Below are 72089 nucleotides of genomic sequence, written 5' to 3'. Positions count from 1 at the left end.
TGGCCAGATGGCCTTTACGTTTTAGCTGCAATCTTGATCCAGGCAGAATGAACTGTTAGGCTTAAAGGAGATTTCCAAAGGTGTCTGGGCACTGAAATTAGGTTTGAATTTGTGCTGCCTAGTCACTATTTGCATAGCTTTTCCATTGTAGTTTGTTTTTTTACAGGTCTCCCTGACACAGCTACACAGCAACTGTCTCTCTAAGGGATCACATTAGAACCGCAAGCCCACATCCTCCCTTTTCTCCGCACCAGACCTCTTCTCATTCTCCTTTGCCATGCCTGGCCTTTCTTAGCATGTTTTTCATGCCAAATGCCTGTTAATTGGCCAAACAGTGTGAAATTGTGATCCGGGGCTGACCATGGTCGGAAGAACATTTTGCCCCCACTTCTGGGCCCACTGAGTCCGTGCACCTGACGGTAGGGGGAGGCAGTGGCCTACTGGCATTATCACTGAACTATTAACCCAGAACTCAGCTAATGTTCTGGGGATGCAGGATCGAATCCCACCATGGCAGATGGTGGAATTTGAATTCCATAAAAAAATCTGGAATTAAGAACCGACTGATGACCATGAAACCGTTGTTGATTGTCAGAAAAATCTATCTGATTCACTAATGTTCTTTAGGGAAGGAAAGCTGTCATCTTTACCTGGTCTGACCTACATGTGACTCCAGAGTCACAACAATATCATAGAGTATCATAGAACACTACAGTGCAGAAAGAGGCCCTTCAGCCCATCGAGTCTGCACCGACCACAATCCCACCCAGGCTCTACACCCATATCCCTACATATTTTACCCACTGATCCCTCTAATCTATGCGTCCCAGGGGTAATTTTTAACATGGCCGATCAACCTAACCCGCACATCTTTGGACTGTGGGAAGAAACCGGAGCACCTGGAGGAAACCCACGCAGACACAAGGAGAATGTGCAAACTCCACACAGACAGTGACCCGAGCCGGGAATCGAACCCAGGTCCCTGGAGCTGTGAAGCAGCAGTGCTAACCACTGTGCTACCGTGCCGCCCAATCTTTATCCAAGGGCATATCTGTCATCCAAGGGCAATGTGGGATGGGCAATAAATGCTGGCCAGCCAGCGATGCCCACGTTCCATGAATGAATAAAAAAAGAACAAAAAGGTGCAACAGTTCTACAGGAAAAAAAATCAAAGGGTGAATTCCCTAGTGTTGCACTCAGGGAGCACACCCATCCATCCTAGACTGAGACAATGCAGGACCTGACTGATAGGCCTAAGTGTTGCTCCATCTATGCTACAGGTTCCTTTTGTTCATTTGGACTCTGAGTTAAAGAAATGTATGTGTATGTCAACTTCCTAAATTTATGGCATCCTATTGAATTTACACTCACAACAAACTCCATCTGTTTTCAGGCCTCTTTATTCCTGTATTAATAGGTTTCTATGCTGATGACTTGATCACGTGGATTCATTAAGAAGGAAATGGATAAGGATTTGGATTGGTTTCCTTTGATAAAATTTTAATAATGCAGCTGTTGCTTTTGTGTTTTTCACTTGCTTTCTTGCATTGTTTCTGATGGGAGCCCTGTTGCACAAGCTTGTAATTATAACATTGTTACTGTCAGTAGTTGCAAACCATAACTGTAGCCACAACAATCAGCCTGGATTTCCACTGGGCCACACTACAATAATGTGGATTTGAAAGTGGAAGATGAGTTGAGGTAGAGGGAAGAAAGGAAGCTGTCCTTCCATTTTCAGTATGGAAAGACCACTTGGCTCGGGATCAAATATTTAGATTCGGGAACACTTAGTTGCACAAGTCTGGGGAGACCTTCTGCCTCCACTGCACACAGGGAGCTGCCATACTGTCATGGGGATTACAGGAACTGGTTCTGCAGAGAAGATCCTGCATGGTGAACGTCCTATGCTACTGTAGTAACATTATCCTGGCAATGAGCTTTTAAATGACGTAAGTCTATAGACAGCAGACTAGTTAGAAGGATGTAGAAGAATATGTCTGCGGATAAATTACAGAAAGTTGCAACCATTATAGAATAGTTTCAATGGGCAATATTAATTACCCAAATGCAGACTGGGAGAGTGGTAGTGTAAAGGGTGGAAAGTTCCTGGCATGTAAGTTTCTGCAATAGTGTGCGTCCAGTTCAATAAGAAAAGATGCAATGTTGGACTTGGACCTTCGAAATGAGATGGGCCAAGTAGATGGCCCAAGGAGGGGAACATTTAGGAAACAGTGATCATTGTATTGTAAGGGGCAAGAACAGAGCTAGGCCAAATAGACTGGAATAAAAGCTTGCCAAGAAAAACTGTTCCTGAATAATGGCAGTCAAAACAGAAATGGTCCAGACACAGTCAAGATATTGTCCCTGAAAAGGGGAAGGTGGGGTAAACAAACCTCGATAAAAAACCCTGGATAAAAAAGGAGATTGAAATTAAGATGAGGAAGAAAAGGTGTACTTGTGTCAGGTGTCAGGTAGAAAACACCGTTAAGAACCAAAAGGAGTACAGAAGTTTTAGAGGGAAGATGGAAATGCTCATTATAAAAGCAAAAAGGGATTATGAGAAAAGTCTGGCAGCCAATATAAAAGGGAATCCCAAAGGGATGTAAATGATAAAAGGGTGATAAAAGGAGGAAAAGGGCAGATCAGGGACCTGACAGAAAATTTACATGTGGAGGCAGGGACATGGCTGAGGAACTAAAAGAATACTTTGCATCCACTGTTACCATGGAGGTAGATGCTGCCCAGGTCATGATGAGAGACAAGGAAATTCTGTCCTTGTCAAAATTGATAAAGGGGCAGACTGTCAGTACTGAAAGTTGACAAGGCACCAAAACCATGTGAGTTGCATCCAAAGATACTGCAGAGGCATTGGCCATAATCTTCCAGTCTTCTCGAGATTTTTGAGGAGGTAGGAGATAGGGTCAGCGAGAGTGATGGTGTTGATGTGGTGTAAATGGACTTTCAGAAGGCAATCCCTCTCAACAGACTTGTGCACAAAGTTATAGCTCACGGAATACAAGAGGCAATAGCAATGTGGATACAAAATTGGCTGAATAATAGGAAGCAGAGTAATAGGTCAATCGATATTTTACAGGTGGAAGGAAGGTTTGTAATGGTGTTCCTCAGGTTGGTGTGGAACCTTTGCTTTTTGTGATATATATTAATGATCTAGATCCTGGTGTACAGGAGACAATATCAAAGTTTGCAGATGACAGAAAACTTGGAAGTATTATAAACTGTGAAAAGGATACTTCAAAAGGACAGATGATTTGGTGGAGTGGGCAGATATGTGGCAAATGAAGTTCAATATGGAGAAGTGTGAGGTGATGCATTTTGGTTAGAAGAACATGGAGGCATAATACAAAATGAGAGATAAAATTCTTAAGTGGGTCCAGGAGCAGACAGGGCTGGGTGTAAAGATGCATAGATCACTGAAGGTGACAGGGTAAGTGGAGTTGATAAACCATAAATAATTCAGGGCTTTGTTAATAGGGATATAGAGCACAAGAGCAAGGAGGTTATACTGAACTTAATAAAAGTTGATAGTTTGATCTCAGCTAGAAGGTTGTATACAGTTTTGGCTGCCACATTATAGGAAGGATGTAAGTGCATTGGACAGAGTGCAGAAGAAGTTTATAACAATGATTCCAGGGATGAGAAACTTCAGTTATGATGGTAGATTGGAGAGGTTGGGACTGTCCTGCTTGGAGCGAAGAAGGCTGAGGGGAGATTTGATAGAGATGTTCAAAATCATGAAAGGGCTGGACAGACAAGATAGGGAGAAACTGTTCTCACTTGTAAACTAATTAAGAATGAGAGGAAATAGATTTAAAGTGATTTGCAAATCTTTTTCACACAGCGAGTTTGGGTCTGGACTGCACTGCCTAGAAGTGTGATGGAGGCAGGTTCAATTGAGGCATTCAGGAGGCATTAGATGATTATCTGAATAGAATCCATGTGCAGGGGTACAGGCAAAAGGCAGTAAAATGGAACCAAGTTATAATGCTCATTTAGGAAGCCAGTACATACATGATGGGCCAAATGGCCTCCTCCTGTACTGTAAAAGTTCTGTGATCTGTGAAGTGGCTGGACTTCGCAAGTACAACTATATTTATTGGCCAGAATTCTGCCCCTTGATATCTTAAGAAGAACATAGAAGCCCAGATCACATTTTGCTATTTTTCCCATGAAAAGGAGGGAACAATACCAGAGTACGCAGCACACTTACAAAAAGGCACATGTCCCTGAAGGGCAGAGCTTCATTGGCAGTGCACAGGCAGGTCATCAACGTCCTACCAAGTGTCCAGTGCATTTATGTGTAGAAGACATTTTCATCACTGCATAGGTGGTGTCAGACTGAAATAGCAGCATAACGCAAGCGAGTCTGTGAAATCCCAGTAGCAATCTTGATGTCTTCATTTTGGGACAGACTACTGTCCAAGCATGATTTCAAGGAGAAGGCTAGCAGACTAAATTTACCCATTGGAGGTTTGAGCACTAAACGACTGCAAGCAACATAAACAGCTGAATTCTAGTGAAACATGAATTTTGCCTATTAAAATGGAGTTTCTGCTGTTGGACAAATCAGCTGGAAATATTACATTATAGCTCCATGAAGGCCTTGAACATTATTGCTGTCCATCAGACCATCCATGGTTTTGCTGTACAATGAGAGAACATCCTCAGCTGGAGGACTGGGAAGGCCAGCTTGCAACCTTGGTAGAAGGTGAGGGAAGTGAGGAGTATGAAGAAATTTAGGAAGATGGACTGGGGGAAACTGTTGTGCAGCCAAGAAAATTTATGTGTTAGAGTTTTCATAATCTGGGCTGGCACTTTGCAGTGCAATACTGATGGAAGTGCCATCTTTTTGATGAAGCATTAATCTAAGGCTGATCATATCTGCTTCTATTGAGTATTTAGAACATACTACCATGAGGAAACATCGAGGTGAACTGCATAAGGTAAGCTTAATAAGCATTTGAGGAAGAAAGCGATAGCAGAATATGCTGCTGAGATGAGATGAAGAGGATTGGGAGCAGATGCATGTGCAGCATAAATGTTGGTAGAGTAGGCCACTATGTCACTTGATCTTCTACTGTAACTCAATGTAACTTTTTTATTTATTATTGTCACATGTATTAGTATACAGTGAAAAGTATTGTTTCTTGCGTGCTATACAGCATACTCTACGTAGAGAAGGAAAGGAAAGAGTGCAGAATGTAACATTAGAGTGTAGAGAAAGATCAATTTAATATGAGGTAGGTCCATTCAAAAATCTGATGGCAGCAGGGAAGAAGCTGTTTTTGATTCGGTTGGTATGTGACCTCAGACATTTGTATCTTTCTCCTGGTGCATATTCCTTTTAATGATGATTTATTAGCTGAACGTTTTGAAATGCCATGTAAGTCACACTATTTTTTTCCTCTGTTTAAATAACCAGATACACTAAAATGATAGGATTTCTTATTGCAGTTAATAGCAATGGAAGACAAATGGCATAACATCACTGTTATAAAAATACATTTTTTTATTCCAATGTTATCCATCCATTTGTGTCTTTGCCGACATTTCCAATGAAACGTGGAATATTGAATAACCAATTACGAATGTGATTCCATTCAATGATAAATCTCAAGTTATAGACACTATAGTTTAGAAAGCCCGCCAATGCCTCTACTTTAACAGGAGGCTAAGGAAATTTGGCATATCCGCTACGACTCTCATCAACTTTTACAGATGCACAACAGAAAGCATCTTTTCTATATGCATTACAGCTTGGTATGGCTCCTGGTCTGACCAAGAACACAGTAAACTACACAGGATCATGAACATAGCCAAGTCCAACATGCAAACCAGTCTCCCATCCATTGACTCCATCTACTCTCCCCACTGCCAGCATAATCAAGGATCCCATGCACCATTCACCATTCTTACCATGCACCATTCTCCATTCAAATCTGAGTACCCCTTTAGTGCTCTGGGTGGCATGGTGGCACAGTGGGTAGCACTGCTGTCTCACAGCTCCAGGGAACTGCGTTCGATTCTTGGCTTGAGTGACTGTCTGAGTAGAGTTTCCATGTTATCCCCATGTCTGTGTGGGTTTCCTCTGGGTGCTCCTTGTGGAGGAAGGTGAAAGAGGGTATGCCCGGGTGCATGGGATCCTTGATTATGCTGGCAGTGGGGAGAGTAGATGGAGTCAATGGATGGGAGACTGGTTTGCATGTTGGACTTGGCTATGTTCATGATCCTGTGTAGTTTACTGTGTTCTTGGTCGGACCAGGAGCCATACCAAGCTGTAATGCATATAGAAAAGATGCTTTCTGTTGTGCATCTGTAAAAGTTGGTGAGAGTCGTAGCGGATATGCCAAATTTCCTTAGCCTTCTGTTAAAGTAGAGGCATTGGTGGGCTTTCTAAACTATAGTGTCTATAACTTGAGATTTATCATTGAATGGAATCACGTTTGTGATTGGTTATTCAATATTCCATGTTTCATTGGAAATGTCAGCAAAGACACAAATGGATGGATAACACTGGAATAAAAAATGTATTTTTATAACAGTGACGTTATGCCATTTGTCTTCCCTTGCTATTAACTGCAATAAGAAATCCTATCATCTTAGTGTATCTGGTTATTTAAACAGAGGAAAAAAAAGTGTGACTTACATGGCATTTCAAAATGTTCAGCTAATAAATCATCATTAAAAGGAATATGCACCAGAAGCTTTGTCACACACAGGCATTAAGTTAAAATATACCCATTGAATTGATGGACAACTTTAAAGAACTGCTGAGGGCTTTTACAATTATTTGCAGTAAGTAGCATACTTCATATTTTTGTACAATAACTTGTTTGTAAATTTGGCAGTTACAGTAACCATGGCAGACAATTAATGTTGTCTATCAAATCTCATTGTACCTTTCAACTAGATTCCAACTAAAATCCATTCTTTCCTCAGAAATGTGGAAACTCTGGAGCATTTTCCAAATCCTTATGGTTTTGAATTCGGTCTGAGAGATGTTTTGCCTATTGGAGCAGTACCTTGGAAAGTAGGGACGTGGCAGACAATTTTCCACCCATAAAATTAAACAGTAAAACAAAATGTGCTGTGTGTAGCTGAATTTCTAACACATTTTGTCACTGAACAAGACTTCTCAAGTTTCAGACTGGCAGAGGCCAAAGAAAATGTATTTTGGTCTTTCTGATTTTAACTGGAAGAACTTGTGGCTCATCTATAAGTCAATGCTGAATAATTTGTTCAACAACTTGGAATGTTGATTACTAGTTGAAGTAAGTAGTTTTAAGTTTGTTATTTAAAAAGCTATTGGAATTATTTGTTATTAAAGAAGTTGAGATTATATTTAGGGTCTGATGTGGAGCAATTATAGTAATGAAATAGTGATACGTACTATAGCAACTGATTGGTGCAAGAGACTGAGAGATGGAATAGACTGTAAAAGAAAGAGATTTAAAGGGGGTATAACTCAGTGGTAGAACGTTTGACTGCAGATCAAGAAGTTCTCCATTCAAATCTGAGTACTCCTTTAGTGCTCTGGGTGGCATGGTGGCACAGTGGGTAGCACTGCTGCCTCACAGCTCCAGGGAACTGGGTTCGATTCTTGGCTTGAGTGACTATCTGAATAGAGTTTCCATGTGCTCCCTATGTCTGTGTGGGTTTCCTCTGGGTGCTCCAAGTTCCTCCCACTGTCCAAAGATGTGCAGGCTAGGTTGATCAGATTAGGTTGAATTACCTCTTAGAGTCCTGAGATGTGTAGTTTAGAACGATTAGAGTAAATATGTGGAGTAATAGGGGTAGGGTCTGGGTGGGATTGTTGTCAATGCAGACTCAATGGGCCGAATAGCCTCCTTTGCACTATAGGGTTTCTATGATTTCTATGTACTTACCTAGGAACTTAGAATGTACTGTAGTGAAAATAAAGGAGTTTTTGAAGAAACCTACTGGAGTTAGATCTAGGTTTTATGCCAACAGTGCCATAAAAAGCTACTGTAGCTTCACTTCCCCTGATGTTGTTGCCCTGCACTTTAAAACATTGGGAATCTGATGAGGATCTGGGGAGAAATGTACAGTTCCCAACATGGGGAAGCAAAAAAGAGCGGAGTGGCAATCTGATGATGAATTCACTCAAAGTTAACATTTCAAGTCAAATATGACTTTTCTCCAGAATCCTGAAGAAGTGTCATTTTCAATCCAAAATATGAATTCTGTTTCTCTCTTCAAAGATGCTGCCAGACCTTTTGAGTATTTCCAGTACGTGCTGTTTTTATTTCAGATTTCCAGCATTTTTTTTTGCTTTTATTACAGGAAATATAATATTCTGAGTATATTGTATTTGAATTAAACTTTACAAAGAGCACGGTAAATGATTGGGACAGATGGATGGAATTAAGGTAAAAGCTAAAATTTCATAAGTAAACATTTTAATGATATATTTTTAAAGTTCGTGATTCTGTTTATCATATTGGAAAAATTTAATATTCTACTAAAATAAAACCACTTTTTCAGGGTCAGTGAGGTTGCTCAGTCATAATTATGAAGTTAGTCTGCCACTAAAAGCTTAGCTACACAACATTCAACATTCAAGGATGATTACAACAAGACTGATAACTGAAAGGGCAACTTTTAATAGCGCACACAATGGGATGCATTGAATCAATCACAGCAACGTTTGGATTTCCTTTTTTAACTGCACATATATGGATTCCAAACATTGTTGATGGTTCCAGAGTAGTAATGGCAGTGAACGCTTAGCGTTTTGTGATCATTACTATTGCAAAGCCAAGTGTATTGAATTGGTCCCACTCTCCTGCTCTTTGCCTGTACATAAAACTCAAGTTTCCTTTTGTAAGTTATTAGTGAATCTCCTACTGTCATTCTTTCAATCAATGTATTCCAGAATAAAGCAACATACATGGTAAGCACATTTCCAACCAGTGATTCTAAGGTTCACTAAAACTTTCTTGCTCTAGTATTCTATGCCTCTATTTGTAAAGCCTAGGATCCCACATACATTTTAAGGCCTTTATCAACTTGCCCTGCCAATGAATTTCTCTATGTGATTTTCTAGGTATTTCTGTTACTGAACCCCCTTTAGATTTTAGTTTATAGTTTAGTTTATATTGCCACACCTCATTTCAGCATGAAGTATTTGTTAAGCTTGAACACACAGCTTGACAGAAAATTATGTAATCTATCCAACAGTTGATTAAAGCCAGCATGATGCTCTCCTTAAGCAACACAATGGACAAAGTTTTCTGGCCAAGCTCACCCCATGCCCAGAAAATCCCTCCTGACATCAATGGACCTTTGCATTGCCCGTGTTCTGCCCGCTACAATTCCCGTGACGGAAAGGATGGGAAAATTCCACCCAATATTTTGCTGTTTGGAAAAAATAATTATATAGATATGAATTCTAACTTTTCTCAGAATTTGTAGTTTTGCTTTACAACTGTTAACTTTTCAACTGGATTATGCTTCTGGAAATGCTTTGAGACATTTTTCAATTTTAAGAAATCACATAAATGCAAGTATTTTTTGCTACTGCTGAATTCCATATATAGATTAATGAAGTACTAATAGTGATATATTAAAAATAAAAATTGCAGAAAAATTAAGTTATTTTGGATTACTTCAAGCCATTTCTTGGAATATGATTCAATCCCTTTCTACAATATTAAGCAATGGGATATTCAGCACAAACTTGTCTTAAACATATATATCATACTGCAGATTATTTCTTGCTAACATGCAGTAATTAGGTTGCAGTCGTTAATAGATGTTCTTAGGTTTCAGTGTTTTCTTATCTGTGGTGCGCAGGCCATCAGCATTCATGTTGACAGCTGTTTTCAACAAAAAAAAGAGACCAGAGATAAATTAAACCATAGGGGAAGTTCACGCTATATCATATATCAAATATTAGATAAGCAGGAATGATTTCACTTGAGTTATTCTTGTGTGACACCACTTAGTGTGACATCAATCATCATTCTATTTTTCCCTTTATCATTCCATAATATTATGGCTAATCTCTGCTGGCTCTTGATCCTATTATTCTTCAAATTACCTTGAATACTCAGTGCGACAAGTTTTATCACCATGCCTATGGATATTATTTATATGAACTTTCAGAAGGCATTTGGTAAAGGCCCACAAAAGAGATAAAAGTTGGCTAAAGTTGAAGCCTACGAAATTAAGGTAAATTATGATATGGTTAAGAAATTGGCTGAGTGGCAGGAGGCTGAGGGAGGCCTGTCGTAGGCAGGGGGTAGGGTCTCCTGGTTCCACCGATGGTGATCTCCGCCATGGGTTCCGGCAGGGGTCAGCGGAACCGCAACGTCTTACCAGCGGGAAATCCCGCCTGAGGTCAACGGCCAAAAAATTTCAGCCTGGTAGTATGAGTAATGGGCAGTTACTCTAATTGGAAGGAGATGGCTAGTGCATCTCATACAGATCTGCATAAAGCCACATTTCTAAGTTTATTGGTGATGCAAAACTAGGCAGCATTGTAAGCTGTATAGATGGAAGTAAAAATTACACAGCACTAATAGGTTATATTAATTGGCAAAACTGTGGCAAATGGATTTCAATTAAGGCAAATGTAAAATTAATGACCTTGGATGCAAAGCGGATAGAACAGATTACTTTCTAAATTGTGGAAAACTAAAAAAAAATCAAGATCCAAAGAGATCTAAGATTCTAGTTACATGGATCATTCAAATGTCATGAACAAGTACTGAAAATAATTTTAAAAGTTAATAGAAACGTGAGCTTTTATTTTGAGAGGAATAAAATGTAAACTGGTAGAAGTTATATTTCAGCTATACAAGTCCCATACCTAAGTACTACATTCGTTCTGGGCCTCATGCCATGGGAAGGATATATTAGCATTGGATGACACACACCATTGGCTTACCAGAATGATACTTGGACTCAAAGTAATAAATAAGAAGATGCATTGTGCAAACTGGGTTGTATTTACCAAACCTTATGAGTTTAAGTGATGGTATAATTGAAATTTTCAAGATATTAGGGTGAGTAGAGATGGCGGACAGATAGAAAAAAGATCTGCTGGTTTGGAATCTAGAACTGGCTGACCTCGTTTAAAAAATAGAGCTAGACCACTTCCAGAGTGGATTAGGAAATTCTTCTACACAAAAAGGGTGGCAAACATTTGAACTTGCTTTCCACAAATGATAACTGATTAAAATTAACATTTTTGTTTACCAGATATAATAAGAGATACGGGGTAAAGCCAGCTATATGCGCTTGAATTCTCTGGCAGTTTACCCCAGCAGGATTCTTCGGTCCCACTGTCAGCGCACACCTGCCTGCAGGTTTCCCGCCAGCGTGGGGTAATGTAAATGGGAATTCCCACTGATAGCAGTGGGACCGGAGAATCCCACTGCTAGCAAACAATGCATCATCGCCTACTGGCGAGAAGCACATAGCTGGGAGGCTGGAGAATCTCACCCATGAACTTTGGTTGCTGATCAGCCGTGATCCAATTAAGTGGCAGGACAGACTCCAGGGGCTAAATGACTGACTCTCTTATTCCTATGTTTCTACTTACACAGCTCCTGGAGCAAGCTACTGCCACAGGGCAAGGAGTGATTTAATTCATTCATTTACTCGATATTTCACTTTTATTTTGGTGATATTTGAAAACTTTCAAACTTTTGGGACTCAATTTCCTCTAAACGTCTTGATGTGTTAGCAACATTGTGGACAGAACAAGAGAACATCTGCTGGTCACAATTCATGTTCAGATTGTTCTTCCAGATTGTTTTCCTGATTATGTGTGAAGAGGTAAGCGTGGGGCTGAATCGACTGTCATGTGCTGGCATGCTTCATACACAGACCATGTATCATACTGGAGTTGCATTTGATTTGCATTTGCCTCAACGATTGCCTCTAAAAAAAACTGATACTGCCTCATGGTGCTACACACATTCATTTTTTTTGGACACAAATACTTGTTGATCCAAGACTGCATGATTGGTGAAAAAATGAGCAATTAGTGCCTGTGGGCACCGTGCCATCCTGCAGGGGCACAGTGCCATCCTGAAGGCACACAGTGTCCTGAAATTGTCTGGTAGCTGTACATCCATTTGTTTGAGATTAGTCCTTTTTTTGGTCTGCTTTTTGATTCTTGTGCTCTTTGTTTCTTTGAATTGGATCTTTATTTGCTCGTTTTAAATCATAGAATCCCTACAATGTGCAAGGTGGCCATTTGGCCCATCGGAACTGCACCAACACTCTGAAAGAGATTTTACCAAGTCCTATCCCCATAACCCATGTATTTACCCTGCTAATCCCCCTACACATCTTGGGACACTAAGGGGCAATTTAGCATTGCTGATCCAACTAACCTGCACATCTTTGGGAGTGTAGGAGGAAAGCAAAGCACTCGGAGGAAACCCACGCACACAGGGAAAAAATGTGCAAACTCCCCACAGACAGTGACACAAGGCTGGAATTGAACTGGCTTCCTGGAGTTGTGAGGCAACAGTGCTAACCACTTGTGCCACCGTGCCATGATTGCCTTCGCCTGCTGCACAACTATCAATCAAGGCACTTTGGCTGTTCTCCCCTTCCCTTACAAGATTTTGCCCTCATTGACAAAATTGCCAATTCTGAACCTTGTAAAAAGTACAAGTGTTTTTTTAGAAGCTAGTCCATATTTATGTTCTTATGCAATAAATCATATTTCCTCTGTCTTCTATGTTATTGGTATTCAGTGCAAATTGCTTGAGAATGCATTAGCACGGTGTAAATAAAGTGACAGGAAACAACAACTTACATTGTCATTGCACAAATAACATGGTACAGCATCCCAGTGCTGTCAGAGGAGCATTAAAAGAAAATATTACGGCAGATGATGAAAGGCTTGTCAAAATGATAGATTTGAAGGAGCATTTTAAACTAGGAACATGAGGCAGAGAGACAAAAAGGTTTAGAGGGCGAATTCCAGGAACCAGGGCTGAGACAATTGTGAAGACATGACTACCAATAGTGACATGATTAAAATTGGGATGTGTGATCGATCAGCTGAGCCATCTTCTACTTTGTCTGGAGATTGTCATGCCAAGAAGACATGAAAGAAAATATATATCTATATCATCCTGGCTGCTTTATATAAGTATTTGCAAAGAAAATAATGGACAAAAGGCTTTACACTGATTGACCTGTTGGACTTTAATCTGGTGTTGTGAGACTTCTTACTGTGCCCACTCCAGTCCAATGCTGGCATCTCCACATCCTAGCTATGGCTGTGACGTTATATTCTACACTCTCTCCTTTCCTTCTCTATGTATGGTATGCTTTGTCTGTATAGTGCACAAGAAACAATACTTCTCCCTCTGTACTAATACATGTGACAATAATAAATCAAATCAAAATTCAAACACCAAATGCTGTGTCTTCACCAAGTCATAAGGGTGACAGAAGCATTTAAAAATGGTTGGCAGGAATGGATTCTGGGATTCCTGCCCCCTTCTCAGTGTTCCCAGTTTTTAGTGACAAGAGAAAAGGGTGAATTTATACCCTACACCCTTGACATGATTTGCTCTATTGTAGGGGCAGACATTTCCTAGCCAACTACGATTTTCATGAATTGGGGTAGGTTCTCCATGAACCATTGTTTATGACCGCTCAGAGAAGTGATGAAGCGTAATCTGGATTCGGGAATGTTTTGAGTAGTTTGGTCGAAAGGCCTTCCCATGGCCCCTCCTTAGTAACTCATACCTACATCAATGCCCATGTCCCTTTATACCCTCCATGCCAACTACTTGGCACGTACCAAATGAACCCTATGGTAATAATGATGTGTGGAACTGCTGAGGAAAAAAAATCATAATTTTCTTCAAAATAAAGCTACCTAACCTATCCAGTTGCATCTGCTAGAGTTTAAAGAGTAAGAGGTGACTTGATTGAATCATATAACATGATGAGGAGTCTTGACAGGGTGGATGTGGAAGGGATGCTTCCTCTGTGGGAGAATCTAGAACTAGTGGTCACACTTTGAGAATAAGGCAGAGCTGAGGAGAATTTCTTTCTTTCACAGGATTGTGGGTCTCTGGGACTCTCTGCCTCAAAAGACAGTGCAAGCAGAGTCTTTGAATATTTTGAAGGCAGAGCTTTCTTGATAAGAAAGTGAGTGAAAGCTATGTGGGGTACAAGCAGATCAGCCATAACCTTATTGAGTGGTGGATCAGGCTTGAGGGGCCGAGTGGCCTCCTCCTGCTCTTAATTCATACGTATGCTTGAATCTTCATCTGTGAGCCAACCACCCTTTAGTGTAATACCTCTGTGGAAGTAGGGCATGTTTATCCTCCTTCTCATTTCAAGTAAGTAAGTGTTTTCTTCCCCATTCCTTTATGAAAGTTTAATTTGAAAACACACATACGAATTTTTGCGAATTGGAAGCATTTTCCAGAAACGGCAGTACTGAAAAATGAAAGGTAATGTCGAGGTTTAATTTCAGTTCCTGGTTGCTTCCCCTTTCAAAAGTCACCAAAAAACATGTTGAGCGTGCATTTAGACTCCATTTAATTTCTGTTTCGGGGAGTCTGACTTTTGTCACCTCTACACTTTAAAACATTTATTGTTAATTTGAAGGAAATCTCAGAGTTGAAGAACCTATGGAATAATGGTTTTATGTTGTAACATGAATTAATTATCAAAGCATTATTTCCTGCAACCATAACTTCATATTTTCAGAAGTGTAAATTATTTTGGCTTATAGCCTTAAAGATGTTAGTTCCACCATATGAATCTTGGCTCACTCACTGCCTGTCAAATTATGTAAATTTCTTTTTTTTTTGCATTCAGTATAATTACAGGAAAACAAGTATCTGGTGTCAGAATTGCCCATCTCTCCCTCCCTCTCTCTCTCTCACACACACACTTTCTGATTGCAATGGATTTCAGATGAGGAATGAAGCTTTGAAATGGAGGTGATGGCCAGAGGCCCAGCAGTTGGCTGTAAACAGAAGAGGTCACTTGGCAACTTTCAGGATCTTTATCAGTGATCAAAGCACAGGAGGTGCTGTCTAGACAGGTTAGGTGTGGACCAGCAAATGGCTTTCATTAGGACCCCTTTCCTCTGGTGCCATTGTTTCAGCTCTGCTCTTCTTCACACGGCTCGGTGATTGATTTCAGGAGAGGTGCCCAAGTGCCCATGGCAATCAGATAGGGTTTACAAGCCTTTGCTTGTTCTGACAAGGCAGTTATGTTGGCCATCACATTAGCTAATAGTGTCACATTTATTTCCCGCTGCAGAACTTTTCAACAAAAACTGTCAGCTACAGCGAATGTTCCATTTCTAAAACTGATGTCATCCCATTGAGCTCAATTACAAATGCTCCTGTTCCCTTTATTTTCTCTGGTCAAAAACCATTTGGGGCGCAAACAGAGGGATAATTTGCTCTGGACTAGAGCCACTCATCTCCAATGTGATCGACAATAGCTTTGCAGCCATTGATTATCCGGCTTCTTCATAACCTGCAAGCCACCAGCTAATAATGTTTCCCCACCATGATACAACATAATGTTCTTATAATTCCGACAACTTCAAGCTATTCTGACAATCGCACTGAAAAATATCAGATTTTTGTTTGGTTTAATTTGCTCTGTAGATGCTCAGTTTGAAGGTGTGTTTTAGAGAACCTGCTGGAAAGGGGAAAAAACATATCGCTCGACCTTGGGCCAATGCTATTCATTTGTGTCAGTTACAAACGGACTGACACTCTCAAATCAGCCTCCACAGCCACAACAATCTATGTCGAATACAGAAGTGACACTTGTCCTGGGCGTAGTCCATCATCTCTCGAGATGGACAGATGCGATATTAATAACAAATTAATTCATCTGAATTTCTTATTTTACAATATTTTAACAAATATGGCACTGTGATTATCACAATTCCAGGGACTGGGTTCAATTTCAGCCTCGGGTTACTGTCTGTGTGGAATTTGCATGTTCTCCCCATGTCTGCATGGGTTTCCTTCGGATGCTCTGGTTTCCTCCCACAGTCTAAAGATGTACTGATCAGATGCTGATGGGGCCATGCTAAATTGCCCCTTAGTGTCCCAAGATGTGTAGATTAGAGGGACAAGTGTGCAAGGTTATGAGGCTAGGGTGGGGGTGTGGGCCTGGGTGGGATGCTTTTTGGAGAGTTGGTGCAGACTTGCTTGGCCAAATGGCCCTTTTCTGCAATGTAGGAGTTCCATGATTCTATAGAATTAACACATGAGGAGATAGTGGTGTAGTGATAATGCCACTGTACTAGTAATCCAAAGGCTCAGGCTAAACCTGGTTCAAATCCCACCACTCCAGCTGGTGACATTTAAATACAAGTAATAATCTTGGATTGTAAAGTCAATCTTCGTAATGGTGACCATGAAGCCACTGTTTTAAAAAAAATCATGTGGTTCATGAGTGTGCTTTCATAGGATCATAGAGTTCCTACAGTGCAGAAAGAGGCCATTTGGCCCATTGAGTCTGTACCGACCACAATCCCACCCAGGCCCTGTCCCCATATCCCTACATATTTACCTGCTAACCCCGCTAACCTTCACACCTCAGGACACAAAGGGGCAAATTGTTAGCGTGGCCAAACGACTTAACCTGCACGTCTTTGGACTGTGGGAGGAAACTGGAGTACTTGGAGGAAACCCATGCATTTTGGGGAGGGTGGTCTGCTGTCCTTTCCTGGTCTGGCCTACATGCGACTCCAGACCCACAGCAATGTGGTTGACGCATAATTATCCTCTGAAATGCTATGGCTTGGCAAGACATTTGGCTCAAGTGCAATTAGGGATGAGGCACAAATGCTGGCCTTGGCAGTGATGTCCACGTCCCATGAATTAATTAATAAATAAAAGACATTTACAACAAATAGCAGACCAAAGAGAGTAAACAAACAATAGCATTTGTTAAGGTCTGCCCTATACTCAGGTACTGCATCAGAAGACAGACTTTTACTTCTGCTAAAAGTTTGCAAATTATGTCACATCATCAGGTTATAGTGTAACATTTACATTTGGGGTAAATTTTCAAAGACTTTATTGGGACCTTGTATGCTACAGATGGCTTATCCGAAAATATGTTGCAATGCATCCATGATTTTTTGATATGTCAGTGTTTGAGACGCTGCCACTGTCAGAGGTCTGGGTAAAGTTTGTCTATCATTACAATAATTAGTTTGCAACATGGGTGGGTTGAAATACATTGGCGAATTCACATGCAATCCCTTTGTCTATTATTTTAAGAAGGATCGACTTGTACCTTTGTTACAATTCCGGATTGTACTAACTGGTCTATTTTTAACATTGCACATTTTCTGGTTAAAGAAAGAATTTTCATTTTTGATCATAATTTGTCACATTCCCAAAACATTCCAAAGCTTTTCACAGCAAATTAATTATCTCTTTGATATGCAGAAACCCTTTTTGAGAGACAAATGTGATGGCCAATTTGTGCACAACATAAACATCAATGAGATGAACAAGGAAATTACTTGATTTTGGTGGCATTAGCTGAGGAAGAAATGTTGGCCAGAAAGTTGGAAAAGTACAAACTGTTCTTCCAGTGGTGTCACAGAATTGTTTATATTCACCTGAATAGGCTGGCAAGACATTGCTTGAATTTTTTACTTAAAATCTGACACCTCCTGCATCCTCTTATTTAAATGCTACTCTAGTTTGTATGATAAGGCATCCAGTGATATTTAAACTTTCCATTTTACTGCTGAAATATCTCACCAATGGAGTCAAGCTGACCCTTGAATATCAGAATAGAATAAAGTCTCTGCTTTTCTTAAAGTTTATTTATTAGTGCCACAAGTCAGCTTACATGAACATTGCAATGAAGTTACTGTGAGAATCTCCTAGTTGTCACACTCTGGCACCCGTTTGGGTACACAGAGGGAGAATTTAGCATGGCCAATGCACCCAATCATCACGTCTTTCAGAAACCAGAAGTCCCAAAGGAAACCCATACAAACACAAGGAGAACATGTAGACTCCGCACAGACAGTGACCAAGCCAGGAACTGAACCCAGGCCCTGGGTACTGTGAGGCACCAGTGCTAACCACTATGCCACCATGCTGTTCCTTTGATGTGCCTTTTGATATTTTGCTATTAAAGATGCTGTAGGAGAGCAAGTTGATGATTTTTGTATTCCAACAAAATAGTCAATATGAACACTGTTAAACGTTCATCCTTTATTATATCTATTGCAGTACTGTTTTACCTATCGGATATTCCATTAATCTTATAACTGTATCACTTCACACAAAATCATTTATTTACCAAAATGTAAATAACCACTGACATAATTAATTATTTGCATTATATTTTGTTTATATGTTGTATTACAACTTAGTTTCAGATATTTCAGATACTGCACGGCACAAACCAAGACACATAGCTGTGTAGGCAGTGTGGATGTGCATTTAAAAGCCTAAAAGATAACGAAGTATTATGCATTGTCCTTCAATCAATATTTACAGTCTAGTCACAGCATTCCTACACAAATAGTTCAAGAACGGCAACTACATTTTGATATAACATCCAGCATAGAAAAATAAATGCAGTTGAAGCAGGACATCCTTCAATATTTGTATTTAAGGAAACGCAAGCAAACTATCATTTAAAAAATAATTCCTAACTTAATTCACATTCACTAGCAAAGCATCCCATTTGGACGCAGCACTGGAAATCATAGCTTTTTTTAAAAAGTCACCTTTTTTGCACCCACCAACCTGTCAGGTACAGCAGAATTCCTTTGGTTTTGGCACATTTACTGTTGTTTTAGTTTAGACCTTAAAGCAAATTATTTGGATGTGAGGTAAGTTTTCTCAAATTTCCTCTCCGAAGTGAGTGACTGATAATGAGGCAGTGATTAAATAGGTGTCATTCGCATAATGCACTTGGGCAAAACTGCCAAGAAAAGGTAACAGGTACGACATAATTCTTTTGCTTGACAATGATTTATGAGAGTTAAGCAGAGTAAGACAAGATCAAGAAGTTGTGGATGGGTGACTAATAACTCTCAGCACAGTGTTAAGTCACCTCTTGTACATAAAACTTCCTGAATTCGTGGTGTTAAATATTACTTGCTTGTCATTTACATGAGTTTTCAAAGCTTTTCTTTCTAAATTGAAGTATGCTTTTCTTTTATTTAATGTGAAATATTCTAACAAAGGAAGAATGAAAAAGTAAAGGGGAGGCAATGGCAGAGTGGTATTATCGTTAGACTATTAATCCAGAAACTCAACTAATGTTCTGGGGCCGTTGGTTCGGATGCCTCCACAGCAGATGGTGAAATTTGAATTCAATAAATAATTAAGAATCTGGTGATGACCATGAAACTGTTGTCAACAAAACCTATCTGATTCACTAATGTCCTTTAAGGAAGGAAATCTGCCATCCCCACCTGGTCTGGCCTACTTGTGACTCTCAACTGCCCACGGGCAATTAGGGATGGACAATAAATGCTGGCTAGCCAGTGACTCTCATGCCCCACAAATGAATAAAACAAATTAACCATTCTTAATCACATACGTATATTCACTTCGTGAGTGTAAACTCTAGCCCCTCCTCCCTCTCCCCAGCCCCACTTTCACCACCCCAAACTAAATACCTGTGTCTCTAAGCAAATGTTTTTAGATTTATGTTGAGGCAACAATTTTTCTGGTCACTCGTTGTGGAGATAATCAATAATTGTAAAAGAATTACACTTTTAGTACTTTGAGTGAAATCTTCAGTATATTGTTTGACAGGACAGTGGTTGAGATTCTCTGCCCTTGTTTTCAATGATGTGGAGATGCCAGTGTTGGACTGGGATGGGCACATTAAGAAGACTCACAACACCAGATTAAAGTTCAACAGGTTTATTTGGTAGCATGAGCTTTCGGAACACTGCCCCTGCATCAGGTGAGTCACTCACCTGATGAAAAAGCAGCGCTCTGAAAGCTGGTGCTACCAAATAAGCCTGTTGGACTTTAAACTGGTGTTGTGAGACTTCTTACTCATTTCCAATGGCAGGAAAGCTGGTGGAGGTGGAGAATCTAACTGGAATACCCAAACAGCTTTTACACCAGTGGGATTTCCCATTTCCATTGTCCCCCTACCACCCCCACTCCCCCAACCAGTGACATAATGGGGTTCCCACCATGAAAGATCAGGAACCTCATTAGCAGATATCTGCATATCATTAGGGGACTTTCCCGCTGTGTTATCCCTCCAAGTTTGGGTGCTCCCCCCCGCCCTCCACCACCCTCCACCTCCTTCCAGCATATTGCCACATCGGTGAGGTTTGCATAGCCTTTGCTCAATGGGAACCTGGCAAATAATTCTTACCAGGGGTGCATAGGTAAGACAGCCCCCGGGGAGGATGGGTCATGCCCAGGTAGTACACTCAGGCACTGCCCCTGACACTGCAAGGAAGGCTTTCACTGGGCTGTCCCATGGGGGTGTAAGGGTGCCTTTTAAAAATGACGTCCTGATCGCATGAAAGCTGACACTGATGGTGGGGCAGGCTCATTCAGCAGTGGGAAAAGCCGGCAGGGGAGCTGATGGGCTACACACCAGTTTTCCCATCTGAGCTGCCACTCAGACAAATAAGTGGTTACATTTTGCCCAGTATGTTTACAATCTCAATAGATTAAATGGCTCAAGGAATCTCGTCATTATCTACAGTAGCCAGAGATATTCTTCCTCAATTTTGGAATTTGTTAAAAAAAACTTAAAATTTCATTAAGTTGTGTCATAACATAGCAATTACATGGTCTTGTCAAACAATTAATGACAAGACACAACAAAAAGCTTCTTGCTGTTGGCATGCGAGACTTCTCAATGTTGCAGACAATTTTAATTCAAAACCCCTTCTCAAATTTGAGCTATTCTATGTCACCATCATCAGGTTATACTATCCACAAACTTCTGTTGCCAGGAGTATTAGAAGCTTAGTTTTTTAAATTACTAAAGGGCACAGTTTTTTGTGGCAGTGCATTGGTTAAAACATCTTAGTGAAATTCCTTTACTATAGTAACAATGACTGTCAACTTGTTCATTCTAAACTGGTTTATTTGAAATGGGTTAACAACCTAATCAAAGAACTGCACAAAGGAATTTCATGCTGACAAGATAACTAGTTTACCACTAGAGGAAATTAAACAACTATGGAATTTCTTATAGTGATACTGAAAGCTCTTGTAATCCACCTGCCATCTGCTTTCAGTGCTTCCTCTGTGGTTAACTAAAGAACTGAGATCTCTCATTCGTTTCACTTACCACTTACTACTGTTACAAAAGTACTTGACCATTTGATCCTGACATGTCAATAAGTCATATTTGCAAAGGTTTTCTTCCTAGCGTATTTTTTTTCTTTGCTTTTTATGTGCATCAATATTTTTGTTTAGTTGAACCGTGACAGTGTGGTCAGGATATGGGTGTACAGTTCCTTTTTTTTATTGAACTCAAGATGTTCTTCTGGGGTATTTTGCACTTCATCTGGTATCCTCTTATTTAAAATATATTTTTCAAGAGTTCTGCCAGTGCAGCTGAAAGAATGCTTGGTTGTGAAAGTGTTGGAGTCAATTTAGTACTCCATTGGTTCAGGACTGTACTTGTGTACTGTGATTGACATTTTTAAGAAAAATAATGGTTTGGCCCAAGGGGAAGGTGGTGAGTATGGAGGTGAGGTGTTTCCGAACAGGAAGGGTGTAGAAAACTGAGGATGTCTCACCTCAGGCCACTCTAGCTTATCTCCTCGTGCCAACTTCAGTGAAAGCTTGGGGTCAAGCTATTGAAGTGACACTCTACGGATTGAACAAAAGGAAATGAGAAAGGGAATTAAAAATAAGAGATCAGAAAAGGAATAAACATGGAGCTGGTTGTAGCAAAATAATGGAATTCAGATTGATTTGGCTCTATTCATGTCATGTCGAATCTAGAACACATATTGCAAACTATATTCCTCCCTGTAATGTTTCATGTCTCAGCCAATGCAAACATTGCAGAAAATAATAAAACTGTAAACACAGTTTGTGTAACGACTACAGCAAAAGGGTTGGTCAAATTCACTCTCGTCTGATCGGTAAAAGCCTCAACTTTATTGACATTAAAATCCCTATCAAAATATACAATTCAAATAAAACAATGGAAAATTTAGAAACACAAACATATTTGATTAGTTCACTGTTAATTTGTATGAGGTATTGTACAATCAGGGTGTAATAGTTTTTTCTTCAATCCTCTCATGATTGCTCTTTAAGTTGTACTGTTGATAAATGTTTAGTGAACTGCTTTGGAAGCTTTTTAAACTTATTCCTCCTTCTCATGTTGGCCGATTGCAGGACCACCAAGTATGCTGTTGCCATACCCAAAGCTTGAATTACCTTGCTTGTTTCACAGCCTATTGCCTGAAGTGACTATTAGTTCTAATTATTCCATGGCAGAATGCTTTGAAGGCCCAAATGTATCCCAGGGCAGTTATGTTGGTTAATTCAGGGACTTCTTTGACCTGCCATCAATGACTGTGGGTACATTATGATGTACTGTGCAGGGCTCCACAGTGAACCGGAGACAATAATGGATGTTAACAAAAAGGCGAGTGTCACAGTAGAGGGCAAGATCTGAGGGAAGTAGTACCACTTTCACCCAGTAACCCCAGCTGCTGTGAAGAAACAACAAAAAGCTTAAATCCATAAGTATCACATTTTAAAATAACATAACTGGGGAAAATTCGGTCGACTTCATACAATACTACCGTCAACTAATATCTCATTTGTTTTGTATCTGTTGCATAAAGACATACGAGAAACAAACACTTTAACTATCAGGTACAATCTGATCTTGTCCATTTCTCATAGAGAATTTGAATTATAATTACTTCACAATGTATGTATCTTATTTTAATTCTTTCACAGTTCTGGAAATTCTGCAATCTTTCAACAGGCTATTTTTTTGTAAAAGGAAGACCTCAGTTCATGCATAGCAGAATTGGGGAGTCCACTGTGTGAAGAATGATAGTTACTTATATAATTTTACCTAAACTTCAGTATGTGAGGCAGATTGTACTCACCATTATTATAACCAAGGAGCAGGTTAGAGACAGGAATATTACCTCTGATCATTTTTCAGCCGAATTCTCACTATTTTTTAGCCACTGGTTAGAGGCTGCTAGGCAACAGATTTTTGTTTTAAGTTGCTGTCAATTTCCTCCTTTATATCCCCTGTCCTTCCATGAATTTATGTCTGTTGCTCAGGTGTTCCTTTGAGATAAGATATTTGATGTATCTGTCTGATCAGATGGCTATAATAGACTCAGTTGTAATATCAAAAGAGAAGTAAGGAGTTTGACCAGTGTCCTGGCCAACATTTATCCCTCAAACAATACTGTCAAAAACTGATTAACTGTTCATTTTATTGCTGTCTCTGTGACCTTACCTTGCACAAATCAGCTGCAAAAACTGTTTAAATGCCTTAGCTGTTCTGAGGACATGGAAAATACCTCTAAATGCAATGTTGTTGCTCCTTTGCTTTGGACAACTTTTGCAGGCATTGGACAAGTTCCAGGACTGAACTCTTATGTTTATTCCTGTGTGCACGATTACAGCCATGCTCATTCTATCCTCATTGAGTGTCCATGTTAGCGCAGGAATTTCTTCAGGAATTAACTTTTCACAGGAGTGAAACTCTGCCTGATTCCCAAGGGCTGCAGTTACTGATTTTCTATCCTTTTGAATTAATTGATGGAAAATTTGATATCATGGAACCAATCTGAGAAATTCAGTATAAATTGCAATGTATCAATCTTTTTTAACGTCTATCAACCAAAATAATGGTATTCTATCAACTTTTAAAGTAAATGATCAAATAAAAGTCAACAGGGAGAAAAAATAAAGTTTTTAACAATTTTCCCATATTTATAGATAAATTAAGTAGCAGCAATTCGATTGTACTTAATTCATTTTAACTCTTTGTTGCTTGAACTCAGTGTGGCACTTCCTCAGAACTACATTGCATTTGTCCACCTAGCTTATGTGCTTAAGTTCCAGTTTAACTTTTATCCTCATTGATGAAAATGCTACCATTGGGACCAAATTACTTTTTAGCCCAGGACTTTCCAAATGAATTTCACTGAAGTATGCATTTGTTGCTCTTTTAAACACAACTTACACTCCTTAATGTATTTGGTAAGCTACGGGGATGAAGTAGAAAGGGTTGAGAATTTCAAGATTTTAGGTGTCCAGGTCACCAACAATCTGTCCTGGTCCTCCCATGCCGATACTATAGTTAAGAAAGCTCACCGACACCTCTACTTTCTCAGAAGACTAAGGAAACTTAGCATGTCAGCTATGACTCTCACCAACTTTCACAGATGCACCATAGAAAGCATTCTTTCTGGTACCACAGCTTGGTATGGCTCCTGCTCTGCCCAAGGCTGCAAGGAACTACAAAAGGTAGTCCAATCCATCATGCAAACCAGCCTCCCATCCGTTGACTCTGTCAACATTCCTGCTGCCTCAGCAAAGCAGCCAGCATACTTAAGGACCCCACACATGGCAGACATTCTCTCTTCTACCTTCTTCCTCCGGGAAAAAGATACAAAAGTCTGAGGTCATGTACCAATCGACTCAAGAACAGCTTCTTCCCTGCTGCCATCAGACTTTTGAATGGACCTACCTTGCATTAAGTTGATCTTTCACTACATCCTAGCTATGACTGTAACAGTACATCCTGCACTCTTTTGTTTCCTTCTCTGTGAACAGTATGCTTTGTATAGTGTGCAAGAAACAATACTTTTCACAGTATGCTAATACATGTGACAATAATAAATCAAATCAAAAATCAAATTGTTAGTTGCTACAAACAGAAAATAAGTCACAATTGATAGTAAGGGTCAAATAGGCAATTGGCATAGTTCACTTGATTTTTTGTATGATTACACCTTGCATTCTATTTGATGGTTCACCTCTCATTTAATGAAAGAAGGGGAAATGTTTACCTGGCATGTGAATTGAGTTTCTGTCTAAATAACTTGATATTTTGTTAACACTTAGAATAGTTCCGTGCAATTCCTGTTCAACTATTATCTCCCTGGACTAATTTGAGAACATCAGCAAGTAAAATAAATACATAAACTCTCATTCAAAACTTTTCAGTCCTGTAAATGTCCTTTTGCTTCATGATAAAAGAATTAATGGCATCCACCTGAGCAATGCTGTAAAGTGAATAACCACATTTGAATTTGATTGACTTAATTGATTCAGCCTGATGAAATTATTATCAGTTATGATGGATGGTTGTGAGTTGGAAGAATGTCACCCAAATGACCAACACACTCAGTTTGGGTCAGAGGCTTTAATCTAATTTGTCACAATCTCCAGAACTTTAGGAAAAAAGGAAAACAAGTCAACTGAAATGTTTAACTTATATTGAAACAGATGTAATTTTATTAAGTGTTCAAAGCAGAGGAAGTTTTAGAAGGCAGCTTGTGGGAACCAGAGCCTGCAGGAAGGTAGACAAAAGATCAGATGGGTTTAAAAGCCAATCCTTAATGAGCAGGCTTGCAGTGATTTTTCATTTAGCAGTTAATACAAGAGTATTTATTTTCAAAGTGCATACTTAAGTACAATAATTATTACCATTTCCAAGAGGGAAATTGAGAGATTTGTAAAATAGCTACTCATTTCAACTCGTAGGGAAAGCACATGGCAAATTTTGGAAGCTGCATGACCCTGCAAGATTTATGTCAGGCATTTTGTACAATCCACTAATCACTTTTGCACCCACATACTAGGATCTATTATAGAATCATAGGGCAGAATTTCCCCAAAATATGGCAAAGAGGGCAATTTTCTGGCCCTGTTTGACACAGGCGCAACTCCAGTTATGGCCAGAAATTCTCCACGAGAGAAAGGGTGACAAAGGAATTTGTGCTAGGGAGATTGAAAAACGAGATCTTCCCTGACCCCCATTGGCGATGTAATCAGTTCACTCCCAATGAGGCTGTGAACTTGATTACCATTCATTTAACGCCATGTTTTCCGTATTTAAAATCCTATGTTCCCGTGCATCGGTGTGACACAAGGTCGACAAGGGAACACCACTAGCCTGCAAAAATGGAGACCAGACGTGATGACCATGGTGGAGGCATAGAGGCCAATGTAGCCCCAAGGTGGTCCAGACATGGCTGGGCACTGTCTCTGCACCCTAGCACCCCAGCAATGCCAACCTGGCAGCTAATGGCAAGCTATCTCTGCTGCCAAAAAATCTCGCCTTAAGCCTTGGCTACTGAAGGAATGTATTTTATATGCTTCTTAACCACCTGAGTTATGTATCCTGCTACCTTAGAGGACCAGTGAATATACACTGCAAAAGTCTTTTTGTCCATTTACACTTCTTAATATTCTATGATGAGTTGTGTATTCCTTTGCTTTGTGTGCCCTCTGCAAATGCATGTCCTCACACTTTTGTCTCATGGAATTCGATTTGCTACATTTATGCTCATGTGATTGGTCCACTGATATCTTCCTGTAGTCTAAAGCTTTCTCTCCCACTGTTAGTCACATGACCAATGTTTGTACCATCCTTAAACCTTTTAAACATGCCCTCTACACTTAAGTCTAAAGCATTGATATATATCACAAAAAAACAAGGCACTTAGCACTGAAACCTGTAGAACCTGCATGAAACAATTTTCCAGTTATGAAAACCCAATATTCAATACTTTTTTGTTTCCTATCACTTAGTCAATTGTTGATTAACTCCTTCCCTTGGGCCCTCTGGGCTTGTACTTTTCTAACCAGTTAGCTGTTTGACCAAACCTTTGGTTATCTAACCTAATTTCTCTCTGTAGTTTGGTGGTGTAATTTGGATTATAATACTCATGTGAAACCCCTTGGGACACTCCATTACATTAAAGGTGCTTGATAAATATATGTTGTTGCAGTTTCTTTCCCGAGTGCAGGAGGAAAATTATTCCTCTGTGGACGTTTTACACGGTTATAAAATTAATTATTGATGAAGGACCTCAAAAATTACAAGAAAAGTCATTGAAAGCTATGTGTAAAATTATCAGCAAAATGGCTCCAGGTAATATTTGCATGTCCCCCAGCACATCTATTGGCAAAAATGAATCTTCCTGTGGAGATTCCTTAACCTGACATGGAAAACGTAGAGGATCAATGGGGGGATGTCAAGCCAGTCTGCTGGGGGGGGGGGGGGTGATTTTCCAGCCCACCATCTCCAGGATTATCCAGTCCTGCTATAAATCAATAGACATTCACTGTGATAGGTCCTACTACAATGAGGCCAGAAAATCCCACCCACAGTCTCACTTATGCAGATGTTTAAATAATGTAGGTAATTCTGGTCCAAAATGGACAATATTAGAATGCCATATTTTCAGTGATACTGATGAAAATAAGGCATGACGAGTTGACTACCTTCCAAAGAACATTTGGAATACCCATCTAAGTGCCACAAACCACATTTACAGGCATGCCTCATAATGACTACGGGGAGCTTTCCAAGGTAAACCAAAAGCTAGCTGCAGAACTGTGCCATTTAATGTCAGCATTACACTACCATCTGACCAGCACAGCAGAGTAGCAAACATGGAGGTGAGTTGCAGTCTCAACCACCTTCCAGACATGTTAGCATGCAGGCTAATTGGGTTGATACCATGGATATCCTTAGGAAGCCTAGTCTTCAAAATTTAACAAAAATAAAACAATTTTTGAGTTATTTTACATCATATTCTTAAGGGAAAAGAGGAAACAGTCATATTAAGACGCATTTAGTAATGAGAAAAACAGATATATTAGTCACACTAAAGAACACCCCATATGTATAAATCTTGCATTTGATCCATGTTGGTCATGCCAACATGTTCACATTACATTCTGGCTGGAATTCTCTGGTCTCGTACATTCTGCTACCACTGCCAGCGAGAATGGAGAATTTGATGCCCAGCTAAATCTATGTTCACAGCAGCAGGACTGGATAATCCTAGCACAGGTGAGGTCAGAGAATTATGGCCTCTGTCTATCATAAGAAAGCACTATTGATCAAAATCTTCCATTGAGATTTGAACCATAAGCTACTGCTTTTCACCTAACCCTATAAACCCACTATTAAAAATAAACAGGACAAATCCACAGCTAATGAGCACCATCTATAATGAAACAATCATTTAGTTCTCTTAATAAACCAACCATATTTGGCAGATATTTTGGTTGGTCAACAAATCCATTATATAATCCTATAAATCCTATTTCATAAGAAAATACATATATAAAAATGATTGGGAATTCTGTGTGGTTTGTCTGGTGGCAGACCAGTGGATTCCCTGGATAAACAGTGCAAATGACTAAAAATAACAGTTAACACAATTTTCCTGGTTACAGTAGCTAATCAAGCTTATCCTTTATCTAATATTAGAAATCTTATCAACGACCGCCCACTTTTTATCCTGTCCCTTTCTCTGGAGACTGGACATGAAATCTATTTATTTCCCACAGTTCAATTTTTTCCTTTGGCTCTTCTTTTATAATATTTTTCAGACTCAGTAGAGGTTTGAGTATGTTGGTGCACCTCAATATTTGCTTGCATTCACACTATTAGCCTTTCTCAGTGCATTTTAATTCACCATTGATCACAGTTTCCCTCACATTGCTAACTCTCCATGGTTTGAGTCACCTCTACTATGTTCCCTCTTTGTCTCCATTTTCCAACATGCACCATGATGCTCCTCAGCCTACACCTCAGCCAAACCATCCCATCTGTGCAGTCTGGTGTGGTCCAATGTTTATATGCCATAGCATCCTCTTTCCCAAAGTGTTGTGAGATGTTAAAGTCCACTCCAGTAATGTCGGTTTCTAAACAAAAAATATTGTGATATGATGAAGATGTACATCGAAGAGAGCATTTCTTAAACTGATGCCCACGGCTACCACCTCAGCAGGATGTGTAGGGGTCCCATGACTTGCATTTAGTCTCCAGCAGCAGATGATGGGAGATAGGTAAGAATATTTAGCCTCCTAGTTAATGTTATTTGTATATAGTCTTATCTTCAAATGAAGAACTGATATTATCATTTCACAAACCCTTGGTACGTTTTCTGTTGAAGAGAAGAAGGTAACGAACCAGACGCCAGAATCAGTCACTAGCACTATCATATCACATGCTGAGCTGTCAGGCGAAATATCTGATACTCTGAGAGCCTAGTCTCTTTAATCACTATCAGATCCCCTGGAGGACAAAATTGGATAACCTACCAAACAGGTGGGAAGATTGCATTGCGCAATTAACCCATGCGTATTGCTCTTGATGCATGATTTGATTTGATTTATTATTGTCACATGTATTGGTATACAGTGAAAAGTATTGTTTTTTGCATGCTAGAAACAGACAAAACACACTGTTCATAGAAAAGGAAAAGAGAGGGTGCAGAGTGTGGTGTTAAAGTCGTAGCTAGGGTGTAGAGAAAGATCAACTTCATGCAAAAACCCGATGGCAGCAGGGAAGAATCTGTTCTTGTGTCGGTTGGTACATGTCCTCAGACTTTGTATCTTTTTGCTGATGAAAGAAGGTGGAAGAGAGTATGTCTGGGTCATGGGTTCTTATGCTGGCTGCTTTTCTGAGGCAGTGGGAAGTGTAGACAGTGTCAGTGAATGGGAGGCTGGTTTCACTGACGGACTGGGCTTTTAAGCACCTCTATTTTGTGTGGCAGCCTGTCTTTGCAAGGCATGCTGCCCACCCATTCATGGTCATGCACTCCAATTATGAGCCTGTAGCCAGTGGATATCTCTTGCAGGTCAATAACCACTCCTTAGTTAGTGGGTCAAATGCAAGTTCATAACTGTGACCTGGATAGTGGACATTGATCTCCATGACGAGTTTAGTGTGGTCACGCACCAGGTGAAGACTGAGGAAATGAAATCCCTTCCAGTGGTATATCTCAGGATTGACATGTTATCACAAAACAACATGTATGCAGTAATGACACCCTGCACCATGGGGAAGGTTAAGACCCGCATAGCCTCATTCTTGCTCTACACATTTGGAAAGAGGGTGCAGAAAGTAGTGTTGCAGTCATGTTCAGCTGTCTTTGCATATGGAGCTCTGATGGCCTCCCTTATCCAATGATGGGATGGGAAATGGAATGATATTCTTTGATTTGATTTGATTTATTATTGTCACATGTATGAACATGCAAAAAGTATTGTTTCTTGCACGCTATACAGATGAAACACAGTGTTCATAGAAAAGGAAATGAGACAATGCAGAATGTAGTTTTACAATCATAGCTAAGATGTAGCGAAAGATCAACTTAATGCAAGGCAAGTCCATTCAAAAGTCTGACAGCAGCAGGGAAGAAGCTGTTCTTGAGTTGGTTGGTACGTGACCTCAGACTTTTGTATCTTTTTCCCAAAGGAAGAAGGTGGAGGAGAGAATGTCTGCGATGTGTGGTGTCCTTAATTATGCTGGCTGCTTTGCCAAGGCAGTGGGAAGTGTAGACAGAGTCAAAGGGTGGGAGCCTGGTTTGGCTGATGGATTGGGCTACATTCACAACCTTTTGTAGTTCCTTGTGGTCTTGGGCAGAGCAGGAGCCATACCAAGCTGTGATACAACCAGAAAGAATGGAGCATCTGTAAAAGTTGATGAGAGTTGTAGCTGACATGCCAAATTTTCTTAGTCTTCTGAAAAAGTAGATGCATTGATGGGCTTTCTTAACTATAGTGTCGGCAAGGGGGGACCAGGACAGGTTGTTGATGATCTGGATGCCTAAAATCTTAAAGCTCTTGACCCTTTCTACTTTGTCCCCATTGATGTAGACAGGGGCATGTTCTCCTTTATGCTTCCTGAAGTTGTTGACTATCTCCTTAGTTTTGTTGACAATGAAGGATAGATTATTGTTGCCATGCCAGTTCAGGAATGAAATAGATTCTCTATTTCATTCCTGTACTGTGTCTCGTCATTGTTTGAGATCTGATCCACTATGGTGGTGTTGTCAGCAAAGTTGAAAATTGAATTGGAGGGTAATTTGGCCGCACAGTCATAGGTGTATAAGGACTACAGTAAGGGGCTGAGAACACAGTCTTGTGGGGCACCGATATTGAGGATGATCATGGAAGAGGTGCTGTTGCCTATCCTTTCTGATCATGGTCTGTGAGTTAAGAAGTTCAGGATGCAGTCGCAGAAGGAGGTGCCAAGGCCCAGGTCATGGAGTTTGGAGATGAGTTTTGTGGGAATAATAGTGTCGAAGGCTGAGCTATAATCAATAAATAGGAGTCTGACATAGGGGTTCTTGTTATCTAGGTATTCCTGAGTGCAGGGCTAGAGAATTGGTATCTGCTGTGGATCTGTTGCGATGGTAGGCAAACTCTAGTGGATCCAGGCAGTCTGGGAGGCTGGAATTGATTGGTGGCCTGACTAATCTTTTGAAGAACTTCATAATGTTGGATGTCAGAGCCACCGGCTGATAGTCATTAAGAAACGCTGCTTGGTTTTTCTTAGATACCGGGATGACGGTCGTCTTCTTGAAGCAGATAGGGACCTCAGATTGTTGTAAGGAGAGGTTGAAGATGTCTGCGTATATCCCCACCAGCTGATCTCCACAGGATCTGCTTGTACATCCAGGTACCCCATCTAAGCCAGTTGCTCCCCATAGGTTGACCTTCAAGAAAGCTGCAATGGTGACCCCAGATACAGGTTCATCCAGGGCTTCCAGGGTAGAAGGCATGCTGTTGCTGACTTCTTGCTCAAAACAGGCGTAGAATGCATTGAGCTCATCAGGGAGAGGTGTGTTGAAGCTGACGATTTTACATGCCTTCATCTTGCAGACCTTGCCATAGTCGGCACAGTCTATGTACCACCAGCCACAATCTGGAAAGAGCCCAAAACACCAAGGGTTCTTGGCTGTGAGCGTACTCATGGTCACTAGCCATGTTGTCTTCACCTTAGTCTGAAGCTGGAATTCTTCTTCCAGTAATTTAGGTGAACACCTCCTGAATAAATTGAAGACATTTGATATATTTTCCCAGCTGAGGTGAGTGAATCGAATTGCCTCCTCAAAACCCTAGGTGGATACTGCCTCCTGCTGGGAGCCCTTCTCCTTCTCATCCAGCAGCTTATCCTTCTCTGTGAGTAAACCAAATATTTTAAATTGGATTGAGACAATGCAAGCCAAATTAGTGCTAAGGAGAAAGAAAAAGTGAGACTATAATGCAAAAAGTGATAATGCCACCACCATAGCAATCAACACACAGCTCCATAATGAATTGGGAAGCTGATGATATAAGAACAGCATTTGAGAGGTTTAAACAAAAGTGCAGACCAAGATTCAGTAGCACCAGTGAAGAAGAAAAGTTAACTCTATTATTTTGTGGGGAGGCAAGATAAAATACTAAATTTGTCTATTAGTTGGGTGATGAGTGAGAATGACAGTAAAAACACAGTTTGAAAAATTCAGTACACATCTCCAGCCAAAGTCAAACCATCGATCAGATTGACTAATTTAAGTTTCAGAGCTTGAAGCAAAAATCAGATGAGCCTGTTGACAATTCATTAACAAGACTGAAAAAAAATCAAGAAAAGAGATAAAAAGTTGCCAGATCAGCTCATTTGAGATTTTGCATAACCTGAAGTATAAAACGATTGAATTGGAAAGCATAGGTTCACTGATGATTGAACAATGTTCAGCCCACTTGCGGCTCCTGAAGCAGTCCATGTTCAAATGCAACAAGATCTGGACAATATCCAGGCTTGGGCTAACAAGTGCACATAAATACCAAGCAATGAGCATCACTAATAAGAGACACTAACCACTGCCCCTTAATATTCACTGGTGCTACCATCACTGAATTCCCCCACTGTCAACATCCTTGGGGTTACCATTGACCAGAAACTCAACTGGACTCACCACATAAATCCAACAGCTACAAGAGCAGATCAGAGGCTAGGGATACTGCGGCGAGTAACTCACCTCCTGACACCCCAAAGCCTATCCACCATCTACAAGGCACAAGTCAGGAAGGTGATGGAATATTCCTCACTTGATGGATGGGTACAGCTCCAACAATACTCAAGAAGCTTGACACCATCCAGGACAAAGCAGCCTGCTTGATTGGCACCACATCGACAAACATTTAATCCCTCCACCACTGATCCCCAGTAGTAACAGTGTGTACTATCTACAAAATGCACTGCAGCAATTTACCAAAGATCCTTAGACAGCATCTTCCAAATCCATGACCACTCTCATCTAGAAGGACAAGGGCAGCAGATAAATGGTAACACCACCATCTGCAAGTTCCCCTCCAAACCACTCACCATCCTGAGTGGGAAATATATCGCTGTTCCATCGTAGTCACTAGGTCAAAATCTTGGAATTCCTTCCCTAATGACATTGTGGGTCAACCCACAGAACGTGGACTGCAGCGATTCAAGAAGGCAGCTCACCACCGCCATCTCAAGGGCAACTAGGGGTGGGCAATAAATGTTGGCCAGCCAGCAACGCCAAATTCCTACAGATGAATTAAAAAAAAGACAAAGATTTGCAAGAGCTGTTGGTGACCACACGAGTTTACAGACAGAAAGGAAATGTCCCATAAATGGATCAAACAGCAGAGTTTCTGAAGAGCCCAATTACTGGGAAAAGATATGCAGAACAAAGGAAGAAGTTGGTAAAGTTGCCAGCGGCAGAGCAACAAGGGCAATTCGAAGGAAAGGAAACCAAAACATCTATACCCTGGAAGATGATTTGAGGGCACGAGAGACCTGGACCTATACAATGGCATGAAATGGGTTGATACAAGAGTGCCACGATAAAATAAACTGACACAACTATTCAGATCAGGAAATACGTGCGAAGTAAGCCCACAATGATAAATCTGAAGCCTAACATGAGAGCACAGCATAACATCATCCCGCTCCAACTATGCCTGAAGTTCTTCCCTGAAAATGTGAAAGAAAATTAATTACCCAAAGAAAGATGTTCTGGAATGAAGCAACAGCATGTTAACGATTTGGAGTGGGATTTTCTGACAGCATTCACTCCCAAGGCCAGAATAGACCTTTGCATGGTTTGCCCCAGTTCGTTATAATTCCTGTGCTGACTGGGATGGGAAAATCCTGCCCTGAGATTCTACAGCTAGAATGACCCAAAATCAGAAGGCAAATATATTGACTATATTTCTACCTCACTGAAACAACTGGTCCTGCTCTACCAGCTGCAGCTTATTTAAGTGAAACACAAAATGAAGACAGAATCAGAGTTGAAGGTAATGGTACATACATTGAAAAGTGCCCTCCAACCAGATGCAAGGAAGATCCAATGCAAACATACCTTGGGTAATTTGATGAGATGTGTGGATGCTGTGAAGATTTTGAGTATCCCACCACAATTGGCACAGTGATTAGGTACAGGGCGGCATGTTGGCACAGTGGTTAGCATTGCTGCCTCACAGCACCAGGGACCCAGATTTGATTTCCAGCTTGGGTGACTGTCTGTGTGGAGTTTGTACATTCACCCCATGTCTTCATGGGTTCCCTCCGGGTCCTACAGTTTCCTGCCACAGTCCAAAGATGTACAAGTTAGACGGATTGACCATGCTAAAATTGGTCTTTAGTCCCAGGGGGACTTGCCAGGGTAAATTCATGGGGTTATGGGGATAGGGCCTGGATGGGATTGTGGTCAATGCAGACTCGATGGGCCAAACGGACAGCTGCTGCACTGTTGTGTTCTATGATTATCCAGAGAAGAAACCAGTGATTCATCCTCCATGTAAAGTATAAATAGAGCTAAAAGATTGAAAGAGAGCTCCATGGGATGGAAGAAAATAAAGTAATTGCCAGAGTCACAGAGCTTACAGGCTGGGCAAATTTCATCACACTGAGAGAGAAGCCAAATGGATAGTTCCAACTTTCCCTGGATCCAAAAAATCGGAATCAATAACAAAGGATTTCTACCCTATCCCAACATTGGAAAAGATCATACCAGCACTATCAGAGGCAAAAGCTTTCAGCAAGCTTGATGCCAGAAATACCTACTGGAATGTCAAACTTACTGAGGAATGTTCACGGTTGACAACATTCAACACACTCTTTGGGGGTTAGTCCAAATTCCTGCATAATCTTTTGGATAACAGAAACTAGACAAGAAACATTGGATGTAAAGGAGAAGTTGACATAGCTGATGATATTGAGATCTATGGTATAGATGACTATCATTTATAAGAAGCCAGAGAAAGACCCAGGAAAGCTAGGGTAAGCTAAATGCAGATAAATACACTGTGAAAGTTCTTTGGAATGGTGTACACACCTGATGGAGTTAAATCCGAGACCTGAAGAAGTCACAGCATTCCCTGAGATATGAGTTCTAAGAGAGAAGAAAGAGTTGAGAAATTTACTTTGTTTGATCTAGAACAATAATTCTTTCATACTTCAGATGTTAAAACACACAGCAAACCTACATGAGCTGATGAGAGAAGATGTTGCGTACCAGAGGTCCTGGTCACATGGGAGGAGTTTCAACAAACTCGAAGAAGCATGCAAAGAGATATACGAAGATGTGTAGATGAAAATGCAAATTAGGACCAGGGTAAGCCATTTGGCCAGTCAAGCCCATGCTGTCATTCAATAAGATACCGGCTGATCTGATTGCAACCCTACATTCCTGCCGAATAAGCTTTCACCCCCTTGCTTATCAGGAATCTATCTATTAAAGATGTTCAAAGACTCTGGGCAGAGTTTTCTAAGCTATTCCTACATGCCAATTTATGTCATGTGGCAACAGTATTGATATTCCCAGTGTCCACGCAATGATTTGAAGTCATTCGCTGAAATCTTGCTACTGTTCATGCTGGTGGGATATTACGATTTCACTGATGGGGCATCTCTGTCACGGGTTTCCTGGCAGTGAGTGTGTGTTCACTAGGAAGCCCCATTGACAACAACAGGACTATAAGATCTCAACGCCAGCAAGTGGCACGCCATCTCCTGCTGCAATGAAACATGCCACTAGGTGGGGAGGAAATTTCCAACATTGCCTCACAATAGAGAATGAGTAATGACCAATCACACCACCTTCTGATAAAGTAACTTCCATCATACTTCTCTGTGTGGACCTAAAGTTTGCAGGTATCATGTAGAACTATTATATTCCAGTATCTGTAAACATCAAAGAAGGAGAACAGTTGATTCCACAAGTGATTTATTGTATCCTTATGTTTTTTCCATTGGAAGATCCGCAAAATGCAATTTACATTTCAATTAATCTACACAGAAATGTCCACATATACGTTAATTCCTGTCTAAGGAAATTTGGCATGTCAGCTACAACTCTCACCAACTTTTACAGACCCACCATAGAAAGTATTCTTTCTAGCTGTATCATAGCTTGGTTGGCTCCTGCTCTGCCCAAGACCGCAAGGAACTATAAAAAATTGTCAATGTAGCCCCCTCCATCACGCAAACCAGCTTCCCATCCATCTAAACTTCTCACTGCCTCGGCAAAGCAGCCAACATAATTAAGGACCCCACACACCTGGGACATTCTCTCTTTCACCTTCTTCCTTCAGGAAAAAGATACAAAAGTTTGAGGACGTGTACCAACTGACTCAAAAACAGCTTCTTTCCTGCTGCCATCAGGCTTTTAACCAGACCTACCTTGCATTAAGTTAACTTTTTTCTACACCGGAGGTATGACTGTAACATTACATTCTGCACTCCCTTGTTTCCTTCTCTTTGAATGGTATGCTTTGTCTGTATAGTGTGCAAGAAACAATACTTTTCATTGTACGTTAATACATGTGACAATAACAAATCAAATCAAAATCAGTCTGTAAAGAAACCATAAAAACATTACCTGACCCCCTCACCCCTTCCCCATGTTCACCTTAGGATTAGTTGTCCATTTTCAAGCTTAATCCAAAAGTAAAAATGATCACCGTCTTCATAATTTAAGGGCATACGATGCGAGTGTACCATACCAATGAGTCAACATCAGTGAGGTCACCAACAAATGGTGCAACATCAAGCATGTCGCCCACAAGTTCAGAGGCAACATGGCCAATATCACCAGTGTAGTGCGTCAATTCAAAACTGAGAGCAATGAATGACAATTCCACAAGGTAGGGGCACAACATTCTTCCACTTAAGTGATGCTGCGAATAATGTTTGCTTTTTAGGAAGAGGAAACAGACCATAAAAGACTCGCAAGATTATTTATAAAAGTCAATTGGCCCGTAACTTTCTGACTTCCCAACATCAGATTTCAGGGCTGAGGAATCTCCCTCGGGAGATCCTAGGTAATGATTTCTATAGCAATTGCCTAGAAGGACTAATCCCCCAGGATAATGGTCCTGCGCTGGGAACCATCCGACAGAATGATTTAATTCACTAACTTTGGAAGTTTCTGCTAGTGGTTCACCGGTAGTTACTCGAAAAGAATTAGAAGGTGAAAAAAGCACTTCCAACTTCAGGGTAGCTACTTTAAAGACCCAAACTGAGCCCTGCATGGAACAACCCTGACACTCCCGAACCCCAGGGGACTTCCTCACCCCAATCCATTAAGCACCCCACCCTCCCCCCTGGTTTTCCCTGTGCTGACCATCCCAAACCACACAGGATCCCCCACCGACCTTGACCTCAGTTCCCCCCCACCCTAAACAATCCTGGCCAGAACGCCCCCTGTTACCCTAACCTGGCCCCCACTTCTCAGGCCCCCTTGTCCCAACCCCCACCTCCTTGGCACAACCCAAAACCCACCACCACCCCAACCTCACCAAGTCCGACATCGCTACCCTCTGATATCCAAACCCTTCCATGTGCGATTCCACTCCCCAGTGTTTGAACCCACCCTCACCACGTGTGAATTCCCTCTCTACATCCCATCCACTTACCCCTGACACTTGCCTTCTTTATGGGACCTTTAATCCTAAAGTTTTAAGTTTATTTATTAGTCACAAGTATGCTTACATTAACACTGCAGTGAAGTCACTGTGAAAATCCTCTTGTTTGCACGGTCCAGTGCCTGTTCGGGTACACTGAGGGAGAATTTAGCATGGCCAATGCACCTAATGAGTGCATCTTTTGCACTATGGAGGAAACCGGAGCACTCAGAGGACACTCATGCAGACACGGGGAGGACATACAAACCCGGCACAGACAGTGACCCAAGCTGGGAATCGAACCTGGGTCTCTGCTGCTGTGAGGCAGCAGTGCTAACTACTGTGCCACCATGCTGCCCACATCATTTACGGCAGCCAATGTTGTAAGATACGGGATGGTCCTTCTTAGATTAGGTGTTATGTGCATCTATATCTAGGATGCCACCATCACTGCTGCACCGTAGTCTGATGCTGAACTATCAGCAGCACAGACTGTGATCTGTGAAATAGTGTCAGCATTTTCGCACTAAAATTGTAATTATTTCAAACTGATGGGATCCAAAAGAACAAGTGGCTGGAGTAGAATTCTTGAAATAATGACACGTCAAAGTCCTTCAGCACATGCCACACCTGTGTACTTGCCAACAATATAGGGCTAATGGAAGGACTCTTGGGAATGTGGATGAGCAGAGAGATCTCGGTGTACATGTGCATAGATCCCTGAAAGTTGGCACCCAGGTTGATAAGGTTGTTAAGAAGGCGTACGGTGTGTTAGCTTTTATTGGTAGAGGGATTGAATTTCAGAGCTGTGAGATCATGTTGCAACTGTACAAAACTCTGGTGCGGCCGCACTTGGAGTATTGCGTACAGTTCTGGTCGCCGCATTATAAGAAAGATGTGGAGGCATTGGAAAGGGTGCAGAGGAGGTTTACCAGGATGTTGCCTGGTATGGTGGGAAGGTCTTATGAGGAAAGGCTGAGGGACTTGAGGTTGTTTTCGTTGGAGAGAAGAAGATTAAGAGGTGATCTAATTGAGGCATACAAGATGATCAGAGGATTAGATAGGGTGGACAGTGAGAGCCTTTTTCCTCAGATGGTGATGGCTAACACAAGGGGACATAGCTTTAAATTAAGGGGTGGGAATTAAAGGACGGATGTCAGAGGTAGGTTCTTTACTCAGAAGGTAGTAAGGGCGTGGAATGCCCTGCCTGCAGCAGTTGTAGACTTGCCAACTTTAAGGGCATTCAAATGGTCATTGGATAGGCATATGGATAACATTGGAATAGTTTAGGTTAGAGGGTCATTAGATTGGTTCCACTGGTTGACACATCGAGGGCCGAAGGGCCTGTACTGTGCTGTAATGTTCTATGTTCTAACAACAGTATAAGCCACCTCCACACATCTGTAAATACAGCAGCGGCCAGTAGAAGTCCTTTAAATAATGTTGGTAGGAAATCTTCCTGCTCCTAAAACATGTTCAACTGTGTGCAGTGAAGGTAGGCTGCTAGCTGAAGCACTGAGGTCCAAAATGGCAGCGCTGGCATCAAGTCAGTGTTAAACACCTTGCAACCAGATTTGGAAGCTCAGATCTCTTGACTATACCAAATGCAACCATTCTCAAATCCCCATCACACAATCCTGAATAACTACTTTAAGGGACCATTTTAGAGTTTCACGTAAACTATTAAATCACTCTACAAATTAAACTTAAAATGATCATGTTTAAAAGATATTCATTTCTGAAAAAAAACTGAAATTACTCTTCAAATTCTATTGAATTGGATAAGTGGAACTGGTTGCAGAAGATATAAGAGTAACAGAAAATAACTTTGTGAGGCAAAATGTGAGAAACTGGGAGACAGAATGGGAGATAAAAACAATCACAGAATCTGCACACTGCAGAAGGAGGCCATTGAGTCCATCATGTGTGCATTGGCTCTCTGAAAGAGCATTCCACTTAGTCCCACTCCCCTGCCTTATCCCCGTAAACTTGTAAATTCTTTCTTTTCAGATAACAATCCAATTTCCTTTTGAACACCTCAATTAAACCTGCTTCCATCATCTTGTCAGGAAGTTTGTCCTAACCTCTGCCTTCTGGGAGAAAGAAAATTTCCTTACATCATTTTTACTCTTTTTGCAAATTATTTTGAATCTGGTTCTTGCTGTTCTCTTGAGTAGGAACAATTTCTCACTATTTGCTATGTAAACATCCCTCACGGTCTTGAATACCTCTATCAAGTCTCCTCTCAGCCTTATTTTCTCCAAAGTAAAGAGTTCCGACTTCTTCAATCTATCTTCATAATATCATTCTTTATTCATGGAATCATTCTTGTGTACCTCGTCTGCACTCTATCCAATGCCTTTACATCCTCACTCAGTTATGCCACCTAGAATTGGGTGCAATACTGCAGCTGAGGCCTGATTCAATATGGCCTCTTTACTCTTGTATCAAAGTCCCTATTAATAGAACCTAAGGTACTGTATGTTTTATTAATTGCTTTTTCAATGTGCTCTGCCATCTTTAATGAATTATTTACATATACACCAAGGTCCCCCTGCTCCTACATCTCCTTTCAAGTTTCTCCCCCCCCCCGCCTTATTTTGTACTGTCCCTCCATATTCTTTCTGCCAAAATGAATCACCTCACACTTCACTGCCATGTGTCTGCTCAATCCATCAAAATGCCAATGTCCTTTTGAAGTTTAAAACTATCCTCATCACAGCTGAGAACATTTCCAATCTTTGCATCATTTGCAAATTTTGAAATCATGTCTGGGACCCACAGATTAGGCCATTAATATGTATCAGGAAGAGAAGGGTCCCAACGCTGACCTCTAGAGACCTCCACTACAAACAGTCCTCCAATTTGAAAAACAATCTTTTACTGCTCCTCTCTGTTTCCTGCCACCCGGCTAATTGCTTATTCAAGTACCTACTCTCCCTTTTATTCCATGAACTAGAATTTTGCTCACAAGCCTGTTGTGTGGCTCTGTATCAAATGCCTTTGAAAATCCAAATACATCAACAGTGTTGTCCTTACCAACCTTCCTTATTATCTCCTCAAAAACCCCAGCAAGTTAGTTAAATGTGGTTTTCCCTTAATGAATCCCAGTCGATTTTCCTTGATTATCCTGCACTTAATTGTTTAACCGAGCATTGATTTTATCCTGAACTATGGTTTCTAGAGTTTTCCCTTCCCTCTGAAGTCAAACTGACTGCTCTGTAGTTGCCAGCTTTACCCCTTTTTGAACAAGGGTGTAATATTCAAAATTCTCCAAACCTCTGGCACCATCCCTCTGCCCAAGGAGGGCTGGAAGATCATCACTCGTACTTCTGCATTTTCCACTCTCATTTCCCTCAGTGACCATAGAGGGAGAGAAGGAGTTTGTAGAGTGAGAGAGAAACAAAGTAATAAACATAAGATGACAGAGACAGGAACTATTGTTTTTGAGTAACACAGGAGAAGACTCTAACATTCTTATAACACATTAAGCAGTATTCCAGCACTTTGAACTTTATTTATTTACGGAATGTGGCTCTCGCTGGCTAGGTCAGCATTTATTGCCCATTCCTAGAGAAGATGGTAATTCTAGATACGTCACAGCTACAAATCATAGAAACAGTACAGAAAGAGGCCATTCAGCCCATCGAGTCTGCACCAACCACAATCCCACCCAGGCCCTACCCCCATATCCCTACATATTTTACCCACTAACCTCTAACCTAAGCATTGCAGGACACTAAGGGACAATTTTAGCATGGCCAATCAACCTAACCTGCACATCTTTGGACTGTGGGAGGAAACTGGAGCACCCAGAGAAAACCTGCACAGACACGGGGCACAGGGAGAATGTGCAAACTCCACACAGACAGTGACCCAAGCCAGGAATGGAACCCAGGTCCCTGGAGCTGTGAAGCAGCAGTGCTAACCACTGTGCTATCATGCCGCCCAAATCTTCAAGCACATATCCATGCCTTCACTACCTCTGCTCCATTGTTCAACCTTGCCCTTGCCTCAGCTCATTCTAAACTCAACCATGCCTTTGTTAGTAATCAACTTGAGTATTTCCACATAGTCCTGGGAGGCTTCCCACATTCTATTCTCCATGAACTTGAGATCAGTAAAGCTTTGCTGCCCATTTGCAACGTCCCATTCACCTATCACTCCCATCCATCACCTACAATGGCTCTCAACTAAACAAGTCCTCAATTTTAAAATCCTCATCCTTGTCTTTGAATTACTACATGGCTTTGCCCCATTTATCTCTGCAAACTCCTCCAGCTCTATAGCTGGATAAGATATCTGTGATCTAATTCCAGCAACTTGAGCATCTCAAACTTAGAGCTTTACATCCTTGGTGTCTTTGTGGTCAGCTGCATATACCTCAAATTCTGGTATTCCCACCATACATCTCTCCCCCTCTCTACCACTTCTCTGCTTTCCAGGATGACCTCCAACCTCCCTGTTTAACCAAGCTTTTGGCTAGCTGCCCAAATAGCACTCTATGTGGCTTCAGATTAAATTTTGTTTTACATTGCTCCTCTGACACATTTTAAAATGCTTAGGCACTATATAAATACAAGTTACAATTGTTGTTACACCAAGTGGATGCACATATCATAGAATCCCTACAGTGCACAAGGAAACCGCTTGGTCTATCAAGCCTGCATGATTACAATCCCACCCACCTCCTATCCCCGTAACCCCATGTATTTATCCTGCTAATCTCCCTGACACCAAGGATCAATTTAGCATGGCCAATCAACCTAACCTGCACATCTTTGAACTGTGGAAAGAAACCAGGACACCCAGAGGAAGCCCATGCAGACATAAAAGAAAGAAAACATGCAAACTCCACACAGACAGTTGCCCAGGCCAGGAATTGAACTTGGATTCCTGGCACTGAGAGGCAGCAGGGCTAACCACTGTCATTGCACCGCCCTACATATGATCATCCTCGTTATTTAGGGACCTTTTGTTTTCACTTTGATCTCAAAATGTGGAAGTATAATTTAAAAAATCTATAAAAAAGCACTTCCTTTCATTGAAAATTAAGTGTGTAAGCAAAGTTCTCAGCCAGCATTGCATTTTCTGTGTGCAATTTTGTTTTAAGAAGTTATTAAAAAGAATGAAGAGCTGGCATTACTGGTTTCTGAAATATATTCTTACCTCAGGTCAAATTTTTCACCAAAATGCCTGTTTTTCTCTAAAGCTATTGATGATATACAATGTCATCTTTGATGCCTTTGTCCATCTTACTCCTGCAATTCCCAGGTGTATACTGTCACTCAACGTGTGACTAGCTAAATGGCCGAAAAATGATAAGAAAACAAGTTTATACGTTCTCCAAAGGCGCCACTCAGTGGCTGACTCGCTCAAATGTCCATTATTGTTACAAAGAAATAATGTACTTTTATAAATTTTAATGAAATATAATGAAATTTCATATCAAAGATAATTTTGAAATTAAAATGTCAAGGGAGGCTAAACTGGGGAGCACTGAAAATGGCAATTGGATGTACAATTAAGTTGCACCCAATATTTGCACAGTAACTTTGTGTTGCCTTCTTATTTAAGAACGTAAGAACATAAGAAATAGGAGCAGGAGTAGGCCATCTAGCCCCTCGAGCCTGCCACGCCATTCAATAAGATCATGGCTGATCTGTCGTGGCTCAGTTTCACCTTCCCGCTCTCTCCCCATAACCCTTAATCCCCTTGCCTATTAAAAACCTATCAACCCGTGTCTTAAATATATTTAGCGAGGTAGCCTCCACCACTTCAACGGGCAGAGAATTCCAGAGATTCACCACCCTTTGAGTGAAGAAGTTCCTCCTCAACTCCGTTCTAAACCGCCCCCCCTTTATCTTGAGGCTGTGCCCTCTAGTCCTACTGTCCTTTCTGAGCAGGAAGAGCCTCTCCACCTCTATCCTATCCATCCCATTCATCATCTTATATGTCTCAATGAGATCTCCCCTCATTCTTCTAAACTCTAACGAGTACAAGCCTAGTTTATTCAGCCTCTCCTCATAGTTCAACCCCCTCAACTCTGGTATCAGCCTAGTAAGCCTCCTCTGCACTCCCTCCAAGGCCAAAATATCCTTGCATAAGTGCGGCGACCAAAACTGCACACAGTACTCCAGCTGCGGCCTCACCAGTGCCCGATACAGCTGCAGCAAGACCTCCATACTTTTATATTCAATTTACCTGATCTCTGTTTCCATCCAGCATTAACCAAACTGTTTGTTGGCTATACACACCAGTAAAGGGTTGATATAGTAAGCTCTTGAAGTTTTCTGCATTGCTTAAAGTTCACTTGCATATCTTAAAGTGTAGGCCCATTATCATTGAGGCGGGTGCCGAGAGCTGTGCGTGACAAGAGTTTAACTTGAAAAATAGTATGGAATGATTCAATAGGGGAGGGAGCGGGTTCCAATATTTTCAGAAACTGCACTGGGGTTCTTGATGGAGTAAGGGGTTAAGGAGGAGAGACGTCCTGCATCTGGAGGGGTGAAGGGAGAGGAGATGGAAGCACTTCAACTGTGCAATCAAAATGCAATAGGTATTGATATCTGCAGCGGTCCTATGCCCTCCAGACCCAGATCTGTGCTGTAAGAAGTTCAATCACCTCACATGTGGGCAAGGTCAATGAATTCATATTCAAAGACCATATTATACTAATGCAGACAGCATGCTGGACTGCCACACAATAAGGCACTGTAGCTGCTACCAAGATACCAATCATTGATCTGCATGATTTGCTGCCAACAATCACATACCTGCTGAATCCCTTTCAGTTTCAGAGTTGGCAATAGAGTTCCTATGGTGTGCGTGTAATTAAAGGCACACTACTCAATGGGGAAGCCTGATATACCACTGAAGATACATCTTCACTGTGTCTTCAAGTTTCTGGCAAAAAAGAATGAAATGTATTCAGCCTCGTTCAAAAGAGACTTTCAGTGGCGTCGTTATACAAACAATAGCAAACCAAGAGATGTTAAGACGAGGCGCTGGTATAGTGGTGTTGTCATTAGACTAGTAATCCAGAGACACAGGATAATGGGGACCTGGGTTTGAATCCCACAATGGCAGATGATGAAATTTGAATTAATAAAAATCTAGAATTAAAAAAAGAGTAATGATGACCATGACACCATTGTCGGTTGTTATAGGTACCCATTTGTTTCACTAATGTCCATTAGAGAAGGTAACTTTGCCTGACCTACATGTGACTCCAGATCCACAGCAATGTGGTTGACTGTTAATTGCTCCTCAGAAATAAATGCTGGCCCAGCCAGCGGCACCCACATCCCATCAATGAATTAAAACATTGGCTGCAGCTTCAGCCTGATAGGAGCATGGTACATCAAGGTACATCACTATGATGGCAATGCAGTACATGCTCCCCTCTGAAGCTGCAATCATGGCTACAATAGGTGATAGATTTTCATTAGGATGTCCAAATTGAAATATAACTGTCACTCACATTTCCTCACTGAGATAGATTTCAGATCATTTGTCCCCAAGTGCCCTAAATGTTTATAGCCTTCTGCTGCACTTTTACATCTTCTTCTCCTCCACCTTCTAGCGCCTTGTCCTTCTCTGTATGTCCTCTGTTATTTTCCAAGCCTTCCTATATTTCAAGAGGATACCTGGAAATGCATCATGCTGGGAACAAGTGGTTTATCCAAAAGCCTTGGGAGTCCAGAATAGGACTTCAGCACCTACCACATAATCCAAGTTGTAAATTAAAACAGCTATAAAAGGTATAAGGTGCTTGTAGAGTTGTTGCAACAGCCAGAGGAAACCAACAAAGTAAGTAAACTATAAATTTGATGCTGTTAAATAGCAATGATAGGTAGGCCCCTTAATGTTGCTAAATATGCTTTTAACCATATTTTAAGAATGGATTGTTGGCTGGAGTATTGAGTTCCAGAATGGCATTGCTTGTGTTAAATCAGTGTTGCACTCTTTGGATAACTCCAGCAGATGTTCACTATTTGCATGCTACATGGTGGCTGGCACAATTCACCTTGAAGTTTACACGAATGTCATAGTCACCATTTTGGAGACCTATGGTCAGACAGAAAGCCCAATAACAGGGCACTTTTGAGCTCAATTTCTTGCCCCAGAACTCCAATCCCCAGTTCACCATTATCTGGCATTTTAAAATTAGACATTAACTGCAAACATATCATTGTGATGGAGAACCATTCTTTAAAAATGTCCTCCCTAATAGAAAAAACTCGCATGCGAGTATCTATAATCCAGTCTGGTTAAACAAAACATGAGCGTTAACACTTCAACAACTGTCTTCAATCCTTGATGAAAGATAACTTCTTAATTTTGTTTGAGGTGAACAGTTGCACTTTTATGATACACCTGAACAAAAGTAAAGTGTAAAAGATAGATAGACTTGTCAAGTAGTTTTTTTTCTGAGCAAACAGATCAATTTGCCAAGGGCATGGAATCCTTCACCAGCTGTTACTATCGCCATATAAAAATGTGCAAGCATGCCCCAGCAAGTAGTTTTTTTGAAGCATATACTACACTATTTCTAATATTAAACATTGGTACACACACAAACATTCTTTTTTTTCCCCTAGCTGGGCCAAGTTCAACAACAGTGTTAGAATATTCTAGAATGTGCTGAGAAAACGAGGTGGAAAAATGTGGTTGATTTTAGGCTAAATTACAGTGAAATGAAAATGTCATAATGCACAATGGTTCTGACATGAATTGTTCAACATTCCACGATGGATCTGGGGAACATTTGGCCAACGTTGGTCCACGTACATTTGATAACACACCGATGGATACTCTGGAGGCTGAATTGTCAGAATGAAACATTGACAAAAAGTGCTTCTTTTTCTGCTGGCGATAAAGCTGGTAATTTAATAATTTAATAGTGCCCACAGCACTTCTTTCTTATGCAGGACGTTATTAAGCCTGCATGAAGGTATAGCCCGTTCTTCAGTGTAGACAATACTTAGAGACATGTCAAACTATAATCACACTGCTCCTGTAATTTGGGGTGACTGCAGGCATGTACAGGAAAGAGATAAGATTCTGCTGAGGCATCGTGAAAAACATTGAAAGAGAAAACTTGACAGGACAGCCCCAAATAGCCTCACCAGAACAAAGGAGTAGTTATGGACAGATTTTACAATTGTTAATTGTAAGTGTAAAATCATGTCTCAGCAAGTAGTGCTTGTCATTTTAGTTTATTTTACAATGCTTAACCATATAATTTCCACCATTCAGTGTTAATTCATGGTCGTTTGCTCACTTATTGTTTTATTCTTTCCTACAATAAATGGCATATACTTTTGTCCAAAAAACTTCTTCTGATTGCAAAACAACCCATCATTCAAGTAGATTAGGTATTTTATACAGACAGTTCATTGTATGAACAAGTAAGATTTTCCAATCAAAATAATCCTCTTAACTGAAATTGCTGTTAGTGAGGATTTTGGCTTTCCACGACTGCTATTTGATCCAAAAACTGCCATATGTGTTATATCTGTGACACTTGGCAAAATATTAATTTCATGTCCTGAGACCAAGTTACTTGGCTGATGAAATCATTGTCTGTATACTTGAATAAACAAATCAAAGTCAATTTAATTGAAACATAATTCATGCAAGTTGTGTTTTTCAATGAAAATGATTTTAAGCTAATGTTTACAGGCATATAAGTAAATGACTGTCATGCATTATCATTCCAATTGGAAACTAATATGGGACAAGCTGTTCTCCAGTATTTCAACATTGACAAAATGATTGAACTTTGTTCCGGACTGATTTCTTTGCAGTGTAATGTTTTCAACATCAGTGACAGTGAGCGCCACATGATTTAACACACGACTGGAAAATCTAATACTGAAAAATTTTGACATAGAACAAGATGTTGCAAATACCTGCCACTTTGTTTATCTTAAATATCAAAGCAACATTATGTAATCTTTCACACTTATATTTGGCAGTGTCAAACCGTTGCACTGGAGTGCACAGGTATTTATGAATAAGGTATAACAAATGTGCAAGGAGGTTGGAACAGACAATTTAGTTCCTGCTTGACATAATATTTGCATGGAACATCAAATAATGCTTGCAACTTTTATTTTACTTTTTCATCTTTGTACAAAGATGCTGTTGGTTGTATGTAGGTTACTGTAACTCTTGGAATACTGTGTACAGTTATAGAAAGGATATTATTAAACTAGAAAGAGTGCAGAAAAGATTTATTAGGATGCTATTGTGACTTGATGGTTTAAGTTATAAGAAAAGGCTCGCTAGACTGGGATTTTTTCCTCTGAAGCATAGGAGGCTGAGGGGCGATGTTACAGTGGTCCATAAAATAATGAGGGGAGTAGATCAGTTAGAATCAACATCTTTTCCCAAAGGTAGGGGAGTCAGAAACTAGAGGGCATAGGTTCAAGGGAAGAGATATAAAAGGATCCAGAGAGGCAGATTTTTTACATAGGGTAGTGAGTGTCTGGAACTAGCTGCCAGAGGTGTTAAGAGAGTTTGTTATCATTTTGTCTTTTAAGCAGTATTTAGACTGTCATATGGGTAAGATGAGTATTGAGGGATATGGGTCAAACGCAGGCAATTGGGACTAGCTTAGTGGTTAAAAAAAGGAGCGGCATTGGAACAGTTGGGCCAAAGGGTCTGTTTCATGCTGTGAATCTCTATGGCTCTATGATTATCATCTACTTAATCAAAACAGGACTGAATGAACTACAGTTCCAATTAGATAAAAGCAAAATACTATGGATGCTGGAATCTGAAATAAAAACAGAAAATTCTGAAAAATCTCAGCAAGTCTGACAGCATCTGTGGGGAGAGAATTAAGCCAATGTTTCGACTTAGGGTGACCTTTACCAATTGCAGGATGTGCAGATGTCTAAGGCACTTAAGGAGTTTGCTACTGAAAACTGCATTATGTTGTACAGCGGAATGGGCAGGTATGCCAAGATAGAAATAAACAAATTGGGGTAGACCTTGACTTGCTGCAATAGTCTGCAATAGGTTATCTACCGCACGTTGGCTGTCTGCTTTTCACCTTGTTCTTTTTTCCATTGGCAATTGAAATAAAAATCAGGTGATATGTAAACCATCCTGCAGAATTGCTATCATCCCTGAACCTGTGGGAATTCAGTCACTGCAACAAATGCAAGAATTCTCTGCTTCTGACTGGCCTCTTTTTATTATTCCTTCATGGGGTATGAGCATTATTAGCTCAGCCAGCACTTTTTGCCCATCCCTCATAACCCTTGGAAGGTGATGGTGAACCCACCTCCTTGAACCGCTGCATTCCATCTGATGTATTGTCCAGCAGCAGTGCAGTTAGGAAGGGATTTCCAGGGTTTTGAGTCTGTGGTCATGAAGGAATGGCAGTGATATAGTTCCAACTCAGGTTGGTGTGGGAGGAAGGGAACTTGCACTTGTCAAAGTGCACATAATGCACTGCCTTGACATACATAACATGCGCAAATTGGGAGACAGACATAAGGGTTACAGATCCTGCAGATGTCCTCAGCTAATGCTGGAAGCTAAAGATGAAGAAATTCAGGTCTCTGATGACTATAAGAGTCACTGACAGCACATGACAACCTAATCCTTTTGGAAGGAATTCTTGTTTGAAGAGGTTGGAATTGTCAGCAATGACCCACCTGAGCGTTACTCAGTTATGCTTTGGAAACTGATCCTCAATAGACCTTGTTTGCAATTGAGAGTATTCCCTCCCTTGAGATGCAGTTCTGTAACCTTCCTTTAATGCCCTGTGGAGTGGCATGTGGAAAAGGTGGAAGGTGTTGTTGCTGTTCACAGATAACACCAAGATGAGTGGCAGAGCAAAGTGTGCAGAGGACGCTGAAAGTCTGCAGAGGGATATAGAGAAATCAAAGTGAGTTGGCGAGGGTCTAGCAGATGGATTACAATGTTGGTAAATGTGACATCATCCATTTTGGTAGGAATAACAGCCAAATGTACTATTATTTAAATAGTAAAACATTGCAGCATGCTGCTGTGCAGAGGGACTTGGGTGTCCTTGTGCAGGAATCTCAAGGAGTTGGTTTGCAGCTGCAGCAGGTATTAAGAAGGCAAATGGAATTTTGTCCTTCATTGCTAGAGGGATGGAGTTTAAAAACAGCAAAGTTATGTTGCAGCTGTATAAGATGCTGGTGAGGCCACACCTGGAATACTGTGTACAGTTTTGGTCTCCTTACTTGAGAAAGGATATAATGGCACTGGACGAGGTGCAGAGAAGATTCACTAGGTTGATTTTGGAGTTGAGAGGGTTGGCTTATGAGGACAGACTGAGTAGACTGGGGCTATACTCATTGGAATTCAGAATAATAGGGGGAGATCTTATAGAAACATATAGGATTATGAAGGGAATAGATAAGATAGAAGCAGGGAAGTTGTTTCCACTGGCAGGTAAAACTAGAACTAAGGGGCATAACCTCAAAATAAGGGGAAGCAGATTTACGACTGAGTTGAGGAGGAACTTCTTCACACAAAGGATCGTGAATCTATGGAATTCCCTTCCCAGTGAAGTAGTTGAGACTACCTCATCGAACGTTTTTAAGGCAAGGATAGATAATTTTTTGAACAGTAAAGGAATTAAGGATTATAGTGAGCGGTAAGTGGAGCTGAGTCCACAAAAAGATCAGCCATGATCTTATTGAATGGAGGAGCTGGGTCAAGGGGCCAGATGGCCTACTCCTGCTCCAGGTGCTTATGTTCTTATGTTCGAGTTGTTGTTGGCATTTCTGGTCATTCTGCTTCTCGAGCTGAAATTATAGCTGCATAAGTGACTTCCATTTTGCAGCAAAGGCTGAGACCATTACACTGACAGTGAAGAGAGTAAGGTCTAAGACAAATTATGAAGGAAGTCAAATGACTTCCAAAAATAATGTTCCTGGTCTGTAAACCAAAGGAATCATGCTCCCAAGGCAAATGCTGAGGGTACAAATCTTTTCCCACAGGCATGGCTGTTTAGTTTCTCTGTTTAAATGTCTTCTAATGTGTCAGCATCATTGATCAATGACCTCCCACTATGCTTTCACCCTGGTGGGATCCACACAGTTCAGGAAATCCATGCTCAAGCTGTTGGAGACAGAATAGAAGGTTAAATTGCTCTTTAATTGCTGTTTAGCAATTTAAATATCTGACCTGACACCTTCAAGCTTATCTCTCGCTTGCTTCCAATCACATCCCTGTTAACTGCAGAACAATGTGGGAACATATCCAGTTCCCCACACGCTGTTAATTTACCGGGTTTTAACTTGCCACGTGCACCTGAGCTGATCACATCCTTGGCAGATAACATTCCACTCTTTAATTCTAGTGTAAATTATCAAGAACAATATTACAACAAGTGTCTGAAGTTAATTGCAGGACACTTTAATAGCAGTAATTTGCTGTTCAGTATTTGATAGCAGCACTCAACAATTCATGGAAATAAAGATGAGGACAACATTTAGAATCCTGTGGCATTGCTTGCGGTAAGTTGGAACATAAGCTCCTGTCTTATCCCTATAATTATGTAAATAGTTCCCTCGTGGTGGGTCTCACTGCAGCACTCCATCTACATTAGTGAAAGGTAATTAAAAAAACTAACAACCTCTTAAATATTTGAGCTATAAAAAGAGGCTCTATGCTAATGAAATTAAAAAAAAACTAATATTATAGATCTGTTAAGTATAATGAGCTTAAGTGCTTGTAAATAATTCCTATCCTTTAACAATTTAGTGGCTTATCTAGACCTTCCGGGGAGAAAGAAAGATGCCATGTGAGTGTTAATTTAACAAGACTGGAATTCTGGTGTGAAGCATTGTGAAACTCAAAATAGGTGACTCAATGTCTAATCAATATATCAGACAACAAGAAACAACTGCAGTTACCTAGATAAATATTGATGTTGAGGAGTAGTTAAACCATGGCTCAAGAATCAATGCTGGGTATTTGAAAACAACTGAGGCGGGTAGGGGTGGCGAAAAGCAGGATAAGGGATCTCAGGTGCCTTACATATTGTGAGCTTGTGAGTATTATCAAATAAATCGGTTGGACTAAAACCTGGTGTTGTCAGACTTTTTACTGCCTTACATATTGAGCAGAGCATCCAAAATTGTGTGCGAAAGGCAGGCCTCAATGATTCAAGCCATAGCACCATCTAGTGACTGGAGGTCTACAACTACAACGATGGTTTTTCTTGCATGACGTGGAGAAGCCAGCATTGGACTGGGGTAAACACAATACAACACCAGGTTAAAGTCCAACACATTTATTTGGTAGCACAAGCCACTAGCTTTCGGAGCGCTTCTCCTTCATCAGGAAGTGGGAGTTCTGTTCACAAACAGGGCATATAAAGACACAAGCTCAATTTATAAAATAATGGTTGGAATGTGAGTCTTTACAGGTAATCAAGTCTTAAAGGTGCAGAAAATGTGTGTGGAGAGAGGATTAAGCACAGGTTAAAGAGATGTGTGTTGTCTCCAGCCAGGACAGTTAGTGAGATTTTGCAAGCCCAGGCAAGTCATGAGGGTTACAGATAGTGTGACATAAACCGAAGATCCTGGTTGAGGCTGTCCTCATGTGTGCAGAACTTGGCTATCAGTCTCTGCTCAGTGACTCTGCATTGTCATGTATTGTGAAGGCTGCTTTAGAGAACGCTTACCCAAAGATTAGAAGCCTAATGCCCGAGATCACTGAAATGCTCCCCAACAGGAAAAGAACAGTCTTGCCTGATGATTGTCAAGTGTGTTCATTCATCTGTTGTCGTAGCATCTGCATGATCTCCCCAGTGTGCCATGCCTTGGGACATCCTTTCCTGCAGAGTATCAGGTGAATAACGTTGACTGAATTGCAAGATTATGTACCGTGTAGCTAGTGGATAGTGTCCTCATGTGAGATGATGGCATCCGCATCGATGATCCGGCACACCTTGCAGAGGTTGCTGTGGCAGGGTTGTGTGGTGTCGTGATCACTGTTCTCCTGAAGGCTGGACTTTTCTTGCATACCACATATTGTGTTGACAAATGTCTTGCATGTTATACGGTCACCAGTTATTAAATCACAGTGCAGTTACAGCAAAGCTATTTTTGGGAAGGTTGCCACCAATTTCAGTCCTCCCATTTAATGAAGGTCGGCCTTCTGGGTAACTGAGTGCCTTTCTGGATCAATAAATCAGAGCACTAAAAGTCAACCGCAGAATTTATTTTTAATTCTGTTGGTGAGAGCCCAATGTGGGGATGAGTTCTGGCTCCAGATCATAAGAACATAAGAACATAAGAAATAGGAGCAGGAGTAGGCCATCTAGCCCTTCGAGCCTGCCCCGCCATTCAATAAGATCATGGCTGATCTGTCGCTGCTCAGTTCCACTTTCCCGCCCTCTCCCCATAACCCTTAATCCCCTCTCTTATCAAAAACCCATCAACCCGCGTCTTAAAAATATTTAGCGAGGCAGCCTCCAACAATTCAACGGGCAGAGAATTCCAGAGATTCACCACCCTTTGAGTGAAGAAGTTCCTCCATATTCCAAAAATATTGCTATTTTTAAAACAATGGCCAATTAAAGGCCAAGGAATGGGCTTGGTATCCACTTAGAGATAGTGGGTGGGTTACTGAGACTGGAGGACCAATGGGAGTTGTTTAATAGGTGCTTTAATTACATTACTTTGATCTAAATTGAGTTGTTATCGCAAGCAATTATAAAATTTTGACCTGTTTTCTCTAGAATTTAGAAGGTTGATCTGATCAGTCTTCACAACATTAACAGAAAAAAACAGGGTAATAAAGATAAACCATTTTCACTCTATGGAGATTCTAGAACTAGGCGGCATAGCCTCAGAAATTAGGAGCAGACCTTCTGAAGAGGTGTTAGGAAGCACTTCTACCCTTCTATCAAGGGTGATAGAACAGGGTGGCACAGTGGCACAGTTAGTACTGCTTCCTCATAGTGCCAGGGATCCAGGTTCAATTCCTGGCTTGCGTCACTCTCTGTGTGGAGTTTGCACATTCTCCTTGTGTCTGCGTGGGTTTCCTCTTTGCGTTCTGGTTTCCTCCCACAGTCCAAAGATGTGCAGGTTAGGTGGATTGGCCATGTTCAATTGCCCCTTAATGTCAGGGGGACTAGCTAGGTTACGTGCGTGGGGCAGTGGCGATCGAGCCTGGGTGGGATTGTGGTCGGTGCAGACTCAATGGGCTGAATGGCCTCTTACTGCACTCTATGATTCTATAACTTTTGGGACACTCTTCCACAAGTTGCAGTCGATGCTAAATCACTTGTTAATTTTAACATAGAACATAGAACATAGAACACTACAGCACAAACAGGCCCTTCGGCCCACAAGTTGCGCCGATCACATCATCACCTACCAACCTACAGACCTATCTATAACCCTCAATCTCATTAAACCCCATATACTCATCCAGAAGTCTTTTAAAAGACCCCAGCGAGTTCGCCTCCACCACCACTGACGGCAGCCGATTCCATTCACTCACCACCCTCTGAGTGAAAAACTTACCCCTAACATCACTTCTGAACCTCCCTCCCCGCACCTTAAATCTGTGTCCTCTCGTAGCGACCATTTCAAACCGGGGAAATAGCCTCTGAGAGTCCACCCTATCTATTCCTCTCAACATTTTGTAAACTTCTATCAGGTCGCCTCTCAACCTTCGTCTCTCCAGGGAAAAGAGTCCCAGCTCCCTCAACCTAACTTCATAAGGCATGCCTCCCAGTCCAGGCAACATCCTTGTCAATCTCCTCTGCACCCTTTCAATAGCTTCTACATCTTTCCTATAGTGAGGTGACCAGAACTGCGCACAATACTCCAAATGAGGCCTGACAAGGGTCTTATAAAGTTGCAGCATTACCTCCCGACTCCTAAACTCAATCCCTCGATTAATGAAGGCCAGTACACCATACGCCTTCTTGACCACCTCCTCCACCTGCGAGGCCGATTTAAGAGTCCTGTGGACCCGGACCCCAAGATCCTTCTGCTCCTCAACACTACTCAGACTTCTGCCCTTGATAGTGTACTCGTTCATCCCGTTGGTTCTGCCAAAATGGACGACTACACATTTATCCGCGTTGAAGTCCATCTGCCACTTCTCCGCCCAGTCCTGCATCCTATCTATGTCCTGCTGCAACTTTTGCCATCCTTCCAGATCATCCACAACACCACCGACCTTCGTGTCATCAGCGAACTTACTTACCCATCCCTCCACTTCCTCATCCAGGTCATTTATGAAAATGACAAACAACAAGGGTCCCAGAACAGATCCTTGAGGCACTCCGCTGGTGACTGACCTCCATTCAGAAAAAGTCTGAGAATAGATAAATTAAGCAAAGCTATTGAGGGATATGGACCAAATGCAGGTATATGGAGTTAGGCCACAGTTTAGCCATGGTCTCATTGAATGGCAGACTCGAGAGGCTGAATGGCCTACTCCTATTCATGTATTCCTATGTTCCTAAGTTAGCAACCTGCTGCTTTTGTGATCCGACCTGGCTTTTCTGAAAATAGTTTGGGGTTGGCACATTGGCACAGCACTGGCATGGTAGCCATTGGTGCCAAATTGCTGGCCTGGCAGCTTCCGATCCCAATCTAGACTTTATTTGAAAATTTAACTCACAGCGCAAGACTGGAGCCATATGTTTCAATTTCTGAAGGATGTTAGTGAACCTGCTATGACTTTCCCATAAAACAGTACATTACTTGGACACTTCCTTTTCCTGACGTTAGCTTCCCAAGTTACCAGATTCCAGTTCCAAGCAAACTCAGACATGAGGGCTGGACATTTTTGACACATTATCCCATTTTACGGTTTGAATAAGGCAGTCCCCACGACAGGTAAAGCAACATTTCAACCATTTCCCCCCCGACCCACTACCTGATTTTAGACTAGATCCTCACCCAGATGGTCAGCATTCCCTCCTGAAACTGATGCTTTAGTAATATATTGGAATCCAAAAAAACAACTTTTGCACCATTTAATCTTCAAAGGGAATGTTGCAGTCAGTCCAAAAAAACCTATGCAAAGCCTGACAAAAATCAGCCCACTTCCCTTGAGACCCTGCACAACCCCACTCCCAGTCTTCCCCCACCCATCCATCACCCAGGATTACCTCATCGCCAGTTTAATGGGAAATCTCCATCTTGCCTTCAGAGAGGAGCTGTCATTCTTGACATAGGTGTAAATCATCCACTCTACTATCATTTAGCAGATTCTCTATTTTCACTGGCATTTGCTTTATGGGCTGTGTTAATATGCCATCATTTTGCTCTGCACTTTGATACCAGATATGGATAATCGAGAGTAAGATTTCCTGTTTTTTAGAAGTAATGCCAGTAAATGCAGTGTTTGGAAAGCCTAGATCAGAACAGAGCTTTCCCATTTACTATGGGTTGAGAGTAATATGTTATGCAGTTATAACATGTTTAATGTTTCATTCTGTTTGTGGATATCAATGCCAGGATAATCTGATTTTCCAATGATGAATCTTATTTGCAGTGTTCTAGATGGTTACTGATTAGTCCTTCTATTTCTGTTTTGTTAGTTGTACGTTGTCTTTTTCTTTGCTTATTCAGGGTTTATTCAATAAAAGGTTTTGAAATGGGTTAAATCAGTTGATTATCATTAAGAAATTAGCCCATGATCCTGGGAACTTCCTAAGTAACCTTGAACCTTGAAGCTGAAGAATCTTCAAACTCTGGTCAGCCTTATAGTTCTGTCTGGTCACTGTGATCAGTAAACCCATAAATGTCATAATGATTATTAATCAAAAGGCAACAGATAAATCATTTGCTTAACTCTTCATGAAAGACTGATTGGAGATTTATTGTCTGCATGTAGAGTTCATTAAATGCCTGAATTTGAATTTATGGAATTGCCTTGCTGTATCCTAGCCAAAATATGTTGATAGTTACACAATGCACTTTTCAGAAGATGAACTACAATACTATGAGAATGAAGTAATCCTATTTTACCAACGCCATTGAGGACAAGGTAGGAAAGAAATATCAACAGATACCGTACGTAGCAGGAGGCTGAGTCAATGTCACCTGTTTTGTCTCATTGCCCAAGATGAATTTCTAACCCCATGTTCCTTACATTTATTTATGAGGGACCTAATTGCTACGTTAGATTCCAGCCTAGATCTTGATCTGCAAGGAGCTGGACAGGCATTGGGTCCAGCTGTAATGAGACTCTTCATTTTGAATCCTAAGCAGGGGTTGCTTATTAAAGTAAAGTTTATTTATTAGTCACAAGTAAATTTACACTAACACTGTAATGAAGTTACTGTGAAAATCCCCTAGTCGCCACATTCTGGCACCTGTTTGGGTACACTGAGGAAGAATTTAGCATGGCCAGTGCACCTAGCCAGCACATCTTTCGGACTGTGAGAGGAAACTGGAGCACCTGAAGGAAAACCATGCAGATACAGGAAGAAAGTGCAGACTCTGCATAGACAGTGAGTCAAACAGGGAATCGAACTCGAGTCTCTGGTGCTGGTGCCACCATGATGTTTAAAAAAGATACGGTAATTCCTATTCAACCATGATGAATTAGTGTTTCCCCCAGCTTCACACTACAGGTGACAGCCTCTGATAACTATGGGCAATCATCCTTCTAGTGCCTTGGCTGATCTGAGGCTGTTGTTGATGAGGCAGGTAACTTGAAATTAGTTGCTGGAAAAGGGAAAGCTGCTTGTGAAGGGATTGTCCACATTATTCAAGTGAGGATTGATTTCAGGAAAGCCTTGGGCCTTCCAGTTTGGTCATGCAGACTGACAGAACATTACATGTCTGAAACTGTGCACCATTGAGTTTATACTGCAATGTTCAAGATTGATATAAAGCAAGCAAGCTTAATTGGAGGGAACCTACAAGCCTTCCTTCAGGTCAGCTTTAGGGCACTCCCTTTAGGGTGGCACAGTAGCATTGCTGCTTCACAGCTCTGGCGACCTGGGTTCAATTCCCAGCTTGGATCACTGTCTGTGTAGAGTTTGCACATTCTCCTCATGTCTGCGTGGTTCTCCTCTGGGCACTCCAGTTTCCTCCCACAGTCCAAAAATGTGTGGGTTAGGTTGATTGGCCATGTTAAAATTGCCCCTTAGTTTCCTGAGATGCGTAGATTAGAGGGAATAGTGGGTAAAATATGTAGGGATATGAGGGTAGGACCTGTGTGGGATTGTAGTCGGTGCAGAACTCGATGGGCCAAATAGACTCTTTCTGCACTGTAGGGTTTCTGAGAATCTATGATTCTATGAACAATCGGGATAAGCTGCGGAGGTAGTCTGCCGGGGAGCGTCTGCCTCCCATGGGGGAGGGTCTGCCAGGATGGGAGGAGGTCTGTGTCCTAGGGGGGTGGGGGGGTGGGAGAGAGTCTGCGTCCTGTTGGGGGGAGGGGGAAGTCTGCTGGGGTGGGAGGGATGGAGGGGATCATCACTGCTGGGGACGGGGTGTGGGGGGCTGGAGATCAGGGCATTCTGGGGCAGTGGTGGAGTTGGGGCTGGCCTGGGAATGATCATGGGGGCCACAATAGGGCCATGAGCCATGGCGAAGGGATGTAGAGGCAGCACTGCCTGGGTCCCGGGCTGGCTAACAATCGAGCTGGCCAACAAAGTACAGGCTGACAGACCGGAGCCACTGCGCGTGTGCAGATTCTGGAACTGTCAGACTCCAGCACGAATAGGCCCCACACCCCGAACATTTAATTATGTTCATGATTGTGATCTCTGCAGTGCACAGAGTGGGGAGATTTGAGTCTGAAGTTGCACTGAAAGACAATTGTGATTTACACCAGTTTTCCCAAGAATTCATCACTTCAAACTTTTTTGGGAGAATAGCCTCCAACATGTACTCACTTTTGACGTTTTGTTTCCCAATCTATTCCTTTCTTTTAACTTTTGAACTTGTTTCTAGATTTATCCAAACCCCTATGAACTCTTGTAAAGCTTGTTCACTTGTGTCTGGTTTAATTATTAAAATAATCGAATGGAGTGCTGTATTTTGGGAGACGAATTATACCAAATGCATTAAACTGAGACTCTGCTATTTGTTCTGGTGGTTAAAGTGAATGTTGATAATCCTACGACAGTCAGTGTTTGAAGAGCAGGAAATTCTGTCAGAATGCTAGCGAACATTCCTCCCTCTGCACACATGAACAGTCACATCATCACAGTCACTGATCTTGTGGTTGTTTTGCAACGTTACTGTGCACAGAATAGCTGCTGTATTTCACTAAATATCTGCATTAGTCGAATTTCAAAGTAATTTGTTGTGAAATGCTTTGACCCAGTTCTAGGATAGAAGATAAGATGCTTGATAAATGCGTGTTTAGAATAGTTAGTTGTACATAAGGAAAATAATCTGCATGCTTGGATGTTATATGGATTAAAGTTGATATTATTATTATTTATTATTTATTGTTCCTGTTACAGATTAATGTGGATGATACTCATTTGGTGGCTTTTTAATTTCATTCTAAATTACTTCGAAAACTTATAACTTTACCAGGTTTCAGGAAGCTAATTTTGACTTCTGTACATTTAATGAAATACAGAATTTTCATTTATATCCTGCTTTTCTCAACTTTAATCACATTGGCTCTTCACAGCCAATGAATTGCCATTTCTATGAATAGCTTGAACCCCAGTCATTTACGGTGTTTGCTTTTTGTGGTGGGCAAAGCGTTGCAGACCGGATGGGCTTCCAGAAAGTCCGGATCCTCCGTTGAAGGTCACGTGCAGTCTTCCACTTCGTAAAGAGAATAAAAAGATACTGAGCAGAATTTTCCTGTCCCGCCCGCCTTGGGAATCATAGTGGGCGGGGGCAGCCATGCAAAGGTCGGTTGACCTTGGACGGGAATTTACGGCCTTGGGGTGAACGTGAATGGAAAGTTCCACCCTCTGAGCTTTGTAAGTAAACACAAAGCTAACATAGTATTCAAAAGGGCAGTCTATTCCACCAGATGTGGAAGGATGGGTGTAATCTACTAGTCATTCAGTGATTGATTTTTCTTTATCCGTTCACAGGATATGGACATAAAACTTATTATGAGCACTTATTGTTCATCCCAAACTGTCCTTGTAAGTCTGAGTGAGCCTTGAATGGCCTGTTGGACCATTTCAGCTTTAAAGTCAACCATATAGCCATGGGCCTGGAGTCACATGCAAACCAAAGCAACAGTATTTTTTTCCTTAGCAACCTTGATGAACCAGAAGGATTTTTAATGACAGTTCATAGCCAATGTTATTGCTCGCAGTGATTCATTCCAGGTTTATTTTAATATATTGAGTTTAAAATCCTCAGTCACTATCTTAGGATTTGAACTCTTGCCTCTGTGGCAACTAATCTGGTAACATAACCACCACACTATCATTCTCAGAAACTGCTGAAGCAAACAAACCAGAACTGTGCAAGTGATAGGAAATTTAAACCTTTGTCAGACAACAAGATGAAAGTGGGGCTTCAGCAACAAGAAAATTTGACAAGTGTACAGCAGGGTCAATGTTTTGCAGACTAAAGGGGTAATGTTGCAACATACTCTGAGTGCTTTATACATTGTCCAGCCATTGCTTTGTATTGAGTGAGCATCAATTAATCTTCCCTACCTCTTCTTAGCCAATAGGTCAACAGAGTAAGAAGACTTACAATTACAATACGATTATGGGACTATGAATGATAAAAGCTTGAATGAAAGCAATTTGAAAAAAATAAAGGATAACAGCACATTCTCTGACCATTGAGCTATTCCAGGTTTTAATTACTCATCTAATAACTGATAAAAGAGAGAAAAGGAGTGGCAGTTAATGATCATGATGAGAGACAAATTGAACTTATTCCATGATAGATTTTGTGCCAACTTGATTGCGATATTGAACGATTTAGAGGAACAAACACAGGCCATTGTTGCAAAGTCCAAATTTAAGTATTTGGGAATCTTACCAAAAGATATAAATTTGAGTGTGACTCAGATGCCTTTTTGTTTAAAGTCAAGACGGAGAAATGTTATTTAAATTTCCTGGCTTTGTACTTACTCCAATTCATTCTTCCAGCTAAAATTTACAGTTGTGATTGAATTACAAATAGCATATAATACTTTTTAAAATACATTTCCACATTATAAAGAGCACAATTCATCTACTGCTGGGTAACAAACTCAACATTTTCATATATGTAGTGAGTTGTATTCATAATTATATCAAGATACAGGATCATGGCATCAGAAATGTGGTAGTTAGTGAAAGAAAACATGGCCAAAGGCTAACCTGGCACATTTTGTACAAAATATAACAAAGGTTACAGCAGCATTTCAGGTATGGAGCATTATAACCCATGTGACATGCCTGAACCCTTATCTTCTGGCATCATTTTTGTTCTTATTGTTCGCAACATATTCCTAAACATCAAGCGGTGGAAACAACTGACATTCCAGTAATAATATTGTCGCCACTCCCCAGGTAATGATAATAACAATGCTCCTGTCACTGTTTTTTCAATGTCAGGAAGCCCAAAGGACTCCAGCTATTGTACAACACTGAAGGAGTCAGTTCAGTAATCCTTCATTTAGCTCCTGGAGATTATGAAAATTTCAAACAGAGACAATATTGAGACCTTGCCTATTTTGTCCATTTGAATATCAAAGTGCTTCTCTGACAAAAGACCAAATGCAGACTTTTCAAAAAACCAAATCAAACTAATTCACCAAGTTTTACTCATCTCCTTAACTATCATACCCAATATGTTCCTGCAAACAATGAATAAAAAAAAGCAAGAACTCTGGCAACCAAAAAAGGTCATTGCTTAGTGAGACTGGATTACAGCACCAAAGGAAGCCTAAAAACCATGTATTGATCCAGTCTGACAGCTCCTGCCACTATGACTGTGAAACAAAGGCGCTTAAAGCTGTTACCATTAATACCTTCCATTATCTTTGAAGACTGTTGAAATTGCAATGCACTGTACAAGATTTATCGTCAGGTAATTAGCTCTATGTATCTTAACAGTGTCGATCTCTTTAGCCTGCTAATACTAGCTTAAAGGTCATATGCATGGGATTTGGGTTTAGCTAACCTTTGACCTAATTAAGGATATAGCATACTATCTATTAACAGAATGGAGCAGTGAGAAATATTGCATTGTGTAAACAGAAGATATGACAATAGTTTTGATCCATAATGAGCATTGTTTTACAAAAGAGATCAAAGGACTCACAAGAAAAGGAGCATTTACTGTGTTAAATATGCCTTTCATGGGTGCAATAACTTTATAATTCTATATATAAATAAAGGAAAAGAACTTGCCTTTATATAACTCCTTTCGTCCCAAAGTACTTTGCAGTTAATTAAGCATTTGTGTACTGTTGTCATGTTGGGAAATGTGGCAGCAAGTGTACATAAAACAAATCCCGCGGGAATTCGTCCAATGACTGTAAAATTTCACAAAGTTTCTTCCAGTCTCCCACCAAATTTACAATGCGCAATGGAGTTGGAATGGGGTTGTCTAGGGCATAGCTTTGGGGCTTGGGTGTGATTGGAGGGGGTTAAAAACAGATTAAAGCCAGAGATGGGGAAGTTGGGAAGGGAGGGGTGGGTGAGGTGATGAACATCACAAAGGGTGATTGAGAGAAGAGTGTCAGTGATCGTGGAAGGAGGGTTGGTCATATCATGGGGGCACCTCGTCGAGGTGATTCTGTTGTGACGGGGACCCAATCACAAAGGAGTGTCCAATCACAGGTGAAAGAAACAGATTAGCTGGGGGTTTGGGAGAAAACACTCCAGCTCCTTAAGGCCCACGATGAGTACTGGAAGGGCACTTAAATCTTTACATAGTGGTCTTTGCCTACTTTCAGCTGGTGGGTTTTTAAGACACAAGAAACTTATATGGCGAAGGTTAAATTTTAAATAGAGCCAAAATGTGAGTATGCAGCTTCATCAATAAATTTAAATGAGTAACTCAAATTCTAGAATAGATTGGTTGGCTTTTATAGAGTCATAATGGCGCAGAAGGAGGCAACTCAGCCCATCGAACTGGGTCTTTATGGAACAATCCGATCAGTCCCAGTTCCCCTAATCTATTCCATTGTACTTTAAGTACTGATCCAAAATCCTTTTGAAAATATTTGTTGTTTCCAGTGCTGCCATACTCGCACATGGAGAGCTTGGTGTAAAAAAAATCTCTTACTCACATCTCCTATGATAGCTTTTGCCTTAAGAGCAGTATTTTGGTGTTCAAATGTGGGTGATAATGGAGGATGCCTCTATTAAAGCCAAAAGTGAGTATGTTTGAGGTGGTTGGGTAAGGGTTTGAGATTTTTAAAATTTCTACACCTCACTCAACTCAAACCTGTTCATTTTTTTGAGTTAAAATGTGCCTCAAAATGTTTGATTGTCATTTGCCTGCAATGGTTGGTTGACCTTAACTTCTTTATAACAATGATATGGCTGACAGCTCATTCTGCCACAGCATTCATTACCACAATCAAACACGGAATCAACCACATGACATAATGGCTGGAATTTTACCTCCCCACTTGCCACAGAATCGGAATAGTTGAGGGGTGGATAATGGAAATATCTGTTGCCCTCGGGCGAGATTTTACAGTTTCGGAGCGAGGCTGTAAAATCCCATCCAATAAATTCAAAACCTTGAGAGTTAACTGACATGCCTGAATAGCTTGATAAGTTCTTATTCAACCCATCTTTAAAATTAGACATCAATAACTGTGGCACCTTGTCCATTTTTGCACAATTAGATGGACAATCTTCAACTTTTGTGACTGACTTTGTGAGCACATCTTCAGACATGCAATCATAGAAAAGTTGAGGTTGTAATGATTACACGAAGTGCAGAAATCAAACTCAATTACAGCACTTTCAGTTCTTGACAGGCGCATATCGGGGGGAAAAGTTATCATTCTTGAAATACAAACTTTCAGCTGGGTCAAAGTGTACAAAATATGATAAGATCCAGTTAGTTTGCTGACTTCCCCGGCTTTGTCTTCTCCACAAGACTTCCCTGCCTAAATGCTCTCTTTTCCGTGCATTTGTGAATCGTTGCTGTCTGTGATTTCACTACCCTGCGCTGCTAGTTCCTCATTGTTGGATCCAATCAGATCATGGGTATCTCCTTGAGACTGACAAGAAACATTGCTGTTGTAATCACAACAAAATACCATTGCATTTTCTTGCCCAGTAATATTAAGAACTCTTGGCGAGCTGCTACAAATGTTGCCATTGCTATTGTAAAACTGACAATGACAAAACTGAGTTTGTCACTTCTGAAAACTTGCTGGGTTATCGTCAGTTTAAATATACTTTTAAAAGGCACTTACTGAATGGTTTCTCCCAAAACATTTATCACAAAGATGCAAATTCTATTTTGAATTTGGTTAAACCTGCTGAGCATTCATATTTGAATAGTGTTTCGCTGGGTTGTTGATGAGATCAGGAATTTAAAATAGCTGAACCTCAAACTTTGGAGAGGTTTGACACTTAAGTTGCTCCATGCCTGCATAATACCCATTCACAGTTAACCATACTTTTCACTCAAGATGTTTGGATATTGGGTGTCAGAGAGTGACTCCTGAGATGACATAGCCTTGTATCTCAATGTGCCAGCTTTGCTTCTTCAAACGGCCATGACACCACGCTCCCTACCTCCTTGAGCTATATCTATTGACAAAATAAAGACAAAGAACAGTTGCACATGTACCTACAACTGGGGACACTGTGGAGGAGGTCAGGGGCAGGGGTGGCGATGTAGTTAGTTCATAATGTTAGTCTGTTCGGGGATTTTTAGACCTTAGTGCAATGCTGCAATTCTGCCAGTGGTCCGTCAGCAGTCAAAGACACAGGATCCACAGAAGGAGCTGATGGATTAGCCACTTCTGATGCTAGGCCGCTGCTGGCCCCTTCTTCTGTCTCAGCTGCCTAAGCCTGAGGCTTCCTTGGTCCAACCCTGGGAGTCAAAACCTAAAGCTCTGAAGCAGGTACAGATGAAATCGATGCAGGACCCATTTGTCTCCCGGAGCTGCCTCTACCCTCTTATGCAGCTAGTCGATACGCTTCTTCACTCGCTGCCCCTTTGCCTCCACCACATATGAGGCTGGTATTGTCTTCTCCACGATTTTCCCTGGCACCCAGGCAGGTCAGCCACCAAAATCCATTGCCAAAACAAAGTCATCAACATTGAACCATCTGTCGCCTTTCTGGGAGGCACAGCACTCTTTCTGAGAATCTTGCCTAGTCTCCATCTTCCCCAACAAATTTGGGAACACTAAGTCTAAATGTGCATGCATGGGCTGACCTCTTAGAATTCTCCAGATGTGACTCCAGTGGTGGTGTGAGGTGTAGTGTTGTAGGACAGCAAAAAAACTTGCCAATCACATTGGCAATGGCCTGTGGGCTTGCTTCTTCATGGAACCCTTGAATGTTCGCATGGCTCGTTCCACCAATGCATTCGAGGACATGGTGAATGCCATTAGACTTGATGGAAGTCTGAAATTTGTCAGCTATGAATGTTGTTCTATTGTCTGATATCAACAACTCAGTAAAGATCTACCTCAGTTTAAATAGTAGATGTTGCAGTGGTGGACTGCATGAGCTGCATGTCCAGTCACTTGAAATGGGCATTTATAAAGTTCAGGAATGTGCCCCAAAAAAGGCCCAGCAATATCTATGTGAAGTTATGACTTCACATGAAGTTGGATGGCCCAGCCATTTCCAGAGGTGCAGGATCACTATTGGTGGTAATATTTACTGGTTCCTCACAACTTTCATACTGCCCAATCATTTGTTCAATTTCTTTCTCAATGCCAGGCCATCATTTTCATTTTGGGGTAGCCAGGATGGGCATCATGTAACCCTTGGAGTAGTGGCCATTGCCCTAGGGGTGGTACAATGACATGAGCCTCCCACAAATAGCACACCATCTCTGCAGGTTATCTTGTCCCTGCATTGCAATGACAGCTTCATTTGCTCCATCTTGTCAAAACGTCAACTTGTCAGTACTATTTTCTTCACCTTCGACAGCAATGGGTCCCTATCTGTCCATGCCTACATGTGAGCTGCAGAAACAAACAGAATGTCTAGGAAGTGCAAAGCTAACACTACCTCCTGTGGAACGAGTGGTGATGTTATGTTCTGTGGCAGTAGGAGACGGATATGGGCATCTGTATTTCATATCAGTGTTCCCAGCCTATGCTGGAAAGTATAGCTGTATGCTGCCAGTAGCAAGGCCCACCTCTGCATCCTGGCCGAGGCAAAAGGTAACACTGCCCCTTCCTCCCAGAAAAGCCCAACAATGGCTTATGGTCTGATACAGTCGTGAAACGGTGTCCATAGGTGTCCTGGTAAACTTTTTACACAGCAGGGATGACTGTTAGGCTTTCTTTGTCAATTTGTGAGTATCTTTCTCAGCATCTGACAGAATCCTCGAAGCAAACGTAATTGTCCTCTCCACACCATTTGCCATTCTATGGGATAGAACTGCTCCAAATCCATAGGGTAAGGCATCACAAGTGACCGTGAATGGCTTAAATAAAAGCAAATCTGTAGTCCCCGCAGATCCTCACAGCGTGGACGGATTTCAGGACAGGACAATAGCCGCAGCCCACTTGGAAAACTGCACAAGCTTGATGATGTCCAGTTATTCCAACTCCTTCAATTCAACCTTTACTTTCTGGTGTAATGCATTGCGCACTTGGCAAGATCAGAGAAACCTAAATGTGACTTCAGTATTTAGGTTAAATTTAAGCTTTGACACTTATTATCTGTCCCAGTTTTCTCTGGAATACCTCCTGATATTTGCATAGAAGCTCTTGGAATCCCTTATCCTGGACATTAAGTATTTCCAGCTAATTCAATTTTATTTGTTTCTATCAGTCCCGTCCCATGAGGTTTGGCCTCTGTCCTTCAATCACCACACTGGGTAGGCAAGCTAACTGGTTCCTATAGAATACAGGCATGGATGTTGTCCAATTATCTTTGGTGATTCTCCAGTGTACGTCGCCAGAGTAGCCTCAGAATTGCTAAGGTTTAAAAGTTGCGGTGCCTTCTGGATGGCTGATCCTCTATCTCAACTCCATAGTCCCCAACTCTCCACATACCCATTGACACCTTTAGAGTCTAGAAATCTATTTCCTTTTTAAATATGTTCAATGACTTGGCCTCCATAACATTCTGTGGCTGCGAATTCCACAGATTAATCACCATCTGAATGAAGAAATATTTTCTCATCTCAGTCTTCAACGGCCTACCCTGGGGGTATCCTGTGACAGTGTTCCCTTGATCGCAACCCTCCAGCCAGAGGAAACAACATCTCTTCATCACAGTTTGTCCAGCCCTGTCAGATTTTTATATGTTTCAATTAGATCCCCTCTCATTCTTCTAAATTCCAGTGAATGCAGGCCCAGTCAACTCAATCTCTCTTCATCTGACAATCCTGTTAAGAAACAGTCTGGAGAACTTTTATTGCATTCCCTTTGTGGCAAGGATATCCGTTCTTAAATAAGGAGACCAAAACTGCACGGACAGTATGGTCATGGGTAGAAATTTACCACTGACTAATAGATCACAAATAGTGATAGATCACAAATAGACTACAAATAATCATAAGAACATAAGAACATAAGAAATAGGAGCAGGAGTAGGCCATCTGGCCCTTCGAGCCTGCCCCGCCATTCAATAAGATCATGGCTGATCTGTCGTGGCTCAGTTCCACTTTCCCGCCCTCTCCCCATAACCCTTAATCCCCTCTCTTATCAAAAACCCATCAACCCGCTTCTTAAAAATATTTAGCGAGGCAGCCTCCACCACTTCAACGGGCAGAGAATTCCAGAGATTCACCACCCTTTGAGTGAAGAAGTTCCTCCTCAACTCCGTTCTGAACCGCCCCCCCTTTATCTTGAGGCTGTGCCCCCTAGTCCTACTGTCTTTTTTGAGCGGGAAGAGTCTTTCCACCTCTATCCTATCCATCCCATTCATCATCTTATACGTCTCAATGAGATCTCCCCTCATTCTTCTAAACTCTAACGAGTACAAGCCTAGTTTATTCAGCCTCTCCTCATAGCTCAACCCCCTCAACTCCGGTATCAGCCTAGTAAACCTCCTCTGCACTCCCTCCAAGGCCAAAATATCCTTGCGCAGGTGCGGCGCCCAAAACTGCACACAGTACTCCAGCTGCGGCCTCACCAATGCCCTATACAGCTGCAGCAAGACCTCCCTACTTTTATATTCAATCCCCCTCGCTATGAAGGCCAGCATCCCATTCGCCTTCCTGACCACCTGCTGCACCTGCAGGCTGGGTTTTTGCGACTCATGCACAAGGACCCCGAGGTCCCTCTGCACCGTCGCCTGCTGCAGTTTTTCGCCACGTAAGTAATAGTCCTTCCTACCATTCTTCCTACCAAAGTGGACCACCTCACACTTGCCAACATTAAATTCCATTTGCCATTTCCTGGCCCATTCGCCCAGCCTATCTAGATCCTTCTGCAGACTCTCCACACCCTCCGCACAATTTGCCTTTCCCCCAATCTTGGTGTCATCAGCAAATTTCGACACCCTACACTCGGTTCCCTCCTCCAGATCATCTATATAAATGGTAAATAGCTGAGGCCCCAGCACCGACCCCTGGGGCACCCCACTAGTCACCATCCGCCAATCCGAATAGCACCGAATAGCATCCGAATCAGGTAATCCTCTCTCTAAACCTCAAGCAATTTTACTTCTCTGCTTGACAGACAGCATTTGGAGATCCCAGAGTCCACTATTACACCACTTACTCAGATGTGCTGATAAGTATTGTGTCTATGTAGTTTCTCTAAGTACATTATTGGCTGAGAGAATATTGGCTGGTCAGTTATTACAGTTAGGATCCCAGACTAGAACTCCAAGTTATATTAGAAAACCAGGTTAGCTCCCAACAATTTCTTTATTTTGACATAAATATATGGAAAGGATATTTCCTTCCTGGAGTAATTGCACTGAAAAAGTAGAAATATATTATTGTAAATCAAACTTTATTTAATAACATAGTTTATAAATATAACTCCAATATGGAGCAACTTAACTACTAACGTTGAACAATATTTGAAGATGAAAAGGAAGCAACTTTAATTTCTAACTTAGTGTTGTTTCACTTCCAAATAAGCACATTCCTCTTACAGACTTGAAAGCCACTTTAAATAAAGTTAGCAATCACAAATTTACTTACTATAATAAATGTAGACAGTCTTGAAGCTTTCAGAGAGAAAATGAGTTTCAGAAGCCTGCAAAATCCTTCTAACTTCAACCAGACTTCAGCTGCAAGTTAAATTGCCTTCTACAAAAGTCTTTCTCTCTCTGCATATAAGCCACATCATCACATGACCCAGTCAATCACTCTACACCAGAATCCTAGGGGAACTCAAGAAAGCAAAATCCATTCACTCTACTTAAAATAAACACTTGCGAGATTGAAATGAGCACTTATCCTGCTCTCCCAAAATCTGCATTTCCACCAGACATACCTGTAGCATAAAGCTGAATTTTTAAACATTCTCCTTAAACACAAAACTATATATTTTATATATATAAATGTATAGATATAGATTGCCCTACTATCATCACACTACTGAATTAGATGTCCTACTCTCCAAGGTAGAAATTGGCTTTTATCTGCAAATGCGACTTCCACCAATAGACTTCACCACAATTGTCTCCAATATATTTGATGTATTGTGCAGCCTGTTTCAGTTTTTTGTATTGATGCAGAACAGCTATTAACTGTTGATTTGTTGCATTTGTTACTGTGCTACATTTGTCATTGTTGGGTGCCATCTCCTCTCAAAGGCTGCAGATCTGAATGTAGAACTGTGGGTTTATCAAGTCTTAACATCCATCCTTGATTATTGTCTACAAACCAGTCCAAGCTGGGTGTGATTTTGTCTTGGATTTGAAATTCTATTGCACTTGTAGCAGCTTTATGACCATGTTCCTCAGTAAGGGATGTTCTAAGTAAGATACTTATTGTCCTGTTGTGTAAGAAAACTGTACATTGATTCAGGGCAATCGCGACCAAGTAAGTTTTCCCCTGTTGTCCCTTGTTGACTGTTACCGATATCTAACATAACTTAGACTCAAATGATATTTTCACTAATCCTATCTTCCTATTTCCCTCTTAACAAAAATTAACATGCAATTTTTTTATAGCTATTGATAAGTAATATCAAACATCTCCACCTCCCTGTCCTCCTGACACATCTTTATTAAAACAGGCTAACTTTATGTCTTAGATTGCAACTCATCCTTAAGCATGAAGCTATTTATAGATTTCTTTCCAAATCTTCAGAGTGCTCAATCCAGAATTATTCTCTTGTGTACACATTGCTACAAACCATGTCATTTGACAGTATTTGTGCGTCATCTCTTTAGCTCCAAAATGTTTATTCCATTTTTCAAGAAAGTACTTTAGCATAACTTCAAAATCATATCCTATAAATTGATTAGCCCTGGATGGATATCACCTTGTACATGCTGCAAGCCAATATGAGAGAGTTGTCTTGTTCAGACTGGTTTGCATCGTACACCTCCACCAGTCCCTCATAAATCCTGTCAAAGCTGCTCCACAGCAACAAAAGTGGATGTTTTAAAGGCCCGTTGTAAATGTAATGGTTTCAGAAATATGATCTGAAGGGAGCCCGAGAGCAGGAATCTTTCTAACCATTGTGTGAGAAGGAAACAAAAAGAGAAAAGTGCATACGTACGGTGAAATGTTGAGTGAAGAGAGTTTCGGGGCTTTACACTGGAAAGGGTTACGACATTCTGTTCATTTGAAATTACTGAAATACATTTTGAAATTTGAGGCAATCTGCTCTCTAAACACGTCATGAATGAAATCATTTTGTCAACACCATTCATTAAAAACTGAAAATACAAAGGACATTTTGAAACTCATTTTATAAAGGGTCAAGTATCAATATTTCTTAATACAGAAAAGAACATATAAAAATGAATATAAATACTTTGAGTTGGCAGTTCACAGAAGTGTGAAATGTGAGTTTTATGTTTCATTACAAGAAAGTGCAGAGAGGACCCCATATGACATTGAAGTGAAAGCTTTGCCACTTTTCAATGCTTAAATCATATTTTAGGTGTTAGCAATTTAATAAAAGATTGCAAGGCATTGTTTATAAGATGGTCATATTCAGTTGTATAGAAAAAATTAATCCTGAAGCAGGAAAGTCCTTTCTCTTTCAAAATAGTGTAAACTTTATGTTACAGATGCATCTGTCCATGACAGTATTGGTAGTGGTTACAGTACCCCTGTACAGTATATGAATACAGTATTTGGCATTGTACTTGTGAATACAAAGTCCTGTCTTCAATCTGAGAATACCTCCCACTGCGTTGTATGGCACTACCTCCTTGCTAAATGACATGGGTTCAGAACAGATCTAGCAACTCAAATCATGAGATACTGTGGACACAGTTGCAGCAGAATTATATTCAACCACAATCTGTAGACTTATGGCCCGGCATATCCCCCCACTCTACCGTCAAGCAAAGGGGATCAATCCTGGTAGAATGAAGAGTGCAGGAGAGTGTGCCAGGAGCAGCATCAGGCGTACCTAAAAATCATATGGAAGCTACAACACGTACTAAACAGCAGTGGCAGCATGAAATAGACAGAGGTAAATGATCCCACACCACAAGATCAGATCAAAGCTTGTGTTCCTGCTACGTCCAGGCACAAACTGGGGTGAAAAGTTAAACAATCAACTGGAGGAGGTGGATCCACAAATATCCCCTTCCTCAGTTACAGGAGAACACAGCACATCAATGCAAAATAAGGGCTGAATTGTTGAGTAGATGATCCATCTTGGCCTGCTTCAGAGGTCCCCAGCATCATAGATGCCAGTCTTCTGCTAATTTGATTCATTCCATGTGACATCACAAAATGGTTGAAGGCACTTGATATTACAAAGGCTGACAACATAGAGGAATAGTACTGAAGACTTATGCTCCATAATGAACCGCGCCATACCTAAACTGCTCCAACACTACAACACTAGCATCTACCCAACAATGTGGAAAACTACCCAGGTATGTTCTGTCTGCAAAAAGCAGAAAATGTCCAATCCAACCAATTACCTCTCCATCAATTTCCT

The sequence above is a fragment of the Carcharhinus amblyrhynchos genome, chromosome 1 (assembly GCF_965287045.1).
Source record: "Carcharhinus amblyrhynchos chromosome 1, sCarAmb.v2.hapA, whole genome shotgun sequence".
Lineage (NCBI taxonomy): Eukaryota > Metazoa > Chordata > Chondrichthyes > Carcharhiniformes > Carcharhinidae > Carcharhinus > Carcharhinus amblyrhynchos.
This window is presented reverse-complemented; position numbering follows the sequence as displayed.